This window comes from Enoplosus armatus, chromosome 1, assembly GCF_043641665.1.
Source record: "Enoplosus armatus isolate fEnoArm2 chromosome 1, fEnoArm2.hap1, whole genome shotgun sequence".
In the NCBI taxonomy this organism is placed as follows: Eukaryota; Metazoa; Chordata; class Actinopteri; order Centrarchiformes; family Enoplosidae; genus Enoplosus; species Enoplosus armatus.
This window is the reverse complement of record NC_092180.1, coordinates 20894250-20956610: the sequence shown is the minus strand read 5'-3', so window position 1 is coordinate 20956610 and position 62361 is coordinate 20894250. Positions and strand designations below refer to the sequence as shown.

General features: G+C 40.7%; 3 protein-coding genes, 1 long non-coding RNA gene and 1 other non-coding gene across 5 annotated transcripts; 2 read left to right on the top strand and 3 right to left on the bottom strand.

Annotated features, from left to right (window-relative positions):
• The first annotated feature begins 4232 nt into the window (after positions 1–4232).
• gnb5b (guanine nucleotide binding protein (G protein), beta 5b) lies at positions 4233–14293 on the top strand. The gene is made up of 12 exons (XM_070909109.1): positions 4233–4358; positions 5866–5977; positions 6589–6725; positions 6866–6907; positions 7945–8021; positions 8377–8509; positions 10984–11127; positions 11286–11377; positions 11887–11935; positions 12226–12322; positions 13011–13177; positions 13703–14293. Exons 1-12 carry the CDS (start codon positions 4233–4235, stop codon positions 13712–13714), a joined length of 1188 nt encoding a protein of 395 aa, XP_070765210.1. The 3' UTR covers positions 13715–14293.
• Positions 8847–8918, bottom strand: trnap-cgg (transfer RNA proline (anticodon CGG)). The gene has a single exon. It is a non-coding gene; the product is annotated as a tRNA-Pro (tRNA).
• Positions 14294–16659: 2366 nt separating the features above from the next.
• On the top strand, positions 16660–20937 carry bcl2l10 (BCL2 like 10). Its single transcript, XM_070909225.1, has 3 exons — positions 16660–16727; positions 17945–18409; positions 19917–20937. The coding sequence occupies exons 1-3, from the start codon at positions 16695–16697 to the stop codon at positions 20037–20039; spliced, it is 621 nt and encodes a 206-aa protein (XP_070765326.1). The 5' UTR covers positions 16660–16694; the 3' UTR covers positions 20040–20937.
• A 3701-nt stretch (positions 20938–24638) lies between these two features.
• On the bottom strand, positions 24639–28127 carry LOC139287450 (uncharacterized). The gene is made up of 4 exons (XR_011597421.1): positions 28038–28127; positions 27617–27711; positions 26935–27011; positions 24639–26071 (listed from the first exon to the last, which is right to left on the bottom strand). It is a non-coding gene; the product is annotated as an uncharacterized lncRNA (long non-coding RNA).
• Positions 28128–29100: 973 nt separating this feature from the next.
• On the bottom strand, positions 29101–60132 carry trpm7 (transient receptor potential cation channel, subfamily M, member 7). Its single transcript, XM_070904450.1, has 41 exons — positions 60082–60132; positions 58963–59042; positions 57627–57665; positions 56524–56731; positions 55951–56164; positions 54550–54674; positions 54176–54347; positions 53261–53435; positions 51945–52068; positions 51513–51585; positions 50114–50214; positions 49438–49572; positions 49279–49332; positions 49045–49185; positions 48743–48877; positions 48275–48552; positions 47940–48168; positions 46941–47096; positions 46360–46503; positions 43643–43771; positions 43289–43540; positions 41534–41744; positions 40740–40872; positions 40412–40590; positions 40052–40184; positions 38255–39570; positions 37590–37678; positions 36658–36754; positions 36419–36495; positions 36272–36309; positions 35939–35967; positions 35143–35196; positions 34369–34410; positions 34196–34240; positions 33903–33968; positions 32436–32719; positions 31871–31953; positions 31048–31253; positions 30733–30784; positions 30481–30587; positions 29101–30080 (listed from the first exon to the last, which is right to left on the bottom strand). Exons 1-41 carry the CDS (start codon positions 60130–60132, stop codon positions 29968–29970), a joined length of 6369 nt encoding a protein of 2122 aa, XP_070760551.1. The 3' UTR covers positions 29101–29967.
• Between the last annotated feature and the right edge of the window lie 2229 nt (positions 60133–62361).

Here is a 62361-nt window from a genome sequence, read left to right as displayed (position 1 = left end):
ACGAGTTTTAACTGAGAAGAGATTTAGAAGGTGTGAGGTTCAAACTCTGCCGAGGGTTTGAGCTGCTACAATCGATACTGTTTACAGCTGTGACCAGAGCTGAGCGTCACAGGAAACACCGGCACAAAGATATTTACAAACACACAAATATACACACAGCGTTACACTCTGCTTACTGCTGTATCACCTGAAGGTTCGCACTCCTAACGCTTCTCTCTACCTGTCTTCTCTGGTCACAGCTCGAGTCAGAGCTTTGAAAATGTTTTACTATTATCAATGTGGAATTATTTATTGCAGTATTGTCATTTTCGTATGTATCAAAGTTATGGATATCGTAAAGCCATGTATCACCGAGCAGAGTGGACAGAGAAGGTTTTCTCTGACGTTTTGGAGGGTTCGGCTCAAATCTGTCCAGCTTCACAACAACGTTTCCTTCTTTATTCCCAACGCCAACACTAACTTCAGCTTTGTGGGGCGATTCCTCACATCTCCTCTCCTTCATGTCCACCCTACGCCTTCCTGTTTAGTGGCCAAGAAAGCTCAACATGGGCTTTTATTGCCAAAAACAACAGAATATGAGGAGCTCTCAATTGCACCGTAGGGTTGAGGTTAGGGTTACTTGCATAGTAAGATATGTTCTTTTCTGTTTGGTGAACAGATTGTGATTGAGGGTGATATTGCACCACACCCATTATTCTACAGACTGTACAGCATGCACTGCTGCTGCTGTCACCTAACCTTCATGGGCTTGGCTTTACCAGCATTACCAGTTACCACAGATGAGCCCGCATGCTACTGTTTTTACTTTTTTTGTACAAAGAAACCTCGATGTAGTTGAGAGTTGTCGGATGAGTGTCAGGGAATCTGCCCATGTTGTTACAAAAAGTCTTGTCTGCATCAACATTGTCCTCGCTGCCTCATGTTTAGCACTTTTACTTCCTGTCGTGCCATTAGTATTAACAGTCAACCAAATTTGCCTCTCGCCCTCATGTGAACCTTATTTTTGCCTAATGACCTTACCCTTTCAAACAGATATTTTACTTTGATAGAATATTTTCTTTTTTTTTAAGGTGCTTACATATGTGGGAGATTGGGAATGATCACCAAATGTTTTGTTTAGTCTGAAAATGATTCTTCTGAAGCAACCGACCAACCAAGGAAACGTAGATCAAAATCTGTTGCAGTAGTGAGATCGGGGGAAATATCAGGGAACTGGTGAAAATACAGAACGTGCTGAGAAATTAAAACATTGAAAAAGTATCTCATTAAATGCCACATTAAGCAGACACATTGTAAGTGGAGTAAAGCGAAGTTCATATGTGAAGTTGTTTTGTGCTAATGATTTGATATCTGTCTGCTCTCATTGGGACCACATGTTATCAATCTGCCTTTTGTTATATTGTTTGGATTAGTAGCTAGTTTAAAGTATGGTTTGTGTAAAGAGTACATATCGGCAGGTTGTGGCGTGAAAGGACGGTAACTGAAGGAATTAATTAACCATATGAATGTTTAAAATTGTTAATGAAGTGTATTTTAGCTGCACATTGTGGACAAAGCCTTATCTGAATGATTTGCTATCTGAATGACTTAATCACATGATCAACATTGTGGCATTGTTTTGTTCTGTCAGTGTAGTAATATGTTTTTTTCCACTGTAAGATGAATATAAATTGTTAAATGTGATCATTTTTATTTTGATGAGGTGTCCTTTTGTCCTACAGTTGGTGTCACAGATGGTCAAAATGCACTTTTTAGACATTGCAGAGGAAGTCAGATAAATGGTAGATGGATGTGGACTGAAAAAAGAAATACTTCACATTTAAGAGCCTTTCTTCCTTTGATTCCCACCACCTTTTTAATGAACTGTGGCCCATCAAGCTTCCTGTACCATTCCCTGCGTCAGTGGGCGCTCACTTTCTTGCTGTTATATTAAATCCATCAATTTAATGCAAGCTACAGGTAAGAAGACACGCTCTTGTGAATTTCACCAGCCTTCTCAGACCCGGTCAGACTATCCTTGTGGACTGATGTATTGAGAGTGCAGAGCGGGAAGGCTGGCCTAGTTTCATAGGAGAAAAGAAAAGATGCACGTTCATTCATTGGTTGGTATTGTTGAGCAGAGCTGCGGCGTCTCGTTCCCCTGGGCTTCTCTTGGGCTCTCAAACAGGACAATATGTCATTCCTTCACTCTGCATTTTTACATTAAGGAGAGAGTTGGTTGTATGATACGACATAGACATTATAAATTGCCATTGTTCTTATCAGCACTAGCGTTGATTGTGCCATTTTAAAAAATGTTTAAAAAAACAAAAAGGTAATATCATCACCCCAGCTGTTGTGGTACTGGTGTGAACATGCTGAAGCCAGTACCAGATGTTTCCTCTCTGACCCATGTGTACATTTGACAAACTCGACTGTTTGTAGTTTCAGGTAGCTGTGCTTAGTGAATGTGTTCACCGTTAAGAAACCAAGAAACTTGGAATAAATTGTGAAATCTGTAAAAGTTAAATAAAAGAATTCCGCACTATTGGACTGTCTGTGGGAGGTTGTTTCTGTTTTTTTGGTTTGTGATTTGTGAAAATGTGATCCTTTCAGTCATGTGAAAAATAAAGAAGAAGAAGAAAGCATCTATTGGTTGCATAAAATATGCTACTCCCAAATGTCTGGCCACAAAATAAACTGAATCTGCAGTATTGATCTGTATTGAAGAAGCTGTATGTTGATTATTCTTTCCTTCAGAAGGTGAAACTGTCTAATTTCTTTCTAACTAAATGTAATATATTACATTCGATTACACACATCTGGTTACAACATAAACATGCAACATTGTACAAAAAGAAAAAATATGATTGTCTTATGACGCTGATAAAGTAACCTTTTGTAGTTTCAATTACAAGAAGGAGGCGATGTAATGTATAGTTACATTACATCATGCAGATTCCTGTAATCCTAGGGATTTTGAAATATTGAATCAGTAATGTGTATTGGATTAGAGTGTAAATGTATTTTTCCAGGCCCTGCAGGTAATGCTGTCGGGATATATGAAGCATGGAGGTAAAAGCAGAGCAGAGTCACAGCTTAAACACTTTACTAAGAAGCTTACTGTTCCCTCTCTGTATGTCCCTGACAATCCTCTTCACTGGAAAAACTCAACTTAGTTCTCCAGGGACAAACACCTGCTGCACAGAGCGGGCAAAATACATTTTCTTGTGAGGTAAGATTTGATCAATGATCTGGCTGCTGTCTGTGGAAATGATATTTTGCGGACTGATGTTGGTGTGTTTTTGTGTCTACATTTGGTTTCCAGTTATGGAATATGTTGTGCAAATGTAACTAGAGAGAGTACAGTTTATAACCTGAGATAAACTAGCCTGTGAAGCAGAAAAATAAATGACATTTAGAAATGCATAGATGGAGATTGACAGTGGTAAATTTTTCTTGTTTCTGCGGTATGTTCTGTACATTTTGTACATAAAAAACATCACAGCACAAGTGACAAGTTCACTCAAGATGAACTGAGTTTGGAGTATTGACAATTGGGGGTCATCTATGACATATTTGCATATGAACATAATGGTAGCCCATCAGTTCAAACAGCTAGTTTAACTCCATAATAACCCATTATTTTATTCTATTATATATACATTCTGTACACTGTATAATATTGATATTAATGGAAGGACTTCAGTCTCTTAACAGGGTTGCAGTTTTCTGCATGTCGATGAATGTGTGAGGATGTTTTTATAAAATTTAATCGAACAAAGTGAAGGAAAATACACCTATCACTATGTTCTCACACTATTGTGTCTTACAAAATATATACAGTATTCATATGGTTATATTGGAAAAATCACAATTAGAAAACAAGTGACTGCTTCTGATAAAGGTTCAGTCCATGTACGGTAGTGATAAAATGTACATTTGTGATGTGAAAGGTCATAATCAGTTTTTCAAAGTGTTTATCATGTACTGTGTTGTACTGGATGTGTGCAGTTCCCAGAATAGCTGTGCTGCACTCCTCTCCTCTGGAGCTCAGAGAAGGATCAGGCTGGAGTAGATTACCAACTACTTATCTCCTAGCCCACACACACACACACACACACACACACACACAGGCCAAGCAGTCACAACCCAGTACACAAATCAATAAAACAAAATATGTCCAACCTGCAGTCTAGCTGATTGAATTGATCTTGTGTTTTCCACAGGTGTGTTGGTGATCATCTGCAGCCATGTGTGACCAGACGTTCATGGCGGCCACTTTTGGCCCCTGCGACAGCTGCAGTAAAGCCAGTCCTCTCATGAACATCTACATTAAGAACGAGGCCATCAACTACTGCTCCTTCTGTATGGAAGTGGTACGTAATGTTCTCCTGTCAGTTTCTCATCACGCAGCAGCTGCAACATCATTTCATTGCAAACGCTGGCAACGTTTGCAGCATTTGAAAGCTTTTTTGTATCATTTGTTTTGAGTGGATGCAGAGTAGGTCTAACAAGATATTTATCTATCAAATTACTAATTGGTCCTACAGTTTGTACACCAACCAATCAATAACAGCAACTGACAGATGATTTTTTAAATGGAAAAAGAGATTGAATCCATACAGAAGTTTCAGGCTACTCTTTTATTTATCTATGGACATATGATGGTTACAGCTATTTGTGAGGCAGCTGCCCAGCTTCTACATAATGCAGGGTGCCTTTCACACTTTGTGCTACATCAGTTTTTGACCACTTACCAGCACCTTTTGACCTACAGCTGCATTAAGGACAGCTGTATCATGAGGACCATGATGGGGGGGGGGGGGGGGGGGGGGGGGGCATGCCACAGAGTCCCCTCCTGATCTGTAGCTCTCTGTAACAACTCACTTAACAACAGTGTCCGCTGTTTTTGTAGGTGATGAAGGAAAAACTCCAGTGTCTTTACTTTACGTAACATTAACATGAATTGAGTTTGAAATGTTTGGATATCCTATAACAGCCTTAGCCTTGAAGTTTGTCAATACACTTCAGGTCAGTATTTAAGGGCTTGAATAAAATTCAAATAATCAGACCGAAAAAACAATCCTGAAATAATTTTATTGGAATAGTGTGTCTAAGGTAAATATTGAAACCGCAAGAAAAATATGATAATAGTAAAGTAAAATAGTATTTGTGATTAAAACTCCTCATTATCTGGAGCGGACAAATTGATTTAATGATTATATTAGATGACGTTTTAATGATCTTTCAAGAGCCATTCGAATTGAAATGTCCTTAAATTTGCCAGTATGCTGCAATGTCTTTACTGAGCTAACATTAAATCTCATTATCAAATAATAACAATCACAACGCCTTTGTTTAACTAGAATGTTTTAAGGAGGCACAGTATCACAACTTCAGTGTGTGTTGAAAACCTGATTAGTAATGAATTAAGCTAAAGAGAGGTTTGGTAAAATGATGAGGTAAGAGCACTACAGATAAAGAAATGCAGCAGTGGGACTGCAAAGACACAGCAAGAGTGTAACTAGGCTTTATTCTGAAAATATTTATTATGATTATTTATTTAAAAAATGTCGATAAATCTGAACTTTCCTACAACAATTGAACTATTTGAATATGAGGACGACAAGGGCTGTGTTTGTGCTACAGTGTAAATGTCTTTGACTGTGGGGAGGAGGGGGCTGACAGACAGAGCACAGCACGAGCTTCAGTGTGACACGCGCGGCAGCATCACTGACGCGCTCGAGGACAACCTCAACAAACCTCCAACCGCAAACCAACCGTCCCGTTCCCCCACATTTTCCCGTTTCTCCCGTGTTTCCTGCCCCCTTCCTCTTTTCTGAGCGTTTTTTGTTTGCTGTGTGTTGTGGTCGCCTCTCAAAGATGGCTTGTCAGGGGCTCCTGAAGGGGGAAAGCCTGGCGTCACTGAAGAGGGAGAGCGAGAGTCTGAAGAAGAAGCTGGAGGAGGAGCGGGGCAAGCTGAGCGACATAGAGTGTGAGTGTCAACGACTACATTAACACGAAAAAACAAACAAACTATTAGAGTTACACCTCTCTGCCACGTTGTTTACTTAAAACACGACTAAAAGTTTGACAGGCTCGTTAACTGGTATTTTCAACATGTAACTGTAACATGTAGCCTGCCGTTTAGCCTGTAACGGTTATAAAAGTTAACCGTGAACTATAGTATTCATGAAGCAAGTTAAGCTAGCCTTCAGTCAATTGTTAGAGACTAACCTGCTCAATAAGGTAGTTAAAATCAGCCCCAAATGTACGAGCTCGAACCATGAAATGCTGCATGCATGTTTAAGCATCAGTAATAATAATCCAATAATATCTTCTATAATAATACAGACACTTTTACTTTTGATACTTTAAGTACATTGTGCTGATAATATTCCTGTACTTTTATTTAAGTAAGATTTTTAAGTATTTTTATATTGAGGTATTCTTACTTCCCTACTCAGATCCTTTATTTAGGATCAGAGTACTTCTTTCACCACTGCCAGCAGTCAAAAGTTCTCATAAACCTTACAAAACCAACTTTGTGTGTGTGTGTGTGTGTGTGTGTGTGTGTGTGTGTGTGTGTGTGTGTTGGTACCTCAGTGCAACAGGTGGCTGAGAAGGTCGAGGTGTTGGGTGCTCTGTCCATAAAGACCAGACGTGTGCTGAAGGGTCATGGGAACAAGGTGCTGTGTATGGACTGGTGTAAAGACAAACGTCGTCTGGTCAGCTCTTCTCAGGTATACACATGCACACACGTATGTGATACAGAAGGAGAGATATAGTGTAATATTATCTAATATTAATGCAAATGTGACACGGCAATGCATTTTTACGCTATGTAACCCTATAGTAATGCTGATTTTTTTTTCTGATCTAGGATGGAAAAGTGATCGTCTGGGATGCATTCACTCTTAATAAGGTGAGTAGACATCTGTGTGGTGCTTATTGTTGTGCATATGTAAGAGAATGTGTGAATTACTTTGAGTAATGAATATCAAAAACACTGGAATCTTTTGAAGAAGAAAAGACGTATGAGATCCATCCACTAGATCCATAATCCAACAATAAAGTAATTCAAAAGGTTTGACAAACTTAAGCTCTAATTTTACTCTAATTTTATCAAACAGAAGTTGAAGCTCAGTTGGATGTTTCTTTCTGCAATGCGACTGTTAATTGACTGAACTCCTAACATTTAGCATGTTATTTTATATCTTAAGTTTTTACTTTCAGTTTATGTCAGTTACCATAAATCAAAAGGTTGAGTTTAATGTCCAAGAGAACGCAATGCACAAACAGTCAGTCACGCAAATCTGTCGATGAATAGGACTGTTACTTCCAGAAGCTTGGTTGCCCAGTTTAACCTCACCCACTTCTCCGCTCCGTTATGTAAGGGCTAAGTGTTGTTTTTTTCCTTTGCATGCTCAGATGCTCATGTTCTCCTCGCCACATGTACTGGTGTGGAGTGGGTGGGCGGGTCATCCTCTGCTGCCATACTCCCTTTAGAGAGATCACATGGAAATATGCGTTTAAAGATTATCTATCCATCTGTCCTCTGTAATGACTGTGTGTGTGTCTGAGTGCACTTAAATGGCAGCCAGGATTCAGCCTAGTTTAACCATCATGCCTCTTGATGGAGCAGACATAACCACACTGAACATAATCCCTATTAATACTCACCACATTTAGGTTTACTGCAGCTGTGTGTGTGTGTGTGTGTGTGTGTGTGTGTGTGTGTGTGTGTGTGTGTGTGGCTGTTTGTGTATATGTGTCTATGTATACGTGTATGTATTTATATGTGTAAGAGAGTAACTGGTTCATGCTTATTAAAGAGACCAATAATTAATTACCACAAACAACATATTCAGGTTTTTTTCTCCCTTTTGCGTGCATTTGTGTGTTCGTGTATCTGTGTGTGTGTGTGTGTGTGTGTGTGTTTGTGCTATTGGTGTGTTACAGGAACATGGGGTGACCCTGCCGTGTACGTGGGTTATGGCCTGTGCTTATGCTCCCTCAGGCTGTGCTGTGGCATGTGGGTGGGTACAGAGAATTTCTGATTTTATTGCCTAGATTTAAAAGCTATATTTTAAATAAATACTGTAGAAATGATCGTAGAAGCTCATTTTGCAGACGATGGCTACTTCAATTGTATGTAAATGTGCATGTGTATGTTTGATGACTGCTACTGCTATTGCTCAGTGTCACTAAATTAGATCCTACTAGGAATATGTTTTATTCAACATACTGAATGACTAACTAGGATAATATCTATACCCTAAACCCTGCATGATAGTGTTATACTGTTTAATTTAGTGAGTGATTACTGAACAGGTCCCCCTACTGGTATGAGGCCCATCATTTAACCACTGATGTGTTTATCTCCTTCAAAAGCGGACTGGATAACAAGTGCTCAGTGTTTCCGCTGTCACTGGACCAAAACGAGAACTTGGCTGCAAAGAAGAAGTCTGTCGCCATGCACACCAACTATGTATCAGGATGCACCTTCACCAACTCTGACATGCAGGTGAACCCCAGTTTAATACCCTGTGTGAAGCTGGAAATAAGAGCTTTTTGTAGATGAAACTATAGTCTATTATCAGTGAAACATGCAGGTTTTGTTTGTATTTGGAAGATTTGTAGATAAAAGAATCAACACTGACTTGAATCTGAGAGTTATGGTATGATTGTATCAGGTTTTGGTGGACCTTGGAGAGGGCTTGGTTCAGCTGGGGGTTTGCCATGAGATGAAGCAGCTGCTGACTGTTATTAACAGTGTTACACATTTAAATCAATATTTTCCTAGTTCCCTTGAACTATTACTAGTACTATTAATGGGCTGCAGCTATTAACAGCATTATTGAGGGCTCGTCCGGGATTTGAACCCGGGACCTCTCGCACCCGAAGCGAGAATCATACCCCTAGACCAACGAGCCATGTATGTGATGCTTTCCCATTGTCTTGTCTTATCCGTCTAGTATATAATACTTAGCTTTAATATATTTAGCTTTAATAGTTTCCTCTTTCTGGCTCTCAGCAACACCAAGGAGCATCAATGACAGAGGAGAGGGAGGAAGAGGAGAGGGGAGATGGGTGGCAAGGCTGAGGAGGGGGCAGAAAAGAGACAGAAGTGGGGAGTGATGGTCCTCTATCCTGGGTGTATTAATAGACACTGAGTGGCTTTTATCAAGGAAAGAGTGGAGCACACTGACCTGAGGGCAGAACATTTAACACATAGACAAACACACATGCATGTGTTCTTCCTGTCTTTATCTCTCACACACACACACATACATGTCTCTCACACATCTCCTCTCTCATGCTGCATCACACACACAAAGACACATGCACGCACATGAGCGGCTCACAGCCTTTATACCATGAAAATGGACCTTGGAGCACGAAGCTGTGGACTACATCGGGGGCTCAGAGAGTGTGTATTATTCATTTTTTGAAAGACCGGTTCCACATTTTCAAGCAGCATTTAAGTCTGCTAACAGGAGAGTTAGGATGACATACAGTCTTATGTTGTTGTATCTCAGTGTGTGTGTGTGTGTGCCCAACTGAGACCACTGAGCTGGTGAGTTTTGATATATAAGATCTGCTGACTTCTGAGTTATGAGTTGTGAGGCTTTGTCATTAAAGACATTTACATGTGGGATCACTGGGTCATTTAATGAACCCCCTGCACGTATTTAATATATGGTAACATGCAGGTGGCGGTAAGCACAGTCAGACTGATGCAAAGGCTCTCTGTTAGATCAGTGAGGTTCCCATCTGTGTGTGTGTGTCAGTAATTGTGGCTTACTGATAATTGCATTCATGTTGAAACTGGAGCTACCTCTCAGTGCAGGCAGGATGTGGTGTGTTTTTGTGCCTGAGGTCATCCAGCAGGAGCTCTCTAATCCACCAGCCAGCAGGGATCTCTGATGTCTGCATGTGTCTCTAAGTGCCCATAATCTGTTTTCATCAGAGGAATCGCTGACATTTTAGCTTTTTGTGTGCTTGTTTGTATGTGGATACATGATGCACAGTGAGAGTTTTCTGTGTTAGTGGGGAGGTGCTGACCTTTAGCTTCTGTTATATGTATGTATGTATGTGTGTGTGTGTGTGTGTGTGTGTGTGTGTGTGTGAGTGAGTGTGTGTCTACCCTGTGAATGCATTTGTAAATATGTGCATAGAGAGTACTTCAGTCATGGTGCCATTAAATGTAGTAATATGATAGAATAGAGCTCTACCTGTCCACACAGTGCTGTTCTGCTTCTTTCAAGCCACTGGTGAGGCCAAAATGATCACATGTCCGGCACTGAGATTTAGTTTCAATAAACTTTGACTTTTCCCTTCATAATTTTTTCTTATTTTTCCATCAAGTCCATCATTTCCTGTTTATTTTAGGCTGTTCATTTCTCAGCTTTGGGGGAAAAAATGAGAAATGAAAGCAAAACCTCTAGCTGAAGTCACTGAAGTCAGTGGAGAGCAGATAACTACAAAAATAACCAACATTTAATATGGATTGTATAGGTGTTTGTGACAAAACTAAATGCTTTAAGTTCTCTTGAATCAACCTGCAGTTTCATTTTGTTTTGCATGAACCAATGATTGTAGAGTTTCCAACAGAATATACTCATCAAAGTCCCTCTGTGGCAATTCCTCCTGTCTAGTTCCTACAGCGTATTGTTCACTGGTGTAATAAGGCTGGTTAGTGTCCACAGTTTCCACAGTAAATCCTACTACAGTTATAGTAGTATAAGAGAGAACAGCTTACATGATGAGGTGACTTTTTGTTTGGTTGTGAAAATGTTACAAAATATAGTGAATGTACATGTCTGTTACTCCAATATACTTTGTAGTAAAATAAGCTTTATGTTTTCATGTTGTGGACTGCTTTGTCTTTGTGTTTTTTGTGTGTATGTTGGAAATGTGTGCTGTGCCCTGCTCTCGTATGCATGTATGTGTGCATTTGTCCATGTATATGTATGTATGTATGTATGTGTCTGTTAGATCCTGACCGCCAGCGGTGACGGCACATGTGCCTTGTGGGATGTGGAGAGCGGACAGCTGCTGCAGAGTTTCCATGGCCACACAGCTGATGTCTTGTCCCTGGACCTCGCCCCATCTGAGACTGGAAACACGTTTGTCTCTGGGGTGAGAGAGAGAGAGAGAGAGAGAGAGAGAAAGAGAGAGAGAGAGATAGCGTGTCTGTGTATTTGTCTGTTTCATGTGGTCGATTTTGAAGAGACTGGATCTTCAACAATATTTTCTTTTTCTAATGTGTGTGTGCGTGTTTGCATGTGTGTTATCAGGGCTGTGATAAGAAGGCCAACGTGTGGGACATGCGCTCTGGACAGAACATTCAGTCTTTTGAGAGCCACGAGTCTGACATCAACTGTGTAAAGTGAGTCCAGCTCTTTAATGAAAACTAAAGTCTCACAGTGTCTCTCTTATTACGTGTATTAAGTGGGAGAATTTACTCAACAGAGATGACTGTTGTCACACTGAGGGGAAGAACAGAAGTGATACTTCTACTTCTGCTACTACTATTACAAATGGAGACCTAAATGATGTCTGCACACATGCTCAACGTCATAGAGGACATCTGAGGCACTTTGCTACCCTTTAATGTTTTGGTCTTTAATGAATGAGAGACTGTAGTGCTCTTACTGTAGAACATGTTTTCAATTTGGTAAAACTTTTAACGTTTAAATGTAGCTTTCTATTTTTTTTGTTTACACTGAGGAGATTTATTCATCTACTGTATTAGAGTAAGATCAGTTTCAGCCGTGTGATGCAGTTCAAGCAGCGGAATTACTCACTTATTCAAATTGATTCATCAAGTTTTTTTCATATAGAAAGCTCATTGGTGCAGCAACATATCTAACGCTACCCTTGGCCATGTGTGTTCAGGTACTACCCCAGTGGAGATGCATTTGCTTCAGCTTCTGACGACGCCACAGTGAGTCATGTCATATGACCGGCTTATCAGTTTGTTGTTAAATGTACCTCCTCAGTGCATGTGTATGCAATCGATTGATTTACTGGATTGAGTCACTTTCTTGTCATGAGTTGATGTTGGGGTGAACTCAGCGACATCAGTAACAGAAACAACACCTGAAACAAACAGAAACAAATGCATACAAATATCATTCAGGGCTCCTAAACATGTCTTGATGCCATTCCTTTGGTTCCATCATCATAAAATGACCAGTTTGTGTCCGCTGTTGCATGTTTACCTGTGTTCCTCAGTGCCGTTTCTATGACCTGCGAGCTGATCGTGAGGTAGCCGTCTACCAGAAGGACAGCATCTTATTTGGTGCTTCCACTGTGGACTTCTCTCTGAGTGGTGAGGATTTTGTAAAACAATTCAAGTTTTATCGAATGTGCTCAATAAATGCCTCTTTGTTGTTGAGGTAAAAAAAAAACACACTTTCATTTTCTTCTCTTCCACATATAAAACATGAACTTGATGAAATCATACTGGGAAAGTTATACAGTATCTAACATGAATAAAGCTATTTTTAGTGATCCAAGGAAAAATGTTTTTCAAAATTGTCGTGGGAATTTCAGGAAAAACAGAAGACTGGCAACAAGGGAGTAGTTCTTGTGGTTTTATTCACGTCTGCAGACGGACGGTTCCGACAGCAACTCAATTGTCCCTGCCCGGCTGACCGTACTGCATCTCAGAGTGGTCTGCTTTTATACAGCATGTACAGCGAAGAATGTGAACACTTAAGACATACGTCACTCTCTTTGACAGTCATCACCTTGTAAGGATCAAGTCCCCAATAAATGATAATTATAGACAGCTGAAAATGCACCACTGAGAACACGTAGAGAAGTCTATGGTCCCTTGCAAGGGTCAAAGGGCACCACAGCAAATACCTGTGACCTAAAATAAACTCTTCAGGATGAGGAAGGGATATGTTGTATTTTCCCACTACAACAATCTCAACCAATCCTTTGTCCGTCTCTACTTCCCCTTATTCCAAATTCCCCACTTCCTCTTCCTCTCCGCCTCCTCACACCCCCAGGTCGCCTGCTTTTCGCTGGTTACAATGATTACACCATCAATGTGTGGGACGTTTTGAAGGGGAATCGCATCTCCGTCCTGTTTGGCCATGAGAACCGCGTCAGCAGAGTCAGAGTGTCACCTGACGGCACAGCGCTCTGCTCGGCCTCCTGGGACAACACCTTACGGGTGAGCAGGAGTTTCCTTACACAACGTGACTTTACCTAGCTGTTGTTCATTTTTTCTTAACTTTTTTTGATGAATAAAATCACATCGAAACAGCTGGGTTTATTTATTTAAGTTGATTTGGAGAATAACGTTGAGCTTTTTAATCATATTAATATATTAATACAGGATTATAACTAATCAGTCCAGTCCAGTGTATATGTTTGGATCATAATGATCTGATAATTTTTTTTAAGTTAGGCCGAGCGACCTAACCTGTGACTGGATACGGAGGTAGACTAAAAGATTTGAGAGATTTGAAGTGGCCAACCATGTTTTAATTTTAACATAATACATGTCTTTTCTAAAAGAACACATACACTATTATTGTTAAAAGCATTCAAGTATGCAACAGGCTTATATTCTGACTTACATTTGCTTTTTTAGACAAAAAAGGTGTTGTATGTTGAGGTTCTTGAGCTTGTAATTAAGACTTAAAAATGCTTAAACATGTTTTATGTTTTAACCCAACACACTTCCCTCATGCAGATTTGGGCCTAGAGTTTATATCACCGTTGTGATCCAGCGAGAGACAGCACCAGCATTACTGTATGGGACTGGCAAGACTGCGTCCCTGTATGAAGCCAACACCACTGCAGGAGTGTGTTTATATGAACCTTCAGTCTGACAAACACACAGAAGCACAACAGCCTAAAATGTCTCCTCTAAATGAGAATATATTATCGTATCATAACTGTAGGGTGCGTATTCAAGTTTGGATTCCTGATCTTTGTTATTGTTAGCTTGATGATTGATTGTATAATGATTTCATTGTTATTGCTAATATAGTGGGAGATAATTGTGAGTGTACAGAGCCGAAATGACCAGTAGAAATCAGCAGCATGTGTCTGCCCTGCCATGTAGACCTGCAGACGATATCAGTGATGTACATCAGTTCACCGTCACCTCTCCTGTGAGAACCACGCGTGCTGTGGGTGTACACGCTGTTGTTGTTGTTGTTGTTGTTGTTGTTGATGATGATACTGTGGCACTCTGCCATAGATATTGTCATGATTATCCAAAGGAAGACAACTTTAAATGTAGCCACACATTTTTCTTATCTCAATATACATAAACCTCATCAGCCTAGGTACATTTCTTGTGAGAAAAATAAAGAAGATTTTAAGTATTTTTTTGTACCTTTGTGTTCTCTTCTGCCTTCAATTCTCACTCAGCTCTGACAACCTCACCTGCAGCCTCGAATGCAGGTGGAGCTGGAACGAAAACACACTTACACAGATAAAGGTGAAAACAGACTGCAGCCTCCTGACACTGAGGTTGACCTAGATTCAATCCCAATGGCTGAAATTTGCATTTCTCCTATTCTGTGGAGGGGAGAAATGTAAATAGGCTGAGACCTGATCGTTCTGTCATTATGGTAATGTGATTAGCTTACAGCCGAACCCCAGAGTGTGTTGTTGTGAAAGTACACATGAGCACCAAAGTTACTATTTCAGTAAGAAAAGCAAAAACAAAACTGACAACTAAATAGGCTCAAGGGAAATTCTACAGTACTGAGTAGCATTTCTTTGGTTACACTTTGTGCCACCAGGGGGCGTTGCACTGCATCACAATTATAACAGGAATGTCTGGCTGTCCTTCCTTTGAAAAGTCCTGTATAGTGTTTTCCCTTAAATAATTTAAGAGGACATATCCTGGGAGAGAGGACATCTCTTCCGTGTATTAAGATTATACTAATCCACATAAAATCCCACCTGGAGGATCACACCAGTGATGACTTCAATGTAACACTCAACTCTCCAGCACTGTCCTTGTGTGTCTCTGTGTTTTCAAGTTTGTTTCAAGTGTGTGTCCTCAAGTCATTATTGATCAGATAGTCTCTCCATCTTACGTCTTTATTTTTTTTAAACAATGCTCAAAGGTCAGCGGGCCTTATCCACATCATCACTTTACATATCAGACAACATCACCTCCACAGACAAAAACACTGACCTGCCAACACTGAACAGGAGGCTGCGAGTCTCTACTATAAGAGCTGCAGCCTCCTTGTTCCTTTTACTGGGAAAATCACCTGGATGACATATCAACATCTATTTTTTATTTGAACACAAGTTAATAGAAGGTTTTCTGGAATTCAAAGAGGGAAACACCCAGAGGGAAAGGCCAAGGTAAAGAGCGAGAGGGCGGTGAAAGACAGGAGGAGAAAAGGGACTGCTGGAGGAGAAGACAGGAGGGTATTACCATGCAGAGAAAGTACCCAAGGAGATCACGAGACGCACCAACATTTGCTTTGACTGCCATTCATTTGACTACGTATACATTCTCTGCAGTTTTCACTTCCTTATGCTGATCACTGAACTGGACTGTGTGTAGTTTTGTGATGTGACACAGTGAGAGTTAGAGGAGTCAGACTGTTTGCTGATGAGTGAAACCAAATCCTAAAATCACGAGTCTGCTCTCAGTCTTTTCAGAGCATAATTGAAACCTGGCTGCCCCGACTGAGACCTATATTTAGTTTAAGATGACAGAAGATGATGAAGATGACATCTATGAATCTACCAGGACATGAATGTGTTAGGTGTGAGAGCATTTCATTGAGTTTTGCTGTGATGAAAGTCAACCAGTATCTTTGTTTCGGGCCAGTGGGTCTCATGCAAGCCACAAGTTTGTGTTGCAAAATCATATTTCTATAGAGAAATAAACCAATGTGAGAAGTAATCGCAGCCTTTTTGATGTAATGATATGGTCTGCTTCATCTGTAGTTCACAATACTGGTGAAATCTATCCTGTCCCTTGAGCAGGGCTGCAGCTAACGATTCTTTTCATCACTGATTCATTTATTAATTATTTTCTCGAGTAATAAATTCATTGCTTTGTCTATAAAATGCCAGAAATAGAAAAGTGACATTTTCAAAATTACCAGACCATCACTCCAAAATGCAGAAATACTCTATTTACTTTCATAGAAGTATAATTTTCTGTTGATTAATCAATTAATCATTTCAGCTGGACCCTGCTGCCACCCATAGAAATACACAAATTATTGTTACTTTGATTATTCCCTATAAACTACTGCAATTGCTGTTATTTAGGCTTTAACTTTAACTGATTTTTTAAGATTGTGGTTTTTGATAGAGTTGCATGAGTGCTGACACCTTACAGATATAGTTTTCAATACAACTACATATTGGGCCTATATTAACAACTGAATGCACAAATACTGTGCCAAGACAACATATTTAATTAGCCTCAATAAATTCATCTCTTATTTATTGCAACCGCTCTGGGTTTTTCCTACCTGATACTGTTACTTTTCCCTGACATAGATAACGACTTGTTTTTCGCTTGCCTGTGGAAGAGGTATTAGTTCTATCACCGCATTATGACGGGGCTTTTGCGGGGCTTTTTGCGGGGAGCAGATGTACGCATATAACTGACCCGGAGGCGGAGTCAGATGATAAATGGGCAGCCAGTTGAAGGGAAGCTGTGAGTGTAGCGAGGATCTCCTTCCGCCGTCCGTATGTGCAGAGAGCAGTCTGATATCGCTGGGAGGGTGAGCTTTGTTTCTTTTACGCTCGGAAAAAATGTATTTCACCTATTTGCATGTGTGTCCTTTTGGAAGTGTAAAACTCCCGCCACAGAGAGGTGTTTGTATAATGGTGTAAAACGGCATTGAATGCGTAGATGCGGCTCTCGCAGTTGTGCTAGCTCACCGCAGCCTGTTTGAATGTGTTCCTTTGTGTCCTCCATTGCTCTGGTGACAGATCAACGGTTTGTTAACGGAGCAAAGACAGCCGGCTAGTCGACTGCAAGTTCACCCGTTAAAACCTCTCAACAAACGGATAACTAACGTTGTGCAACTCTGTCTAGCTCGTAGTGTTATTTATATCGGTTTGTTAGGTCATTAAATTAACGTAGCTATATTTATCCTCCACCACCATCCGGCTTTCATTAACGGAGAGCGAACGTTATCACAAGCTGTGTCTTCGCCGTCCATAACGCCATTGCTAGCTTTGCTGTTAGCAGGCTAACCATCAACACTTAACGCTAACATACCTGGTCAAGTTGTTGTTGTTGTTGTTGTTGTTGTTGTTTTGGGGTTTGTTTGTTTGTTTTTTACACCTGGCTCAAATTAGATGGCCGATATACGAGCAAGTCTATACATTTTTAACCATTCATTTTTTCACAAAATGAAAACTGAAATAGGCAGGTGTTGATATAACTTGAATATAACGTTACTAGGAAACTTCTAAGGAAAGCTGACGCCAATTGTGAAGCAGGCAGAGCTGATGGGTAACGTCGTTAATTGCAGCTAATTGGACTAAAGTGGAAACAGTAACCGATTAATTGAATAGTCAATTGGCAGAAAATGTAAAGGTCGTCTTCAAGAAAAAAAAGCCAAACAAATGCTAAATTTTCTGTATTTTTGTTTTAACATTTTATATCAATCAAATCATTCTATATTTGAGTGAGCTGTTGTATTGACAAAACAAAGAAGTTGGGCTCTAAAAACTCATGATTTATATACTTTAATAGACCAAATACTTGAGTAAATAATTGGCAGCGGCTGACTTGCTGGGAGGTTAACAAATATTGTGAATGAAATTAATTGTTATTTGCAGCCCTAAACTGGTTACTCTTTGTTCCTGTCAAATCAACAAACCATATTTGTGGTTCTTCGTAGCAGTACAAATCTATCCTCACGTGTCATATCCTCTCTTCATTTATAAGTTAAGTGAATTGTCTTTTTTTTCCCATCCCCCCTGGTAGAAAATGTCGTGCGGGCTGTGGAAAGAGACCCTGGCTCTGTCAGAGGACTACCTGTCCCTGTGCTGCACAAGCCCACGGCCAGCCCCTCCACCTCCCAGCGAGTCAGCCGCTGCCATGAGGCGCCTGGCCCAGGACATGGAGACGCAGCACCAGGCTCGCTTCCAGTCCCTCGTTCAGACCTTCATTAGGCAATGCGGGCCGGACCCCTGCTCCAGCCTCAGGAAGGTGATAGAGGAGCTGGTGGGAGATGGACACTTGAACTGGGGGAGGGTTGTTTCCCTTTTCACCTTTACTGGGGTGCTGGCCAGACAGCTGCAGGAGCAGAAGGGCACGAAGCCGGGGCTGGACCCTGGGCAGGGGCAGGAACTCGGACAGGGGTTCGGAAACTGCAGGGGACTAGCAGAGACCTTAGCTGATTTCCTGGGAGAGGAGAAGAAAGACTGGCTGCTGGAGAATGACGGATGGGTAGGTGTCATGATTCACACAGGCAACAGCGCCGAGCTGACTGAGTCATCACAAACATTGTAGATAAGAGAAGTGTTTTGATTGTATCTAGCGCGATAAGCCAACTCCCAAAAAATCCCAGTAAGACTTAAAAGTGAAAGATGTTTAGGCCTCTGGCGTTGGAAACCACCTAGTTTGATAGGATCGTGTTTGCTTCCTGGCTGGCTTTATATTCAGATCTGGTGTCAACGTGGCTTAAAATATGGCCACGGTTTAGTTTAGATGCAGCCCTTTTTTGACTTTGCTGTTTGCCGATGAGACGAGCGCTCAGACGTCTCATGTGGCTGCTGTGATTATATGAATTGTAGAGTAGCAATAGGCCAGATTCTGAGGAATGTATGCTACAACAAGACAAACCTCAGCAGTGTAAATTCAGAGCCATGATCAAAAGACATTGGCCTTTAGATTATCAGTGTTTTGTAATGGTTGGACAAAAGCTGTGTTGTCAGGCAGTACTGGACTGTAGACTTATTTAGCCACTGGAAATCAAAAGGACAAAGCTAATTTTAAACCTGCTTGGTGTGGCTTATTTAACTGGAAATACTTAAAGGGATTGTTATGATGGACTCTGGGTAGACTTAAGGTCCCAGAAGCCTCACCAAACTGAACACAACTACAGTTGAATGTCTGCTTTTGTGAATGGGCTCGCCCTGGCCCACTCCCAAACACCCACGTAAATAGACACACACACACACACACACACACACACACACACACACACACACACACACACCCTTACCCCTCCTTTCTTCAGCTGGCAGCTGGTTTCAACAGACACGTAACCAGTTCTGCCAGATGGACTTTGTAGTGACAGTCAAAGCTTCAGTGTGTTGAATTTGGCATTAGCCATATTGAAAGCGAGGTTTGACTAGAAAAACAAGCAGCTGTAAAGCAGCGAAGCACCTGGAGCTGAGAGCAGGTGCACTCACTGGTCGACTGTGTGGCTTCAGTTTGAAAACATGATGATGGAGAAAAATACGACTGCTGGAGGGGCTGAACTGCACCTGACGTACCCAGTTTTTATGGTTTTGCTAGTGGAGCAGAAAAGGCTAGAAGTGGTTCCTCATAAATATAACCGAATTGAATAATTTCTGTATAATCTCTAGACAATCGGCACATTTTCTCTATAACTTCAGCTTGACACTTATTTTGTTTTAACTTTGAAGAACTGCTTTGCTGTCAGGAAAATAGCAGATATCAGCTGCACCCTCTGAGTGCTGATATTTTTCTGTGTTTGTGGAGAAACACGGGGCTGTCAGCGACTGTGACATACTTTCCAAAATATATTGTATAATTACCACCAGCCGTCAGCTCAGCCAATTAGTTGGAAATCGTTTTGGCAGCTAATACTTGCTCTTTTGTTTTTTGTATATAGTATATGGAGAAAGTAGCAGAGAAATATTCTCTAGTAAACAAAAAAGTTTCGTACTCTCAACTTAACATTTTGTGGGTTTTTTTCTCTTTATAGGAGGGGTTCTGTGCATTCTCCCGCAGTGCCAGAGTGGTGAGTCAGGACTCGTCCATGAAGACGGCGCTGTTTGCGGCTGCTGGCGTGGGCCTGGCTGGACTCACCTTCCTCCTGGTGCGCTAGCTAGCCTTCTATATCCTGAGCACATCCTCATCCATGTTCTCCTTCTTTTCATTTGGCGCAATTTAAGTAGACATTTTAAATTCTAACATCAATGCTGCAAAATGCTTAATCTGTAGTGAATTCAGGGTTGTGATCTCAAGTCATCAACTGAATGTTTGCACATACTCGAACCCCCCCCACACACACACACACACACACACACACACACACACATTAATACTGTCACTTGCTCCTTAAGATTGTAAAAATGATCTAAATGCCTTCAGAAATTTTGGAGTAAGTGGCCTCAGTTTGCATATCTTAGACAGGTTAATTACTAAAGCACAGGTTTCTGCACAGAGTCCTCTTGTTTTCAAAGCTTGTATTTTCAGCTGTGTAGCTAAAAGACGTCGTTTCCCCACAGCTTCTGGTTTTGATTTTAAAATTGTCCGCTGCCTTTTTTATTCACGTGTTTACCCGAGTTGTGTATGTGGTATGGAGCCATTCTAGTGTAAAATGTATAAATTAATATATTATATTTATATGAAATGAAACTGGAACCAGTGGCCCTTTTTTTTTTTCCCGAACTGATCCACAGCTAATTCAGTGGTTTCATTGTTCTCAAGTCTGTCCTACATGCATGTGAAATGTGTGATTTACACAGGTCAGCAGCTGAGTACAGAGCTGATGACCACACAACGGTGCTATGATATGTTGTGAAACGTTTCTCATATCTAACAAACCAGGGACCAATCTGACTTCAGACATATTGCTATTAGAACAAACCGTTGCTATGGCACCCCCCCCCCCCCCAACAGATCTCTTAAACATTATATTTTTACATTGTTTTGTTCTATTTATTTGTCACTGTTTTTATGTTTTTTGTTTTTTTTTTAAATAAAAACAAAGCAATCATGGAGCCTGAGAGTCTTGTGATTGAGTACAGTGAAGTCTGTTTTCAGCATGGTGTTTTCCTCTAAATGTCTCTCAGCAGGTCAGGCATGTGCAGGGGAATATGAATAGTAAATGATTCTCCCTCCTTTCATATGCAGACATATTGTCATGAATAAGATATGTTCTGCTGTCTGTCTCGGAGCTCGTCTGACAGTCACGGTGCTTGAGTTACACAACAGGGGCCACATGCGCCAAACATCCTGAGGGATAAGATGAACTTTTAAAAGCATATTTTGATGGCAGGTGAGTTAAAAAATCAAGTCTTCCCACCAATAAATTGAAATAATAAAATACAGATGGCAGTTCACACAACTCCACTACGGGGAAAAAACACATGACAGTGGTAATGAACTTGAAGTAAAATTATTCTTCAAACCAAGAATGAGTTCTTCAGATCCACATTTGTTTGACAGTTCATTCAGTGTACATAAACTGGTGTACATACATGGATTACATGTAGAATATGAGCTAATTAGAAGTGCAGAAGGATGAAGATTTGTTTGGTCAAAAAACACCAATATTTTACTTTGTTCATATTTAATATTTTTAACATTTTTTTTTTTAGAATTTAATCAGTTTTAAATGTATACTTTTATTATTTACACAAGTGGCGGTAGATAATAATCTTAACTCAAGATCCACTTACTAGTTTTTCTTGAAGCTTTCAACCACGTCTCAAGGTCCTCAGCAGATGAAGTGTATCTGTACTCTACTTGGTATATTGTGATTTGTACAGTTTATATGTTGAAGCACATCAGCAGTACTGAAAGATTTCATTTCATTTACAATCTTTGCTGTTTGTATAATACTCATAATTGTATCTATTTTTTTATTCTTCTAGGCTTCACACATTTATTGACATACAAGTTTACAGCAGTTTCTAAATAAACCTCTCAACATTTAGTCAAACATTTTTACAGGACTCTACTGGCTGTAAAACTTCTACTGTTACTAAGTAACAAAGCTTTTGATTGACAAAATAATATTTTGTTCAGAGTGGGTGTTTTATGTTTTTACTGCCACCCAATGAGAAGCGCTGGACTCCACAATACCAGAGTCACCCAACTGGAACACCAGCTGCTGCTGTGCCTCCGCAAAAAAATGCCTTATCAGTTTAATAGAAAAAGAAAAGGCTGCATGTTGTCAAATCGTATCCCCTTTCTTTACACCACCATCTGTTTACACAACACAATCAGCACACCATCCACAGAAACACACACTATCTCTCTCATGACACCTGAAGGCATCTGATGGTTGATTCTGTAGTCGTGTAGTCCATCAGGTTTATACAGAGGTATGAACACCTAACATTATCGTCAAACTGTCATTTATAAAGCACATTTGCAAACAGGTCATTAAAGATCCCGTCCAGACATGTATTAAAACATATGTACAAATAGGCTGCTGGGAACAATAATGTGGGTCTCCTTCTAGTTCTAGAGTTTAAAGGTAATTCTTCAATATGCTAATTGAAATATAAACTAATTAACATTTTAATATTTTTTATTATATTATATTATTATATATTATATATTTTATTTTAATTATTTTGTTGGTTTTAACATATAGTTTTTTGCCACATAATGCAGCAATATGTTTTATACTTTATACTTTAAGTACATTTTTCCGCAAATATTTTAGTAAAATATAAAATATATAAAATAACTTCTTTCATCACTGTTGCAGAGTATAAGATAACCTCTGAACACGGGTTGGTTACCTCTAACGCTGGCTTGTACAAATATGGTCACTTCCTGCCATGTGCAGGAAATCAAAAACACTCTCACCTAAATGTACAGGGAACATTAGAACCGCAAACAATATGACGTTTACTGTAAATATCTCTAAACAACAATGTTAGGATATCTTTAAATGCACCAGGGATACAGTTTGGGATACATAATTTTACCTATGAATTAATTAAACATTAATATTTTCAGTAGATAATAACAATGAGATAGTTAATGAGTTAAAGTAGCAGTTTACAGACTAGAATTAATCTCACAAACTCGTCGATTACAAATGAGACAAGTGTGTGTGTGTGTGTGTGTGTGTGTGTGCCATGATACTGCAGCGAGGCCATTTTGCCTGCATACACAAAGAGCCCATGTGTTTTGTCTTTTCATTTAGTTGGAGCACTGAAACTGCGCATTTCCCACAGTATAGGGGTTAGTTTCAATACACACACACACACTGTTCACACACTCTCCCACACTGAGCGTTTTCTCCATTACGCAGTTGACGTTGAGAAATAGGGAACCGCGACTGCCTCTGATGTGGGCGTCTGTGTTTCCTGTTGATAGTGTTTTACTCCACCAGTGAGACGCAAACAGCAGACAGATCTCTTGTTATTATCATGATCTGTTTATTTCATGGATTATAAAGCACAGAGATTACATGGACAGCGGTTTTCTGTAATTGCTTTTAAACTCAATCTAGAGGGTTTAAAGACCCAAAGTTTAGAAGCGCAATAAATCTGCTTTTCATTGTTTCCTTCCATAAGATGATTGATATCTGTGCCTTTAAAGGATGAGTCTGGTGATGTTTTTATTGTTGTCAATAAATCCCATGAAAAGACCAAACCAACAGTGAATTGACCCTTTTAACAAGTACTGTCTGTGTATCAATGCCTGATATACTTTATTTCTCTGTGCCATGGAGCTCCATTGATGTCCTCGATTATGACGAACAGGGGCTCTGTAGTTTATTCATATACACTCTTCTGCTGCCATAAACACTCTCCAGAGCACCAGACCAGTGGCTGAAAATAGTCCCCAACAAATACGCCATTTGCTCCTGTTTGGGAAACATTTGCAAAAAGCTACAGATGTTTTGGGAAATTGTTTTGCCTTTGAAAAAAAATTAAACTATATACCCCTAAGAGTTGTCACATTGTTGTGTTTGGTCTTTTCATGGGATTTGGGACAATAACAATATTATAGAATATAATAGCCTTTAGCAGCTGCTGATCAGAGATCAGTATGGCTGGCGGGGGGGTCAGTTTCCAGCTTATGTCACATCCTGGTCGATCTAGTCAGTTTCTGTGACCCCCCTCCGGACGGACATACAGCTGGTCCACAGGACAGTGGAGATGTGATAAAAGGTAGTCTGGCAGTCTATTCTCCACAGCTGATAGGTACACTTACTCAAGTGCTGTACTAAAGTACAATTTTGAGGTATTTGTACTGTACTGTAGTTGCCTTTTATATTACTTCTTCTACTCCACCACACATCAGAGGGGAATATTTGTCATATATATATATATATATATATATATGTATTACTCGAGATTCAAATTTAAAAAGCTTTAATGAGAATATAACATCAACCTAACCTATATTATACAAAATAGTTAAAACAGGAAGCTATGTATTCCCGTCCCATCATGATTTCTCAGATATGACTTGATTTTATCTGGCGGAAATGGAAGAGGGACAAGTTAGTGGCAACAGTTCAGGAAGTCTGGCTGATCTCTGCTGAGGTGGACGATGGTATCAGCCGGTCAGACACAGTCGGTACTGTTACCACTGATCACTGCACAGAGAGACATTTGACTGAAGATTTGCCTGCGTAGCCTCCTTTTCCTGAATAACTTAGCACTGTTAAATAAGCAGTGTGAAGATCATCTGAAAAGAGCACATCATTGGTTTTTCAGTGATATTTTATTTCAGGAAAAAGTTTTTTGTTGGAAATTGGAAACAGTATAAAAATACAGTGAGTTTTCCCAAAAAGTTACAATATATGTTCCAAGTCTAATTAAATATCTCATATGCAACGTTTGTCATTGATTTAAGGTCTATCTTAACAAAGATGGCGGCACATACGCAGTACTTCACTATAAAACACCATCCAGATGATATAACAGATATAAAATAGATCTGATATGTTAGAAAATTTGGATTGGGAGTATTTAAAAAACATTGAATTGGGTGGTCTTTCAAAATGTCCAACATTAAAAGACATGAGACATAATATTTTTTTCCAAATCAGAGACAAAATTGGTGGCACATATTATTCACTTTCTTGTCCAGAGTTAATGAGAAGATTAATGGCACTCTCATGTCTTTTCCCTAAATATAAAGCTGCAGACCGCAGCCAGGTAGCTTAGCTTAGCATAACGACAGGAAATGGGGGAAACAGCTAACCTGACTCTGTCCAAAGGTCACAAAACCTGCCTACCAGCTCATCTGAAGTTCACTAATTAACTTATAATATCTTGTTTGTTTGATCCATACAAAAACCAAATTCTAAAAACGACAAATCGCCAGCTTACAGGGGGTTTATGTGCCAGACGTTTTTTTGGCCAGGACCAGTAGCGGAGACTCTAGGAGATCACTGGTCCCGGCCAAGAAATAGTCCGGCACATAACCCCCTCATCAAACAGCAAATTGGCATTTTTTTTACACAAGGATTGTTCTACGGATGAAATTATAACGTGTTGATTAGTGAGCTTTAGATTTTGTTGATAGGACAGAGCCAGGATTTCCAGTCTTTATGCTAAGCTAAGCTAAGCGCAGCAGCTGCAGCTTCATTTTTAACAAACTTGCAAAAATGTCAAACTATTGAATTTGTGCCACAGACCTGAAACTTTCTGTAAACAGAGAAAAGCTAAACATGAAATATATATGTGGCTTGATAAAGAGTTACATTTTCTGATTTTAATTTCCTGAGTAAGTGCAGCTGTAGAGACGTTTCATTTATGAGGTGGGCATGATGAGAGCAGTTCCTCAGGCTCCAGTCAGCTGAAAAGCTTCTAGACTTGCATCGTGTACACACTACGCGTTTTTCAGTGTGAACATTCATGAACAGAAGTGCAGATCAGTGCCTGGCTCCTCAGAGTTGCTCTCATCATCGTCTTGTCTGTATTCTCAACAATAATGATTTTTTTTAAATGTCTGAATGTAATATTTCTATGCTTTGATTCACTGTTGTTTTCAGATAAGCTGGTGTGACAGAGTGTAGTCTGAGCCACAGTGTGAATACAGATATTATTTTATCCTCCTCTTCTAATGGTAACTGCATCTGTTCTTCTGATGCACCGCCTTTGAATTTTTCTCCAGTTTTCCTCCATCGACAATCTGTTTCACCATCTTCGTCACCTGGTCAGATGAAACACAAAATCCTTTTGTAATGCTATACAGGACTGTTGACTTACTTTTAGCCATGCTAGCAGCGTGGCTCTGGGGATGGCAGTGTCTGACCACTATGGTCCAAACTGAAATATCTCAAGTGATGGATGGATCACCATTAAATCTGGTACAGACATTCATGGTCCCCTCAAGATGAATCGTAATCACTTTGGTGATTCTCTGACTTTTCATCTAGCGCCATCATCAGGCCAAACCTTTAATTTGTCCAATACTTTGGTTTATGACCAAATGAGCCTCAGCTGTGCTTTGTGATGTGTGTTAATTAGTAAATGTTAGCATGCTACCACTCTAAACTAAGACGGAAAACATGGTAAACATCAGTATGTATGTTAAGCATTGTCATTTAGCATTTAGCTCAAAGCACCGCTGTGCTGCCTCACAGGGCTGCTGGCATGGCTGTAGACATTTTGGAAAATAAAATAGAACTGAATCAAATTCTGATGTACACTCAGTCCTGGTATTTCCACTGCATCTTTCCGCTTGAATGACAGGCCACTTTGGTTTGCAGAAAATTCAGTTGCAAAATAGTAACTTTGTGATACAGTAACATGAACTGTTTGTTATCTGTACGGTTTCTCTAAAGTATGTGGAGCCAAAACCCCAATAACTTGACACACTGCTGTGAAAAACGCATTCAGGTATAACATTTCTCATGGAAAGTATTGATTATTATTGACTGCTTTAAGTTTTTGTACAAAGTTTTCTAGATGTAAAAAAGCATATTGTCACTTGAGATGCATGCGTTATTATTTTGTGCCATACTGTAAATCAGATGTCACTTTTTAAAAATAGTAGATATCTATCTCACTAACCTCTTCAGGAACAGGAAACTGTCCAGTCTGTAGCTTGGAGTAGATCAGCTGACCGTTCACTGACACCTCGAAGCTGTCTGTGGGGGTGAAAAAACAAGACAGCATAAATGAAAATGCATCCCCATCAATTCAATATAAAGTAGATCATGAAGTGTATTTACGCACATTATCTGTGTTTTCATTACAACCAGTCAAACATGTTTCTGTGAGAGAATGGGTGCAGCACAGTGTGTCGCTGGCACTGCTAAAAGGCAAAGCCAGGACTCCTGTTAAACTCCTGTCACCACAAGACAACCTGAGAACAAAAACAGTTATATTTTCACAGTACTAATAATTATTTGTATTGTCTTAATCTAAGTGTTTGAAATGTTAATCCAGGTTCATTTACATATGGTGTTTTACAACCACAAGCTCAATGTTTCCGCTTGAGTTTTACTACTGCTAGTACAACACAATTATGTTTTATCTTTATATATTATATTATATATATACATATAATTATATATTTTATTAATTATTTTACTTTGAGAAACAGGACAAATGGCAACTGAATATCCTGCACTACGTCCCTGGATGTAGTATCTGTGTGAAATGTAGGTGGATACACAGAGACATAACATGGAAACTGACACTGTGTGACAGGATTACACAAGACCATTTCTGCCAGGAGGAAGTGGCTTACCTGGCCTCCCTTTGACTCCCTTCACCTGCACACCGGGAACCTGCCGGATGGCAGGGGCCAGTTCCTGGTAGCGGTATGCATAACTTCATCCTTTACTGTAACGCACACGCACGCACGCACGCACACACACACACACACGCACACACACACACACACACACACACACACACACACACAAACCTAGTTACTGGCATGTTGAACCCAGCTTCAACATCTGCTTATTTTGAACGGTGCAGAAATTCTTTATGGGTGTGACAGTTTCTATGCAGAGAAAACCATTTCTGCATGAATGTGATGCATAGAAATATGTATCTATGTCTATTTCTACTTGCTACCTTAATCTTTCATTTAGCCCTGTGAGTTCATTGCAGTCTGTCCTGACAACAAGATCAATCAGCAGAGTAGAAAGTTGTAAACTTACCAATATTCAATGGTGACTGTAGCCATGGCAGCCATTACAGCTGATTTGTGTCAGTCGATGCAGAGCTGTAACCTCTCAGTCCGAAGATGGGCTGAGTATAATGCAGAGTCATGATTAGTGGACTATTATGAAGGAAACCACACCCAGTGGGAGGGTAAGCGTCTGTACAGCTGATGCATCATAATTAAATTTGAACTGACAACCTGACCAACAGCAGTGTTTCAGTATAACTACAGTTGCAGTTCCTTTCTCTCATATGTACTTTGAAACCATCCCTCCTGTTCATACTGGCCCTGAAGAGGTCCCTTAAACTCATGCTGTTCCAAAGGAGGTGCAGGACAAAATGTGAAGTTTCAACCAAAGTTAAGTCAAATAAAGTGGATGTCCTGTGAAGTTAGTCTTTGAAGTTCATCTGCTGCAGCTCAGCAAGGAAACATTTCTCCTTTTAGAGCCAAGAGATAACCAGCACACTATCACACAGGTGCACCGTCTGTCAGTGTGATCACAGGCAGCTGAACAGGGGTTATCATGTGTGGATTCAAATACCTGCAGCTGCTGTCCAGCTGAGGAATCTGAGGCCTCTGTTGAAACACCAGACCTGCTGTGTCCTTCTGCAGGAGGACATTCAAAAATCTGCCAGGCTCTTAATCTGCCCGACTTCACCGCTCTGCTGCTGCTGCTGATAGGCTCAATGCAATGGCAACATTTTGAATTCAAATGTACTTGACCACTACAGCCAGCACTTGTGGAAATGTTTGCATGCATGAAAACATGGGTTGTTATACAGACACATCAATGTGGACACTGGCATTTTAAAAAGGTAGCAATATTTTTGATCAGAAAATAACAAGTATTTTAGTATTTTCTTGATTAGCCAAATACAAAACATGCCTAGTTTACAATCATAAGAAATAAATCATCTTTTCTATCTAAAATCTTTCAGACATGAGTGATTTTTGTTTCTTCACAGCCCACTTCTTAAAAGCTGCAGGGAGAAATATCTGTGCGATTGTAATCTGAAGACAGGCCATACACAGAAACAGTCATTCATGAGCGATGTTGCTAAAGCTTTTTGACATTTTATTTGTTTAAAATGATATCCAGTACAAAATGTATACAGTAATACCCTTACGTTTGTCAGTTCCCCTGAATAAAATATTTTTAATCTGCTCATGCCAGATAACAGTATCTATAAGATACACTAGATTGTAATTTGCTCATACAATAGTTGATGACAAAGATATAGCAATAGTACCTTTGTAACAATAAAAACTATCAGCAATATTTTGGTGGACACACTTTCAATACAATAAAATTACATACATTGTTCTGTAAAAGTTGCATTGCAATCTGCCCATATTTTACAAGATGTTCAAATTCATGTATATCTTTTCATTAGCTATGAGACAAAAAGGTGTGATGACAAGTCTTTATACATTTATAAAAATGATGTGGTGGCAAACTGCAGTGTTGCAGTGACTGACTCAGCAGGCTGTCCTCTCTCAAGCTGCTGTAACAGATGTACAATGCACTTAGATTTGTTCTTTTTTTGTCTTTATGTTAAAACAAGGCAACTTCTCAAACCTCATAATAAATAATACACCCTCTGCAATAATATTGTACCTGTTGATATATCCAGTTCATATATATATATATATATATTCATAAACTTGTACAAAATATGTTTAAAACCTTTTTTCCTCATTTATGTACTAAAAAACAACAAAGGTTAAGATGGTTGAAATCTTGTTCGACACAGCATTTTGGTGGGACCAACATTACACAGTCTGCATGCACTGGTTTCCATGGAAACACAGGTGTGATTCTTCCAGTTGATTGGGTGCGCCTCTCTGCTCCTTGGCTTCGACTAAAAATCAATCAGAACAGTGTTTCCTCGTGATCGTTCACTCTCTCTCTCGCCTTAAACCAATCACAGCATCAGCCTCATTGATTGGCGGGACTCTTTGACGCCGCCCCCTGGGTTAGGAGGGTCCTCTTGTGGGAACGTCACCTTATCTGGTGTGTAGTCATTCCGCTTTAGATCTGACGAACAAGACAAAAGGAAAAAAAGTCAACATGATTTAACAGATTAGAATTTTTTATTATCTTCGATTTGTGTTATTCTTTGCTTTTCTCTCATTTCCTGTAAACCTCAAGATCACTGGACAATTAAAGTCCCCCTCCAAACAAAAATGTGTTTTTGCTTATCGCAGAGTTTGACACTAGAAGGTTGTTTTCAGACTCATCTGCTGAAGATCTGTGCTAAACTTTAGACATCTGGTGTCCAGTACTTCAACTTGAAACTGACCATATTTGCACATTTATAATTTTTAATGAGGGAAAAGGAGGAGACGTCATTTTAAGCACATTTTTTGAACACATTTGTGATGTACTTCAGTAATAAGATACTGTAACTGAGCAGCAGCTGTGCTACATCCCTCACCGGGAAGTTTGAGTTTCCGACAGCAGGAGTTGCAGTGGTGTTTCGCTCGAAAGTTCCTAATGGCATCATCCCCCAAATTGGCTGGTCCAAATATCATATCATAAGATCTGCAACAGTCGCACAGTGGTCATTTAGTGCAAAATTACAAGACGAAAGTAAAAGGTAAAGTTGAAATTTTCTTCATTATATAGTAAGCCTGCTAATAACGATTATTTTCATTGATGACTTGTGTGAGAAATTGAGCTCACTTACCCCTTCTCACCACTCTTTATAACTGATGGATCAGTCAGAATCTCTCCAACACCTACACACACACACACACACACACACAAGCTTCATTATCATGACATCAACTATAAAACAACATCAATATCACTCTGCTAAATAGTTAATGGAGAAAGGCCATTAATTTAAAAACACATACACACGACACAAACAGGCCCTTTGTTCAGCTCTGATTCATGATTCATGTTTAATCCATGTAACAAAGTGCCATTTAAAACAAACAACCTCCTATAACTGAACCTGACTGTCTTTAAAGGGATTGAGTGTGACAACAGTTTTTACCCTGCAGGTCGAGCACCAGCAGCTCTCCGCGGGTGTACTCGTAGGTCCAGTGGCTGAAGGCCAGCATGGTTTCCTCCAGCAGGTTGGTGGGGACAATCTCATCTCCGTTGTTGTTGTTGAACTTCCTGAACTCCCCAGTGATGCACTCTTCTATAGCAAACCACTGTCCGGCAGAGTGACAGTAGAGCAGAAACACCTCCAGGAACCTGAACACACAGAGGACTCAGGTTTCAGGGTACTGGCCCACAAGAAAGGACACTTTCCCCCCAAATCCCCCCACAGTCTCCTTTGTTACTGTAAGATGTTTTTTAGTTAAGAGGCTTTAACAATGAAGAAACAAAGTGACTTAAAAATGCACTTGCAAGTGACTCTACCTATCATGCATTTAGAATAACGAAAAAGGAAATATTAATTATCAATTTGAAAACAATGATCAAACTACCTGATCAGATAACATATTTACAAATGTCTTGATCCTTTATAAGCAATACCATAACATTTTGGGAAATAAGCTTGTTTGCTTTCTTGTTAGATGAAAATATCGATAACACTTTCATGTCTGTCCACTATAAGGCTGCTGCCAGCTGTCAGTTAGCTTAGCACAAAAACAATGGCAACGCAGTGAGAGCTGCTAGGTGAAGGGCGGGTTTGTGGTGATGTATAAATCACCTGTTGGACAGCCTGCTTGAAATGACTAAGCAAAATGCTGATCTGGCCTTTGCCAAACCACAATGAAAATCAAAATAAAGCCATTTTAAAATATGTGTGTGAGAATGGGATTTCTGTGTCTGTGTTCTGCCAACCCTCCTGCAGGCCTGCTCACCTCGGTGAATAAGGAATGGTCTTCGGCCTGATTTGGTTGAAGGCAAATGTCAGCTTTTGAGCAGCTCGTTGTTGTTGAATTTCCTGGAATGACACAGTGGGACGCCATTTAATATAGATTTCATACCTCAGCACTCACATTAGTGTCGTACCTACTTTGATAATACAATGGACATACGTTGGTGTAGGAGTGAGGTTTGTTAACAAGAAATATCAGATAAAGGTTTATGTGTTATGGCAAGTACTGTTCTATATCTTCATGACAAAAAGAAAGGACTTCTGCGCTTTTTGAGGAGAGGTGACAACTTGTCATCCTAGCAAGTCAGGCGCTGATTATTTGACACATTACGTTTTGAACAGATGTGTGCTGCACTTTCAAAAAGCTAGAGTTCAAACCACATGCTGCAAACAATGTCTAACTAAATCTACTGAGCACTGGCAGGATGAGCTCATACGGTAAGTATAACAGGGGACAGGTTCTGAGAAGCCCAGCCCAACAGTGTGAGGAATATGTGTAAAATCTTAGAGCTGGCTGAGTGTACAGCGGGTGTGTCGGTGCTCCCTACCCTGAGACAAAGGTGCAGCACAGTGTCCTCCTTGTAGATGCTCTGCCAGGTTTGGACCACCTCAGGTAGGAAGGATTTGACTATATACAGATGTCCTGGTTTCAGGATGTCGTACTCTGACCAAGTGCAGAGCACCTTGAGGGCCCGCCTGAGTCCTCCACCCATCTCCTCCTTGCTGAGAAACTCTATTTTGGCACAGAGGCCCCGCTGGGCCCAGGAAGACATGCTGTTGTTGATAGTGTTGGGGGAGCTCTCCTCCAGACGGTACACAGTCACCGGCTCCCCTGAAGGGACACACACACACACACACACACACACACACACACACACACACACACACACACACACACACAGAGATAAACACAGCGTTGCTTTGATGTTTCTTGAATCAAATGTAAAATTGCTGGCTTCATTTCACAGCAACATTAACACTCATTAACCTTCAAATATATAGTAGCTTTAATAACCTAGTAATAACTCTAGTAACTTTTTTATCATGGGTCTATTTGGCATGCTAGGTATTTGACTTTCTTTTGGTTATTTTTGGGGCATTTTTGCATTTTTTTACAGCAGAGAATGACAGACAGGAAATGTGAGTGCAGAGAGAATGAAGGAGGAATGCAGTTACGAGATAGCCCCTGTCAGGGACGCAGGGAACAAGCCGATTTTTATTACCTGCCCAGTGTACAATTGGCACAGAGACATAGTTTTCACTGGGTGCGTCAGCGAGGGACATGAAATTCAGCCTTACAGACTGATTAAGAGCAGAGTTTGGCTTTGTTCCTGTTTCACACTTTCGGATTTACTTTCGAACCGTCTTCAGGAGCAGGTACACTAGAGGTGTCAGGAAACAATAAATACCAGGGTTGACAGCTGATTACGACAAACCCCTGTTGAAGGAAGGTCTGCCGATGGCAAAAGCCTCTTACAGGAATTGTCCCAGTATTTACTTTGATCAGTTAGTTGTCATTTCTGTGTTTTTGTATATTGTCTGTGCTGCCCTACAAAGCCAAAATGCAATAACTACATGTTTTGTCAGAATTAAGACCAGACTTTTTGCATCTGTTTTACCAAACTACAGTGACTGCACTCCAGCTAGTTAAGGCTAGCTGGCAAGAGCCTTAGCCAAAGCTAATTTATCCTCTTGTTTTCTGTGACAACAACATGACTGCCACTCAAAACTGTAACATCCAAAATCATTCAAATCTGCAGTTCCTCTTCAAAACAATTATAATACAAACAAAGCAGAAGAGACAGCACCTATATACTTTGCTCATCAATAGCTTGGGTGTGAGTGTGAAGCAAACAGCTGCAGGCGTGAGAGGGCAAAAACAATGTAGGAACCACACTTCTTATCTGGCCCCATACTTCCCCATTCTCTAACTGCCTGCTGTTGTTTCTCAGAACCATCTTTGGCGTTTTCACCGTACCCGACATGTCAGACAACTCACAGAGAACCAGACTTACCTCTAGGGGGCACAGGGGTGAAGGGGATACTCTGGGACAGCCTCATCAAGTTGTTGCGCTCCACAGCTACAAAGGGGGGTAAGTACAGGTTAACACAACTGCAGGAGAAGAATGAAGGGAGGTTAAACTACTTTGTGGGATTATTCTTTGCTCTTTTGCCTCAGTGAAAACGATAAATTTCGCCTACAGACAGCACTCTAAATATTTCAATATTATAAAATATATTGAAAAAAACCCTACAACCATTGATTCTGGAAACTAAAATAACACAACTTGTTCTCCATGAGTCTCACCTGAGTACTGATAGCTTTCCATGGGCTTGAAAGGGGAGCCAATAGCTACAAAGAGAAAAAAAGAGAAATGTTAATCTTTATGCAAAATTTTCCAAAAGGAATTAGTTGATGTTATTTAATGAACATGCCAGTGCTGGACAATCATTTGGGCACATTAATTCAACAAAAAATACCCTGAGCTGTTCCAGCATCCACCAGTAGATGTCTCTGTACTACTACACAACAACAGAAGCACAGAAACAGCTCAAGCTCAATGCAACAGCTTTACTTCCTGTAAAGTAATTTCTGTTGCTAGGTAAACATAGCACAAAATTCTGCTTATGGATTTGTATTTGTGAGCTGGATAAAGTTTGTTACTCCCTCTGGAATTCAAAGTCTGAAGATATATACAGTATATGAATTTGATCTTCATCTACATTCTTGGTTATTTAATAAAACCAACATCTATCCGACACTCATGTAAAATAGATCATTGTTATCTCTGCAAATATCATTTTAATGGAGCCCATCTCTTATTATCATCTGTTTACTTTCGGTCAAGAAAATATTGTGAGTGAGGCCAAAACTAGTGACTATTTTCATTATCGATTCATCTGCCTATTATTTTCTTGATTACTTTATGAATTGCCAAAGAAACAGTGAAAAGTTACCCTCACAATTTCTCAGAGCTTAAGATGACATATTCAAATGTCTTGTTTTGTCCAGCCAACAATCCAAAACCAAAGATACTCAATTTACAGTGATAAAACAGAAATCCTCACGTGGGAGAAGTTGGAACTAGCGGATGTTTGTCATTTTTGCTTGGAAAAAAATGACTGAAACAATTAATCAATTATTAAAATGATTAATTGTCTCTTGATTGACTAACTGATTGATGGACTAGTCGTTTGATGATAAATGGCTCTGAGTCAGTTGTGCTGTTTGGTCAGTCAGTGTGAGTTACTCACAGTCCTTTCTGGCTCCGAGGTGGGTGTGCCGAGGTGTGTAGAGAGAAACTGCGGCTTTAACCACAGAAGAACAAAAAGCAGAGTGAAGCTTTCATCCAGAAACATGAGTAAACATACATGAAGTATTAAGTAATGTACAGCAGAGTTCACATTCTTGCAATACAGCTTCTATTTCAACTGAAAGACCATCATCTAAAGTCTGCAAGTATAGGCTTTTAAATATTTTTGATAAAGTTGTGATAATCCCTCAATACTCCAGATATTTCATCAAGCTTTCCTTCTGGAATAAACCTCTTAAAAGTCTATAATATTGTGAAAGTGCCATGACACGTTCTCCTTTCTGATTTTCTGTGAGTGTCTTCTGTTAACACAGTGATGTTGCTAAAGCAAAGTGAATCACTCTCAAATCAACACAATTTTCAAGCAAAACATTAAAAAACCTACTGGACAAATTGTATTTATGAGAGATCCCCCCCCTCCCCCATGTTCTTGGTGATGCCTGTCACAGTACAGGTTTTATCACACACAAGCACGCACTGGATGCAAAGAAAGGGAAAAGGTCAAATGTCACAACAGCGTCCGTGTAAATGCTGCTGGACCAGTTGATCCAGACAGAACGAGCCGGACCCGACTGAATCATGCAGATGGAGGACCCATTCAATTCAATTCAATTCAATTTTACTTATATAGCACTTTACACTTTACATATAGAGCAGGTCTAGACCGTACTCTTTATAAAACCTAAAGTTTCATACTAAGAAAATAAAAAGACATACAGTGAAATTACACATCTTACCATTTAGAGTGTCTTCCCCAGGGGCTCGTCTGACAGAGAGACAACAGAAAGACATTAGTTTAACAAAACAGATTATATGCATACCAGTCTGTTTCATGAATCTACACTTTTGTGGAGCTTGAGTAATACATTTACACATAGTGGTGTGAATCAGTGTGTGCTGGCTTTAAATAAGAGAAAAACAAACATGAAAATCAACTTAACTCAGACAAACTGGTCTGACTTTCACTTGTGTCTCTACGATTCCTTATGAAGTTAAGAGGAAGTGGGTTTGTGGTCTGTGTATCCGTGTGTGAGTGTTTACATGTTGTTCGCCAGCGGTAAGACACTTACAGGCTGCTGGCTTGGGCCGATTTGACCTGAACTCTTTCCTGGTGGAGAAACGAGAAGTCGTTAAACCATGACAGTGATCCGCATTAATAAAGTTAACAAGTAACTATACAGAATTGTGTTTTTGCTACACACAGACACACTTCTTACCAGTACTGCAGCCCTGGGGTCCTCGTGGATGAGGATGTCTTCAGCTGACACTCTGCTCCTGTCCTTCTTTGTCAGAGCTACAGAAACACAATGAACAATTACCAACCGTAATGTGTTATCAGGGAAATGTAAGAATAACACAAAGCACCTGCTGGTTTTAGGGCTGCAGTGAATTGAAATGATCACAGATATATTTTTTTATTTTCTTAGTATTATTTGTGATATTTTTGTGAGCTTACTGGAGTCAGGATGGAGAAAAGCCGGTTTTCTGTCAAACTCTGTGAAGCCAGCGTAGGAGTTGACTGCTCTGATGTGACCGTGACCTTCAGGCTGAGCCTGTGGCCACAAAAACAGACAGGTTAACATTATTATTGTGAATCATTGATTGATGGTGAATTTCACCACCAAGTTTAATCTTATCAGGCTAAATCATAAAGTATGGCTGAAACAGACAAGATTGTAAAGTTGCCACACTAATATAAACACACAAAACTTCACCTCCTCTGAAATAAAGAGCGTCTCCGCTAAGGTTACAAGAAATGATCACATTTTTAAATACGGCTTATTAAACGTCAGCGAAAACGAGCAGTGGCGCCACATCACATAATAACGCCACGTATTTAATGAGTGAGGTGATTTTAACCTCCATCTAACACCTACATTAATTACGAGATTAGATGCATGTGACTGATTCAGCTCAACAGGTGATGGAGTGATCAACATCGTTGGTTCAGAGTTATCAATCAGAGCAGCATGTCACAACGTGGGGAAAAAGAAACCTTGCAAGGTGGGAGACTGACAGCCCAATCAGTCACAGTTGCTGATGCATGAGAAACAAACTCACTGTGTCATAGCAGGTCAGACACCAGGCTGAAGTTGGTTTGATTTTCACCAGTTGGACACACGTTTTAGCAAATAGAGTTGGCATCAAGATGAATTTCATGGAGGAAACCCTACTTGTCAGATGTTGAAAACAAGCGTTTGTGTTGCTGTCATATTTGCCTTTATGTGAAAATTTGTAGCTTACTGATGTTCAGTCACTTTGAATAAACACACTTAAAAAAATATTTTGGATGTCAAAAAAAGGAAAAAGGTCCACACTACCAGCTCTTCTGAGAAAAAAAATACTATATACCATCCATGCACCAAACAAACATATATATACACACACCTGAGATCTGGTCTGTGTGGCCGGGCTTTGCTGTCTGCTTGAGGTCTCTTTGGGTGTTGAGTGCTGGAGGTCCAAACTGTCTTTATGTCCTGAAACCAAGACAATATTGTCAGTCCACATTAGGGAAATTTAAACTGCCCTGTCGGTCTGTCACATTATTAAAATAAATCAAACAAAATTCTTTGCTCTTTTCCCTAGTAATTTGTGTTTGCCTCATGTAACAATATCCCACCAAAACAATCATAAAGAATTATTTGCTAGAACTCTCTGACAGAGATTTGTTTACTACTCCCGATGGGAAATCGCAGTGTAGCATACAGAACAAGACAAGCAAATGCATTGCCCGATCTGGTGACATGGCCATCACCACAATGGAGAATTACACAGTTCAAACATTTGATTCTTATGAGAAACTCCTCCCCTCACCTCCACCTGCCAAACAAATCCTTAAAATCACTCACAGTTAGTGCTGAAAACCTCAACCAATCAACCAATCACTCATGCTCCAGTCACATCGTACGTGAAAACCTCAGAACCACCGAGAAATAGAGAATAAACAAGTCAGACAAGAGGTCCAGGAAGAGCAGAGAAAGGAAAGGATCCTGATCTGGAGATGGACAGGCCCGAGCACCCGGCAGACGCAGCCCTCGGACTGAAACTCAAACCTCTCGTCGTGTTTGGCTCTCTTGCCGTGTTCCTCTTCTCAAGTGGGACTTCTGACCCACTTTGACCCTCATAGTGGGACGCTGGAGGTGCAGGTGGCTCTGACATATTCCATTCCCTGCTCCTTCGTCTGTGGGGTCTCCTGGGCACTACAGCAGGGGCATGAGCACAACCTGGCAGGCTGCCATTTCCATGGGCTTCACCCAATGATGATTCAGCCTCAGGAGCCAGTGGGACTTCAGTGTCTGTACTCTGTCTACTCAGAGAGCCTGAGCTGCCCTCGTCGTCGCAGAACGCCTCGTTCACGTATCCCCTCCTCACCTCCCTCTCTCCCTCCCCCCTTCCTAACCTCTCTGTGTTCTCAGGCTTTGCAGTGCAAGCAGGCAAGCAGGCAGACCGAGCAGAGCCCGAAGTCTTAGAGACAATGACGACAGTAGGATACACACACACACAGTCTTCACTCTCCTCTTTTATGTTCTCGTCAACACCAGATTCATCCTCAGTCTCATACTTACCCACAAACGCCCCAAACTCTACTGTGGTGCTGTCTGGCGGGAGGGGCTGCTGGTAAAGGCCAGCGAGGGCGAGTTCTGGGTGGCTGGAGCCACTGGGCTGGGAAGGGGTGCTGCTGATGTGGAACAGAGCCCCGGGGGAGGGCACATTGGGCAGGCTGGATGGGGAGTCAGAAAGGCCCGGCTCTAGTGGACGGGTCAGCTTACTCTGGGTGAGAGAGTGGCCTCGGAGACGCAGCTCCGGAGGGGAAATGGCCACAGCACTTTGGACAAAGGCACTGGAGCCGGCACTGCCTGAGGAGCCAGCCTCTGCAGCAAGGTGCCCGAGCCCAAACAACCCCCTCCTCTCTGGACTCAATGCTGGGTTCAGGCTGGGGTCCAGCCCCAGTCCTGCTCCAGGGCTGGGCCCCACTCTCCGGATACTTTCCATCCCAGCCCCTCCTCCTACACCAATCCCAAAAAGAGAATCTGCAATGTTGGCTCCTGCCTGGGGAAAGGAGGAACCGAAGTAGGCCCCCACGCTGCGTTTGCCTATCACAGACGATTTGGAGTGGGGGCCAGTGTCTGTTGCTACAGGGGCGATGCTTGGGACCACGTTCTTAGAGAGGCTGAGCTCTCGGGTGATCTGATTGTGGACCTTGCTGGCCTCCGACGCCCTCTGAGCAGTGAGGGTCTTTAGAGTGTCCACAGTCAGAGCTGAGAGGTCCTGCAGGTGGCCGATTTGCGAGTCCAGTGTGTGCAAAGAGCGTTTTATAAAGTTGACCTTGTTTCCAACCTCCCTCAGCTGCATACACATGGTCTCAACCCTGGAAATGACAGACAGTAGCTTCAGTTACCCACAGGTCAGCTTGTGTTATCTACTGTTGTTAACATGTTAATGTCTTAATTTCTGTGCCTTTGAAGATATCCTGTGGAGATTTCGACTTCTAGTAGCACTATGGAGCAGTTTTTTTATGAGTGGGCCCCCATTTTGTTTGTCTCATGCACGTGCAACTATGATGTTTCATACTAATCCTCTGATCAACAGGTGGCAGTAATGCGCCAGGAAACGCAGCGAGGACAAAGACTGCTAGTTGGCAAAAACTGATGTCAAACATGGATGTAAAATACTTTTAAAATTGACTTTGCAAATGTTTTGTGAAGAAGGAAATGCATTCGACACGTTTGTTAGACCTCAGGGATACAGACAATGCATTTTGGTGAGCAAAACTGACAGTAAACATAGCTTTTGTTTATTTACAAGAAAACTCCACAGGGCACCTTTAAGTAGGATGATACCAGTCCCACCTTTCTGAGGTAAGACGTATGCGCTCCTCACTGCCCGAGTGAAACTGATCATCCTTTTCATGAAAGTATGTCTCCACACACTGCTCCTCAAAATCATGAAGCTTCTTTTGGTCTTCCTCTGTGAGAAACAGTTCTGGAAGAAAGAAAGAAAGCGGAGACTTGTTACTGTTGGTGATTTCATTAATGTCCAGTTAAGCAGCAACACCTTGTTAAATAGTTCTGTTTTGTAAACGTAAAACATTTAAATCCCTGATCTCTGATGTTTGTTCTTGAAAAATATACATGAATGGCATCATGCATCATCCCCTTTTTAATAATTTACATGTAGGAGACATGAAAACAACAGTAGTGTGGTCGTACTTGGTCCGTAGGTATTCTCCTTCTTCCTCTTTCGACACATACAGAAGAGGGAGTAGATATGGCAGAGGAGGATGAAGGGGGGTGGGAGGACAGGCTTCTCATGGTAGGCCATAATGAAGTGGTAGCGCTGGTACTTCCACACCAGATTAGAAATGGACTTCACTTGCAGATACACATTGCTGGAAAAGAGAGACGCAGAAATGACATTGAGGATGACTGATGCGGAGAACGCCAGCAATATTTTACGTTTTAACACGTAATCCAGAGCTGAGCCATGGTGAGGCTCATGAGTTTTATTCTGGACAACACAGCTGGATTGTGCACTTACTTGAAGAAGGCGATGAGGAGATTGACCATTAGTATATACTGTACAAAGAGGTAGACTGCTTGTAGGAGAGGAGTCAGCCACACTCCTGCCGCACACAGGGGCTTTACTGATGGTTCAGTGTTATTGGCACACACTGTGAAGAGGAGGAGCCTTTTAGCATATGCACGCACACACACACAACTTCCAAATATACTAAATATATATGTGCTTAACACATCCAGGTCTTGTTCTTATGCTGTTGTGTGTGGGTCCTAATCTGACTCTACCACGTATGGCTACATACTAAGACATAAGAGAAGGACAATACTTCCTTGAAATTGCATTAAAATATTAATTGTTTTAATATAAAATCCTGTTTAGATTTCTATCTTATGTATTCACTGTGATGTTTAAACTGTGGAAACAAAGATCTGAACTGCACTGTTGTTAGCATCGTCCCTATACATTAACTGATACATAGCTGTAATGATGTAAACCTCATTGTTCTTTTCTTTTTTCTTTTCATATCACTATTCATCACTTCCTCCCTTTCTACGACAAGGTCATAATAACAGTGATAAACCATGTGATAAATTTCAACAGTGTGTGAAACCTTGGGATGAGATAATACAGAGCACAGCCAGGTGTTTTGTTCCACCTAAGCTTCAAATGCGCCCAACTCATAGTTGAGTGACAGAAGCTGTGAGGGGGGAGGGGGATGATTAGGCCATCGTGGGCTTGATTTCCAGTGCTTGTTTTGAGTGACAATCAGCTATCATGCTGTGGTGAGAAGCTTTGAATAAAACTGTTCTTACCCTCGTAATCTCCCCTACCATCCTCATCGTCCTTACCATCGATTTCATAAGCATACACTTCCCCATACATCATCCAGTACGGCTGGAAGACCACATCTTTGGCCAGCGTCCAGCTGGGCTCCTCTTCAGGGTACAGAATGGCTTTCCTGGGTACGCCATAGCTCAGCAGGACTATAGCCATTATTACCACAATATAGAACATGTTGGCCACCTGAAAGAAACGTCACACATAATGAATGAAACGTTATGAAATATATGAAACATACTTAAAATAATATTCGACTTTAATGAATAAAGTACATTCCAGAGAGTTTCTTTAGTACACACACGTCCACTCTGGGGATCCAATTTTATTACTTTTGCCTAGAAAAAAAAACACTTTAAAAGTAACATCTTGTTAAATAAGGGCAATATAGAAACAAGGCAATGTTATATTCTTTGATTTTGCCCGGTGTTGCCTGTTTCAAAGCAACTATTGAATGTAGCTGCTGGGTAAAAAATCTTGGGTAAATATTGTCTGTATTTAAATCCCCAGGGCAGACACATACATGCTGAAGGGTTTAAGACTACTTAACAGCTATGAAGATGAACATGATGGAAACTTAATTATGTTCTAATAAAATCTAGTTTCACTCAAAAGGAGGAGTTCAATATTGTGGGAAATACGCTTATTTGCTTTGTTGCTGAGATTTGGATAAGAAGATTGATACCACTCTAATATCTGTACACTAAATATAAAGCTACAGCTAGCAGCCCGTTGTCTTAGATTAATAGAAAGACTGAAAAGCAGAGGTGCTGCTTCAGAGGTTCTGGTGAGCAAATCTTTTCAGAGTTGTACAAAAGCTAGCTGTTTCTCCTGCTTCCAGTCTTAGCTAAGCTAATCGCCTGCTGGTTCTAGCTTCACATTTAGCCCAATTTGGCAAGAAAGCAAATAAGTATACTTAACGACATTAAATCAGCCAATTTTTCCACATGATCTTAACATCATTTCATCCAATATTCTGTTGAAGGTAGGCTATCACTCAAAGGGTATATAAATACTTTGTTAAAACTACGACATGGAACACAGTAAATGAGAATAGTACAACTGGTGAAAAGTCTGTTCTAAAACGGATGGGGCTGCTCAGGATAATGTGGTAGGTTACAATACCTGGTAACATCATGTAGATGATTAATGCTGTTTAAATGTGAATGTTCAAATTGATAAAAAAAAAACATGATTTTAATATGAGCAATGTGTGAACGCACAAACACACAGCAACAACTCTCTCACAGTATGTTCAGACCATAAAAAGTTACAAAACAAATGAAACCAGTCATTTTAAGTTGTCTGTAATACTGTCACTGTGTAATGTACCATACAATAGTAACTATTAAACATTTTAATATTATTTCTTACTGTTATGCGAAAGTAGTGTATTTGTGAATAATATAATTTATTATTATTTAAATATTATTCCTGTTTCATTGTATCGCCTCATGCCTCTGTGTCTTGTTTCAGACATCTTATAGGCGCACAAGCCTGGTGGCACAGTTTGGCTTTCCCTCTGCATGTCTCTCGCTGAACGTTCCTAGAAAGCAGTCACAGTACTGACTGTACAATTGGTAAAAACAGACTCCTCACACAAGATTACTCACATACAGACTACAAGCACAATGCATGTAAATCTGGCCTTCAGTGTCACCAAGAAAGTTCCACTCCTACAAGTCAATTGTGTTCATTCAAATGTGTATTCCAGCTATAAAAGAACTCACCATTTTAGCAATCATCATGACGTACGGTCCAGCTTGCTGGTTGACAGCCAGGATATCCAGGAGTCGCACATACCAGAAGATGATATTGAGACAATACACCGTCCTCCCAGGGACGAAGGCCCCACCTCCACCCAACCTCAGGCCAAAGCCGATAAAGAAGGTCACAATGGCCAGAAAGTCGGACACATTGAAATAGTCACTGAACCACACCTTTATCTTCTGGCTTATTTTGCCTGCTTCAGACATAAACATCTGGGGGGGAAAAGAGACGGAGGAGAGAAGAAGAAGAAACGTGAAATAATGAGGAGAATAATTCATTTGCAGTCTTTGTGAATTTAAAAAGGACTACAATACCTCGCGAATTTTCTCAATGGCAGAGCTGAATATGTAGAGGATGACCACCCACTCTTGAGGAGACGGCCATTCAGGCATTTTCACCAGGACCACATACGAGTAGAACATCAAAAAGCCCAGGTAGAACAGCTGACAATGGGAGACACACAACAATAAGACCAAAAACATTATATAAAACACTTCTTCAAATGTAAGTAAAAGGATTGATTCTACCAAGAATGGTAATGCTGTCAACTACGTACAGTAGGTTATAAACAAACTTGGGTAATGTAGATATACTGAATATAAGATATGTTGAACGTAGATGATAACTGTGTTGACAGAGAGCCTCTAAATTCAGACAGTGTCAGAGAGGGGCTTCCTCTCTCTGAAATATTTTGAGACGAGGTCAGTTGAGGCCCTCTGAAGGGGCTGAACCTCATCATGGCACTTTGAGTCGGGAGCAAACAGTCAGCCATTTTGACTGAGGCCTCTGAGCCCAGCTGATGGTTAGCTGTGAGGATAAGGACTGCGTGAGAGAAGAGATATTTCATCTCCTCCATCTGAAGCGAAATCACAGTTCCCAACGAGGTCTGCTCTAGGAAGGGAGGGGTAAAGGGGTTATACAAGAAATGGAGATGGGAATTTCTAAAGCTGAAATAATCATTATTTTTTATAGTAACACAAAATCAGGCTACAACTTCTACTATAAAAGGTGATATCAGTGCTGTGTGTCTGTCAGCCTGTATAGGAGTTCTCATTGTCATTGTGAGCATGTTAGCATTTAGCACTGCTATGCCTAAGTACAGCCTCACAGAGCAGCTAGCATGGCTGTAGACTCTTAGCCTAACATAAAATGCTATTTATATAACATAATAACTAAGGTGAGAGATTACACAGTAAGCAGTGTTAATTAACTATTTTACTTTGTGGTGTAAACTGATGAATGTTCAACAACATTTTTGATCTGAACAAGGCTCCGGTCACTTAATTTAAGTACTTTGCACACCTTAGACAGCTAAGTTGTGTTTTTATCTTTTCTGGTACAGAAACAACTACAAGCCACATGATTTTCTCCCAATGGTACATGAACTCCCCATTAAAGTTTGAACAGGTCAACCATACTGCAGACTGTGGGAAAGTTTGAAAATGTCCATATAGGCAGGTAAGTTACACGTGCACAATCACACACATGTCCAGTTTTTTGGTACATGGTCTACGGTTTCAAAAATTGCTGAACCTTGACATGCGAGGTGTGAACTGTAGGAAAATCAGCCATTAACACTCCCATCTGATGGGTAAGTCATTGCTGACTGCTGCACTGATGTGTTGAAATCGGGATGGAAGCAGGTACAGCAGATGTAGATAAGCTTGGGCACAGGCTATATTATGTAGACCCGCGGTTTCACTGATGGTATCAGCTCCTCTCAGTCTTGAACAGCCTGAAAAACAGCCCCGTCCCTGCAAATAAAACCCTCAATGACGACTCTCAGGCTCCTGAGAACCGGCCTCAGGCTTGTGTATATAAATAAACGTGAGAGCAAGTGAGAAAAGATGAATGATAATCCCGTGCATGAGTGTGAATGTGACCATACACGTGTATATTTAAGAAAATGTGTTTAAAATCAGCTTTAACTGCTACCACTGTCTCTTTCATAACAAGTCTGTGGTCCTTAAATTAGTGTTTTAAAGTTAAGTTATTAAACTTAAGGGAACAGGATGGTGTTCCAACTAGCCATGAATCACATTGCAATGCCAAGGTGCTTGAAAGGAGATTGCAACAGAGCTACGGTCCAGAATAAATACTCGAGGGGACTGTTATTTTGTGTTTTATGATCATGTTGCCTGAGCTTTCCTGTGGGCGGTGCTGTGGGAATATCTGTCCACCCATTCAAAGCTGAAATACACAGAGTGAAAGAGCTGTGTGTCTCGCTACTTTCTGTGTGGGTGTCTGATAAGACAGCGTTGCACCTTGTCCCCGCTCCTATTTGTGGTACTCATGGACAGACTATCGATCACAGCCAGAGTCTGCTGGGTATCAGACCATGCTGGTGGCCATGGCCACATCTCTAACAGCCCCATTTGACCATACATCAATCTTTATATTGTTCTACTATTCTAAATGAGACAAGCAGGGGTGGAAAAGGATGCTGAAAACTCCTGCGCACTGATCTGCTGTTATTTCTGCGTTAGTATGAAACAGCCACAAATCTATCAGCAAGTTTTATTTCTCTTGTTCACTTGCTTTGCCTTTTCATTGCAACTCCCGTTCTCTCGTTCCCTCCTGCTCTCAGCTCGTTCGCACTTTCTCCCTCCTCCTAGTCAGGAACCCTTCAACATCATTTTGTTTTAAACCTTAATAAAACAACAAGAAATGTCCACACCCAGTGCTTTCTTGGTTTGTGAATGAAGTTGTACATGAAGCAGCTGCTGGTTCTGTGTTTGACCAATCAGCGACAGTCAGCACTGCTAGCTCCGCCCCAATAGTTACTGAACTTTCAAAAAGGTACTACTTCCTTTTTTTGACACCTGGAACTATCCTACAGGGACTTAATTTAGTCCCTTGAAAGGAAACAACACATTTGTATCTCAGTTTGCAGTTGTTAAGCTACTGCTCCTGGGTAGCAACATCCTCTCTTTGTATTTACCGTTACCCAGAATCCTACCCAGATAAACCACCATAAAATAGATGCTTAGCTGGATGGCTTGATGTCCGTATGTGTGTCTAATCTCCATACCGTGTTGGACCAGAACTTGACAATGGGAGCGTGGTAGAAGGCATAAATTTTCCTGGTTAAGGGCAGCTTCCTGGAGCGAATGTGTGTCTCCATGTCGCTCTTCACCTCCACATGGTCGTGGGATCTGGCCTCCTTGAACACATCCTGCAGATAGGTTAAAGAGGCTCAAATCAGACAACAGCAGGCCATAATGTGGAGAGAAAATGAGGGAAAGCCAAGTAAAGAGGAGAATGTGAGTGAAAGAAAATAAGCAAATAAATGACCAACGGCATGAGTAATAACAAACACATAAAAGAAGGAATTTTAGGCCAAAAGTCCAAACATTTTTATGTGAATATCTGTCCTGCTACTCATTTTCTTACACAGCAAACATACAACATTTTCACAGCTCATTAACCCTTTAGGACCACCTAGACTATGGGCGATTCTTGATATTTAAGACACTTGTGATGAATTTGGACATGGTGTTTTCAATAATTGATTTTTGTAAGACTGCCCGTATATTTAAGGAAGAGGAAAAGGAAGAAAAGGAAAAATGTGAATGGAAAAATACAAAAACAGAAGGACTGAGTGAATCTAACCATCTGGATGTCTTCAGCTATGTTCTGGAAGTTGTGTTCGCTGTCCTCCATGGTCATCTGGTGGTCGTCTTGACTCTGAGGGATGTGAGCCATCTCAGCCTTGGATTTGTACTCCAACAGTAGGATGGCAGGAGGCACCAAGATACTCAGAATCACCTAGAGACAAATACACATGTGGGTGGATGCTGCTATATTTATCAACAAAGGCCTTTGAATTACACACACTAATGAATCCCAAGTGTTTTATTGCCTACACACGTCTAACCTGATATGACAACTATGGTGATAACTGCACATATACAGTACACTGCACTGTCCCAGTTTTGTGGCTTTTCACTAATTTCCACTAGCCCTGTTGGAAAGGTTCCCACAAAGATGCAAAAACTGGATATCATTTGATATTATGGGTCACCCAAAACGAAGAAATGTCAGCATTTTCATTTCATGCCAAATCCAATTAAAAAAAACAACCTTTTTTTAAAATGCAACTGTGATTTAGGGAAGAATAATGCTTTTTACAGTAGCATATTTACTCAGTTTATTTTGATATATAATGAAGGTTAATTTGTTTATAAGTATTGTTTTTACAGTGCAGATAGTTCTTCAGGTGTTGAATGGGCTTTAACCTAAAATTCAGGAAATGCTTGCACCAGGAAGTCACCTGAGACAAACAAGAGCATTCCCAAGATAAACTGTTTATTCCTTGTATCACTATGAATCATCCAACTAAGTGGCATTTTAACGCCTCAACAAGTATTTGAAATGAGATTGGATTAGAAATGACAGCAGACCTTTGTTCAAGCCCCTGGAACACTGCACCTTGCCAAAAAACTTCACCAAACACAAGTATTAAACCATTACAGGATGTATTAAGCTGTACATGGACCAATAATTCAGATTTTTAAACCTCAGCAAGCAACTGAGAACAATTTTACCAACAACTTGTATTACCCCGGCTTCCCGTTTTTACCAAAAATAAAATCTAAATGGAACATGAACCTTGTACCAGGAGTTCTTGCGCATGTTCAGCCGCCCCATCCACATGTCTGACAGCAGCATCTGGGTGCAGGTATGAGCCACAAAGGGCCGTAGGTGGGAGGAGACCGCCAACTTCAAACAGGTGGAATTGCTCCAGTTCTTCAGCTCATAGGTCAACAGCTTCATGGCCATGGTCTCATCCTGCCTGAACGACTGCTCAAGCAGGTCCACTGCCAACGTCCCAAACTCACTAAAACACATCAGCACAGGTGATTTAGTTCATACCTTTACTTTTATCAAGAAATGTGAGAATTGTACAGCTATCTGACATGTATGGAAGCCACAGAAAAACGTACTTTGAGTACTCCTTGAGCTCCTCTGAGGTGTCGTCCACCACGTCGCTCTTCTTGGCCTCGTAGCCCATAGATCGGCAAAGCTTACAGGCCACCAGTGCCTTTGCCATGTTCTCCTCGCCGTGCTGCCAGAAGAAGAGCGACATTTTTTGCCTTTTCATCAGCACGGCCCACACCAGCAGCTCATTGAAAGGGTAGGGAAACCGCCTTGTCTCTGGGTCGTCTATGTCCACGATCTCTTCTTTGCTTCTCTTTTTGTTCTGCTCGATGGCCGACTCGAGCTAGGAGGAGAGGGACAGAGCAATGAGGGGGGTGGAGGGAGACATACTTTTATTTTTTTCCATTTAACAGTGGCTGCTTAGATGTCAGAGACAGATTTTTATCTGTAGAGGTTTTCATTTTTAGGCATGTGGGAAGCTCCAGTCTAAAGGAAGCCTTGTTCCTTTTTAATGAATCGCAGTGGGATTTTACCTTAGGTTTGTACGGCTGTGCAGTTTTAATGAAGTGGTTGTGCCTCGTCTTCTCCTTCTTGTCAGCCTGCATGCTAAAAGACTCATGACTCTTCCTCAAATGAGAACCAGGACCTGCCGTGTGGCGCCCCGACCTCTGCACAGAACATGAAAACATTTTTCAGATGACTTTTATTACAGTTAACAATACATTCAATAACAGTTTAAGAACAATGCGTGAAATGTAGCTGGTTGCTAGGTTTTAACTCCAGGTTTGGACGCTGCTATGAAGACACTCCAGGACTTGCAACAGTTCGAACTCACCCTATTGTTGCCATGGAGATTGTTGTAAATTATTCGAAAGCGTTTCCTGGTGTAGTTGCACCTGTAAGTCCCGCCCATCAGGTACTCAATAACCAGGCCCACATCAATCAAAGTGATCTTATAGTTTGGAGGCAGATGACTCTGCAAGAAGGCACAAGAAACAAAATGGTGAATGAGACTGAACAGACTGAGGTTAACATCAACTAATAATGATATGAAGCAGGCTGACTCTACCTGTTTAACATCTCTAACCAGGTGGAGGAGAGTTGGGTTGTTTGTAGGTTGTTTCTAAAACAGAAGATGGTACAAAAGGTTAGACATTCAATAACATCACACACTACTACAAACAGCCCATCTTTTATTCAGTGGCTGGTGCATGTTTCATTATGTTACCGTGTTGTAGAGTTCCTCCAGCCGACTGATTGTCAGGAAACGGTGCATGCTCACACCGTTTTCTATGAGCAACTTGACAAAATCCACCCTGTCCATCACAAGTGCATCCAGCATCGCTTGCTCCAGAGAGCTCACCTGTACCCACACAAACAAAGATAAACTGCTGTTAAGATGCATATTTTTATAGCAAATCATTATTTATAAAAGAAACACGATGAGAGAGAAGACCACAAATATGGCCAAATTACAAAAAAATCAACACACAAGGAACATAAATAAATATCATCTATCCTCTCATTCACGCAAAAAGCCAGGATTCCCCAAGTTATAAAATAAACATGAGCACTGAGGGCAGCTTATGAAGACAACTGTGAGAGGGTTCATGTTACAGTCAAGACATGCAGTTCCTGGCAGTCTGCCTGAGTCCAGTCCCCTGGCTCTTCAGACTGCATATTGTGGGTCAGCAGAGATTCTGGGGTCATTTTGGGCAAGTCCAAAGGTTTGGAGCTAATGCGGAGCTAAGCAAACATCCCTGAAAGCTGTGACACACACACACAGAGAGAGAGAGAGAGAGAGAGAGAGAGAGAGAGAGAGAGAGAGAGAGAGAGAGAGAGAGAGAGAGAGAGAGAGAGAGAGAGAGAGAGAGAGAGAGAGAGAGAGAGAGACATAGACATACCAGGAGCTGCTGTCCATAGACAAACACATGATTCTTGGCAATGTCTACTCTGTCCCAGGCCAGAGTCAGGACCAGCTGATCGAAGGCAGACGCGTTTGTGCCTGAAATACACAGGTACAGCCATGAGTAAATACACACACACGTACACACACAAACATAAACAAATATGAATTCCCAGGAAAGTAAAGCCTTATTAAGTGTGTATTTCCCGTTAGCCAGCTAGCAGGATTAGAGGGGGTTAGTAGAGTAAGGCCAGGGCAGTAATACAGTCAATTACACACTAATACAGCAACACAGCAGTAGACTGAACAAGGATTTACTTTGTAGTCTAATCTGCTCTCTTCCACACTAATCTGCTTTATTGTCCTCTAGGAGCCATCTGAATCAAACAATCATAATCACTGTACACAGAATTGATTGTGTGGATGTCAAATAAGAATCTCAATGGGAATTTGATTTAACTAAAATCACAAAATTGACTTACAAACAACCTGAGTTTTCAGGTAGTCTGTCTGCTTAGAAATCTATACATGAAAAAGAGGATGTATTCTACAGTGTATTAAGCTTTTAACAGTAGTGATTCCCATTTAATATCCAGCCTGCCAAATTAATTGAATCATAGTGGAAGAGAGAGAGATCTTTAAGCAGCACTCAATATTGAGGCTTGAGAGCTTTTGTAGCCCAGGGTCCTTTTGAGGATGAGTTAACGTTTCACCAAGATGACCGCGCCTCAGGCCGGTAAATATTTGCCTGAGTGGGCATTTTCAGCCACAGTCAGTTTGTCTTTCGAGTGTCCGAACTTGTTTCTCCACACTATCGATCAGCTGCAGTCACTCAAAAATTCCTTGCTTTTGTCTAAATAAACTGGAATGAGGGTGAACAACCTGCACAGACCCACCTACATTCAGTACAACACCACTCTTTCAGGGGAAAAATGTGTTCTGTACTTGAAATGAAGAATGCCTGTGCTCACACAACAGCTGGTCAGAGTTTACAAAAAAAATCATAAAGTGGGCATTTTTCTTCAAACTGCATTCATAGAAAATACAGCCCTCTACTAAATTGCTCAGGTGAATGTCCTGTTTTTTCCTCTTTCCCCAACAGATTGCAGAGATGAAGAGGAATAAGACTGCAGCTCAGTGACCGACAGTGTTGGAATAAGGAGGCCCTGTGAATGCGAGCAACATGATCTCCTCAGGAACACAAAGAGAAGGGCACACTCTGTTCTCAAAGCATATCTATATCAAAACGAAAACATTACGAAGTCTTGAAATCTTAATCTCCCAATGCCAACAACCTCAGCATATGAATAGACTGAATCAACTATATGTGACTTTTACTCTCAGTTCCTTTATTAAAAGAAATGTTGGGGGGGTTCAGAGAGAAGTCATCTACTAACCTTGGAGTAAAGCCCTCAGAATGGCTACGTCAATGTCCTGGTGCTCCTCGGAGCTGATGTGAAACACAGTGATCTGTTTTCCAAGAAACAAGATAGCACTCATTACCGTGTTCCCACAGACATTATACAGATGTTTCAAGAGCTTGTGATGGGTGATATGTATCAATTTATAAAAACCAACAGTGGGACCATCGGCTGATGTCAGTAAAAGACCACAGTGATTCACAGTTGAAAGCTGCTCTATTTTCTCCTGAAGCTTTTGTATTTGGTTTTCAGGAAGTTTATTAAATTACTCTGACCTATTCAAGTATATTTCACTTCTGCACTCACTGTCATTGAAATGGAAATGAATAAATAAAAAAACTGAAGATCAATGATTAGAAGTGTATGAAAGCGATTAAAATATGTGATAAAAAATGTGCATGAATGTACCAATTCCTTGCTCTTCATGCACTCCATCAGAGTCTGAAAGAGGTGGATGGCATCGCCCTGGCTGAAGTTGAAGGTTTTCTTGATGGTTGCAATGATGTCAGTCTCCACTCCATCAGGAAGACCACTGTAGAAGAATTACAGGATAACACTCCCATGTATGCAGTGCATATACGGTCTTATATTACTCATATTTATTCAATTTAATACAATGTCCTTTTGGAAAGAAGCATGTAAAGGTTAGATTTCTTCTTCTCCTGAAGTATACATAATGTGCTTCAGTAGCATGTTTATATACTGCAGCTGTACAATCACTCATTGTATTTAAATGCTTGTAATTTATGTGCCATTTTCGTTGATTGCTTATATATTCCATCTCCCTTTTCCTGTTAACTAAGCTTCAAAGGAAAAATAAACCTTGATGTTACTGTAACCCCACTGCTCTGGATCTGTGTATGTTTCCTGTGCCGTAACAATTCCAGGCCTTTTTTGTGAACATGCTCACAGCTGGATTGGAAAATCCTAGTTTGACAGAACTGATGGAGCTCATATTCATCATTAATACACAAATCCAGGCTAACTTAAGTTTTTGTGAAAAAAAGATACATTTTGAACAGGAGCAGCACAGAAACAGGTAGTTAAACTGGATCACAAAATCATCAAACTAGAAATCTGACAAAATACAGCAGTAATACAGGCTGAGGTGGCATTTACAATAGGATGAAGGCATATTCATGGACACATTTGCACTGAAGACACGGATTGTGATCCTGTGTGATTGCCTCACAACATTTTGCAGCAGTATATGCAAATTTCATTGGCTGATTAAGCCTGTCAGCAGATTACTTTTAACTGCACTCTGTCACAAGTTCAACTATTTCCAACTCTTTTATAACAGACTGGGCTGCGGTTGGGTTGTTAGAAATCCCTCTGGGACAGAAATAGATGAGAGCCACCAACGATGCTGCCATCAAAGGAATTGCAAAATTAAAAAAAACACACAAATAATTCATCATCAACAGCATCATACTGCCATTTTTTACTAAACTAAAAACTTTAAGACCTGTTTTTAACCATACATCTAAATATTAAATGAAACACTTGCTGAAACTTTGATTTAGGTACCTCATGTTTAATTGCTAACATTACTGTTTCTCCATCTATTCCCTCCTTTCCTATCGTCTGTCCATTATTTCATTTGTGATTATACAAAAAAAAAAAAATCAACACTAAAACAACATTTGGAAAGATTGAGCTTTGGCACACCAACCATAGCCATCACCCCCCCTCCCCATCCTCTGCATTTGTGTGTGTCCTACCCTCCCTCCTCGGTCTGCTTGTGGACGTAGGCCAGTATGTCAGCAGCACGGCCGGTCCCCTCACAGACCACCACCGGCACAGGAGGGCTCTCCTGAAGGTACTCCAGCACCGTGAGGATCACATTGGGACCCCCCTCAAAGATCAGGGCCACAACAGGAACACCCTGACCAATTCCTACATGAAAGAAGACAGAGAATATGCTTTAAGTTGAAGTTTATGTTACATTATTCCTTCATGTTATTCACATAATACAGCTCCACCCAACCAAGTGACAGTTTGTGAGAGGTTGAGACGACAATGGCCAGCTCGCTGTTATCACCTAGTTTCCACCAAGCAAAGACACACTTGACTTCACAATGATAACACTTTGGCAGGGCCCAACAATAAGGATTGCTTGATGGCCCAGGGCCAGCAAAAAGTTACGTCGGGCCAGTAAATACAATCAGCAAAAAAGGCTGAATTGGGGTAGTTCATTTGCTGTGTGTAAGCGTATTTTATGTCAAGGGCACATTAGATTTGGTGTGAATATTATCAATTAATTTTCTTGTCAGAAGGGGGCACTCCGGCAGCTTAGATTTGTGCCACTAACACACATTTTAAATCACATACAACACAGTGTGGAGATAAAGTATTTCTGATGTCCCACTTAAAAGCCCCTAACAACAATATGGCAATAAAAGAATATTCATGTTTTCTTACATGATGCTACGAATTTCAGTAATTTGATTGGCCAGGTGTGGTATTTTGACTAGGAGTCAGTAAGCCGATGTTTCTGGCTTTTTACGACACCAATAATGTCACTGCTTTATCTGAGAGGAAGGAATTTAAAGTGATCTCGTATAATCTCTTGTTTCTCGAGGAATCCAAGCAATGGAAACTGTTGTATTGAAGTTTGAGGTTCTGGTTTTACTTACGAGCGTGTATTCTTTGGAGGTTGATGTGCTTCTCCAGGTCCCGCCGCAGGTTGACCTCAGCACCGTACTTGCCCACTGTCCCATCATCCACCAGGAGGAAATGGGAATGCAGATTGTTGAGAACGTTTAGTTTGCTGAGAGGGTTCAGCAGCGTCTGATATGGAGCGATAATCTGCAGGAAGAGGAGAGTGAGGGGGAAAAAAAAAGAAAGAAAAATGACTTCTGTACCTTAACAAGACAAAATCAATACTGTCATAAAAAACTCAACATTAAATAGATAGAGAGGTTGTCAGGTATCTCAGGACATCAAAAGGACCGAGATCTTTCCAGAACATCTTGAAGTGCAATAACAAATTTGTAAGATTGAGTCTTACGTCTCTGCCGATGAGATCGTTCCTGTTTTCAATGACTCCCCAGGGTGCTATCCCGATAGTGCAAATTTTCTTGGATGATCTTGAACAGTGCTCTTTGAGAGCGTCTCCCACATGCTTTGCCACGCCTTTGGGAAGGATGCATTAAACAATCAATAAACTTTCATTATTTCTTGGACCAGAGTGTAAAGTTTTTATTGCTATTTAACCTTTGCCATTTAAAATTCTGACTGGCAATTAAATAATAAAACACCCCCCATAACATACATACATACATACATACATACATATATATATTTCGGTATAAAACTATGACCTGTGCTAGATACTGAAGATCCCATTAACCATATATGTGAAGACAACTGAGCTTCTGTGACCACAATGCCACATATGGGGACAAGTCCACAACAAGTACATTAGTCCTGGGGTTGTTTGTGAACCACAATCCTCAGCTAATGGATCTCAAGGATTCAGCAATAATTTGTGAGCCAGGAGACCATCCCAACTGGCCAGGGTGCCAGAGAGGCATTAAAAGTAAACACTGGTCTGGGTAATTGACCCTGTGAGCAATGATTTAAACACTATGATCAGACCACACCATCTTAACGCCGCGCTGTGGCTGCAGACACACCTTGGCCACGACACACAGCCAAATGACACGCTTAGAGCCCAGTATTACAACTTCTGCTACATCAGCGCATCACACTGATGGTGGCTGTGTGTTTGTGTAGGTTAGTGTTCAATGTTAAGAGTGAGTGGGTGATCATTTAGGGAATCTGTAAGGGAGCAGGGCTGGGAAGTAAGAGTTATTCAGCTGCCATATCTGTTCAATAACAATAATACACTCAAAAGGAAGTCAAGTTTGCTGTGATATTCCATTTTTTCCCCATGAGCTAAACATTTATTCCTCTCGTTTGCCAGTTCGAGCTAGTTTCATCCAACTGCGGAGCCACAGTGTCAGCATTTTCAGACCTGCAGTTTCAAGCAACCTACAGGCAAGGAAAGTAACTCCATAGAAATTACAATTGAAAGAATAATGGTGGTTGGCATGACACCATTATGATAATATAAGGCAGCTACTAATGGCAGAAACTGACAAGTCTACTTCTTCTGTGGCCATTATTTTCCTTTCCAATAGGTTGACATGTACACAACTGGTTTCACTGAACAGCTCAGCGACTGATGAATCTGCAGCTTGCTAAATGTGAGTCTGTGAATTTGTGAGAGAGCTACAAGCCAGCTCCACTAAGTTTTACATCTAAAACGTTACAGAAGAGGTAAACAGTCACGCTTCTCGCTCTTCCCCCACGCTCTCTACATCACACAATTTTCCACAAACAACACATCCAGCAGGGGGAACCTTGCATATACACAGGCTGACTAAAATAATCTCTCTCTACATACCTGTGTTGACCCCTCCGGTGAGAATCCAGGCCCCGGTGGTCACTGCAGCTTTGATCAGGCCCTTGCCCACCACCTGTTTGATGCGTGGGTGCAGCTCAAAGTTCTGAACTCCTCCATGGACAGAGATGAGGATCTTAGGAAGCTCCATATGCCACTCCTTCAGCATCAGCCGCAGAATGCTCTCTGGCCGCGAGTCGTGGGACAAACGCACATACTGCCCACAAGAAAAGCATGTTCACATGAACACATAAAGCAGAGAAAAGCAACAGAACCTCATATTTGAGAAGCTGAAACCAAGGAATGTTTGGAGTTTTTGCTTGAAAATGTACTTAAATGATTAATAGATTATCAAAACAGCTGTCCATTTTGCAGTTTAGTTTCCTTTCTTTAAGTTTGAAGTGCTTGGCATACAGAACAACCCAATGCTATTTGTGACAATTCGCACAAATCTACAATGAAGACAACACCTTAAAATATTGTGCAAGACAATTTTTTCCACAATCCATATCACAGTTATGAAGTCTTTTTACGTGAAAAACATGCCCTCTAGAAGAGAAGAATTTGCCCTCCTACCTTGGCTCTGTACGAGTGAGACCCTCCCTGGAAGTTGATGACACCATAGGCGTCAGTGGGGCTCGCCTCTGTGTGTTTTTCCACCGACCACTCCTCAACCGCGGGCATGGACAGGTTGGGGTTTTCACCCAGCTTCACGTCCGAGTACTTCGTGGCCAAGCTGGCTGTGAAGCCAACATGCTGCCGCACCAGCCGCCCACAGCAGCACCTTGAAATGAACAGAATCACTTTAAATTCATAGTACAGTAATATACTTATTAAATTCTATTTATCTTAGCAGTAATGCTGCAAATGAGCGGAACACAGCAGATAAAAGAATATAAACAATATTACATTTAAATTATGCTTAATTTATGACACAAACAGAATCCTTTTTTTATAGGTATAATAAAAGTTGGAACTAGCTTACTACCTACAGTTGTAAGCTAACCTGTTACAGGCCAAGGAGCATTTCACTAGCTAACTTAAGTATGTGGTTTAACAGGTTACATATAAAAAAAAAAGCCCAGTTCTCGATAGCACAACCACTGTCTAGGAGTCGGTCCTGACTGCTACTATATCTGAGTTTAAGACAACTTTAGCAAGCTCTGTCCTGCTCGTTATTGGATTTGGGGATGTGTACACTCCAGCAACCCCAGCCAAACAAATTATCCTAAAAGCCTTTTCTCTTGTAAAGGGAAAAGTAAGTATGTAAGAAAAGCAGGCAAATAGGGTTGTGTTAGGAAAAAACAAACAGCATTGTTTTATCTTAAACTTTAATCCTAACACCATGATGACAAGGTTTGACAGACTTTCAAGACTGTGGGTGAGCATAACTTCTAATGTATCTCATCAATGTATTATTATTACAATTGATGACCAACATGAGCTTTTTTGTATCCCCTCCTTCCTTAATTACCTTAGGCGAGAGTGTGCATCCTGACACACAAAGCCTGGAAGTTAATTGTTTCCTGAGGAGGGTTGCTGTTCAGTGAAATTACACTGTAAAAGAATTTGCCTGCAGGCTTTTTCTGGTGTAAAGTAACCGGTTAGCATGGATTCTCTCAGGCTAATCCTGTCAGGTAACAAAGAAACAGTGAAACAAAGACCAAACAAATACTTACCGAACTAGCTGTTGGCAAATCTGGCATCCTGGAAGGCATCTGGAAGGAATTTCACAGCAACACAATTAATCACTGATTAAAATGAAAATAAATATGGACCACCTAAGTACATTTGCAAAGATACAAAGACACTTATAAAGATCTGATCTCTCCTAGTGAGAAAGACGTTCTCGTAGACATTTGAGGACATAAAGGAAGGTTATCTGTCAACTGGGCAGGCAGCCCGGTCAGATTGGCCTTTAACCAAGAGAGTGTTATGAAACCTGCCAAGGGGACTCTCACTTTGTTCGCAGTCACATGCAGGCCTTTGGCCCTATGTTAAATGGTGGCCCATGCTCACTAACACCTTCGAATCATCTTCGAGCAGCAGCACGTACAGTAGTTAGTGGAGAAAAACCAGTGGCAAATAATTGATGTAAAAGAAAACACAGGGAAAAGAGTAACCCAGTGTCATTGTGAGTGTACAAGAAGAAAGGAAGGAATGCAACTTCTTGAAAGTGTAACTAAAAACAGAAATGGCTTACACACAAAGGAGCTGCTTAAATAGTAAATACTTGTAACTGTGGGAAATTACTTAAAGAAAAAAGAAACATTTTGTTTGTAAAATTCTTGGTTATTTAATATTGTCTATTTCTTTATAACTGGATGACTTTTATACCAACTGCTGTACCTTTAATTGAGCTATCGTGTGTGCTTCTCATGCAAACATGGCACACTGTGAATGAGCAGCCTGCGCGCCGAGCCAATAAGAAGCCTTCTATACAATTTTAACACTGCTTTGTAAGATTCCAGTAAGTCTGCAGAAAAAGAAGACCCGAACAACCGTAACAGTTCTTCACAAACACACAGAATTTTTTTACCATTAAAATGACAGTATGCAAGGAAATAAATTATGATTAAAAATGGGATTCAGATTTCACTGAATCTAATAGGTCATCCAAATGATTAAAATCCAAACTTCCTATAATGACAGATTGATAAGAAATTATAATAAAATCCCATCGCTAAGACTGGAGATATGACACACAGGTTCATCACTGGTCTTGCCTCTCACTTAACACTGTAATTATAGTGACAGACATAAACATTAAAATTATGTAGAAACAGACCCATTTACTCTTTGGAGAGTAGTGGTTAGGGTTTGGGCCCACTTTAACACACACACACACACACACACACACACACACACACACACACACACACACACACACACACACACACACACACACACACACACACACACACACACACACACACACACACACTCAAAACATACAATTACACCGTTTCCATGGCTATCAACACAAGGCACACTGCAGTATATCCAAGCACATACCTGTGGGGGTCCTTTGACACTGGAAGTATGTACACACATTCCCTCTTGGTGAAAGTGCTTTCTATCCAGGGTTTCTGGGACTGTGAACGAAGAGAAACAGTTACATATTGTGAGTAGTGGACAGCAGCTGATGTTCCCCATGCTTGTATTTACAGCTTTATTATGTTTGCATTTAATGCATTCAAGCTGTTAAGCAAAATGTCCCCTGAGGATGTTAAAAACAATGAAGGCTCTCTGTAAAGTAATTGAGTGTTGGAACAAACAGTGCTGACATTATATCCATTGTAGTTTCACAAAGACAAGGAAAGCAAGTAAAAAGAACGTGAGGATTAATCAAAAGTGGTGAGTTTTACTTCAGTTAGAACAATTTTCTCAGAAAATAATAAACTCCAAACATCCTAAAAGGGAGCTTGTAACCCCTTAATCCAGGATTTACTCTATGAAAATCAAAAGGGATTATAAGGTTTAATAAATAAAAATTTACTACATAGAATTAGGACAACTACAGTTCAGAAGGCATATCAGCTACAGGTGTCTGCCAATGTTTGAAGCTGCAATGAAATAATCTCATCCTATATCACTATTCTTTTAAAACAAGGATTTATGTCACAGGAATTTTCAATTAATGCCTCACGCCTTATTGTTCCCCCAGTGCAGCTCAGAGGAACCCATGAGCGATAAGCACCATTAATCCGTCCCAGCACAAAGAGGGAAACCTGCAAACACTGTCACCTGCTATACACCAAAGCTTTCCAACTATTCCTCAAACTCAAACAATAGCATAACAACAACCAGAGGTGGGAATGTTGTGAACCAGGCAGTTACCAGCAGGTCATTTTCTGCTGGAGCTATCTGAAAATGATCCTTAGTGGTCAATGTCTCCAATGACAGTAGTTAAATATAGACAGCAGAGAAACAGAAGTGACTTAGCATAAAGGTAACAGTGTGTACATTTCAATCATTTCATCCATCCTAAAGGCACCTATCTCTGGTGCAAAGAGTCCAATCCATAGCGCATCAGGTTCTGCTGCCTACAACAAATGGTGGTTTTACGGAAGCATCTAAACAAACAGGTCATGCCACAGTTTGACCAGTGACACGGAGCCACCGAGTGTGTACCTGGATGTCCTCCTCTTCATCTCTGTGTTTAAGGGCTTTGTACAGAAACATACCAAGGCTCCTTCATGCATCTCCTGGACAAACCACAGTCACCACAGCCTCCCCTGAGCACTGGATCATCAGCAACAAATCACTACGCTTCTCTCCGTCTCCGTCCCTCTGAAGAAATTTCCATATAGGTCTCAAAGTCTACAGCGATGCTGTTACATTAGAGATCCGGCCTGAGTTAAAAGCTGAGTGATCATTGAGAGGTTGCAGCCTCCAAACTCCATCCACTGTTAATCTGTAAGAAGCCACTCAGGGGGCAGATGAATGTGTCTGAGACCAACTAGATATTATACTTAGACTGGGGAGAAAGAGACGAGGGAGGCGGGGGTGTGGGAGAGGATTAGTGGATGGGCAGAGGCTTCAATGATATACACCTAGTTGTCTACTGAAGACACACCACCAACTGTGATTCATGCCGTACACGCAAAACCTCTCCCAACAGCTCAGGCCCAGCACTTACACTTTAGAGGCCTCCTTTATTTTAACTCATTTCCAAGAGAACAGTATTAAAAAACTCAATCCAGATCAAACTGAGGGTGGCAAACTGATGTTAATCCTGTGTACTGATGTAACATGGCACCCACAACATGGCTTCATATATTTACATAAGGCAGTGGTTGATGTTCACAGGTCTCAGGTGTCCACACATGACATAAAGTAATCCTGATGCATTCAACTTTTTTTCTTCTAACAATATAGTGGCAGCACTGCTGTACAACATTTATGAGACACAAATGTCTCAGAAAGTTTGCTTTAGTCATGTAACTTCAACTCAATTTTGCATTTTAAACGCTGTCACAGCTATATTGCTGACAATTGGCATCAAGTTTTTTGTCTCTCATTTAATTTCCTGCTGCAGATTTTGTATCTATAACCATTTTGCTAAATTCATACCCTGCAAGCAGTTGACATGTCTGAAAGTTGAAATGTATTGTAACCTGGCTGATGATCTGATAAATGTGATGTTTATTGTAGGTGTGAATTATTATCTTGGCAGAGGGGATTATTATCCCTTTCAATATGGATTTATGTTTTGGCTAGACCTTGGCCTGAACCCTCAGTTAACCACAGTGTAGAGACAAACCTTCAATTTAGTTACATTAACAAAACCACTTATTTAGAGTTCTTCCTGGAAGGTTGATAATAATCCCTAAATCCACAAAAAAGCCGTGTGTGCATGCACAGTTACAAAAGTACAGAGTTTCTAAAAATGTTAATTTTGCACTCTCTCAAAAGGCAAAGTGCATTTTGGAAAATATGCTTATGAAAATATTCTTATTGAGAGTTAGATAAGAAGATCACTCTTACATTTGTGCTTTTAACATGAAGCTTGCGCCAGAAGACGTTAGCTTAGCTTAGCATAAAGACTGGAAACGGGGGAAACAGCTAGCATGGCTCTGTCCAAAGGTAACAAAATCTGCCCTATCACAACTTGTAAAGTTCTAAACAAAGTCAAGCCAGCTGTCTCTGCCGGTTTCCAGTCTTTACACTAAGCTAACCTTCTCCTGGAACCAGCTTCATATTTAACGAGCAGACATGAGAGTGGTATTAATATTCTATTATGCTTTAAGTTTCTGTATTTGAAACTGGCAGTAGTGTTCAAAAGGGACATGTATCTGACAATGCACATCTTGTACATAATAATTTCCTATTAGTACTAAATGGTACCTACTTTACATTAACTTATTGTACAGTATACTATCATTACAGTCAACAATAAAATATGAAGATGTAGTGTCCAGTTTATAGTCTGGCATAGAGCAAGCGCCATACTATTGTCAATGTTTGCTTCTTACCTAATCAAACTTCGCTGCAGCTCATTGACTCTTCAGTGACACCCTTGTAGATAGAATTTGTGACCTAATCAGTGTCTGAAATCTAATTCACAGATTAGTGATTCAATGCCTGCTGAACTAGTGACAGTGTGAGACACACCCTGTGACTTAAGGGAGGTCTCAGTGCTGCGCTGTGGGAGAATGCTTCCAACAAAAGCGCTGGTGTCACCTCGATCCAACACGATCTAACAAAGTGTTAATGAGGCAGATAAAGCCGGACTGTGCTCTGCTAACCTGTAACCATGGTACCTGAGAATGTCAGGCAACAAAAGACTTGAGCACTTTAGAGCCCCTGCCAAAAACACACTCTCCCACTTCCTCACCCCCTCCCTCTTCCTCTCAGGCTTCTTTCTCTGAGCTCCACATTTTATGATTACTCTGTTCCTGTAGGAATAGG

Coding starts and splice junctions, on each gene's coding strand:
- gnb5b (XM_070909109.1), top strand. CDS start 4,233: ATGTGTGACCAGACGTTCATGGCGGCCACTTTTGGCCCCTGCGACAGC. Junction 6,726..6,865: donor GTCTGGTCAGCTCTTCTCAG/GTATACACATGC, acceptor TTTCTGATCTAG/GATGGAAAAGTGATCGTCTG. Junction 11,128..11,285: donor GAAACACGTTTGTCTCTGGG/GTGAGAGAGAGA, acceptor GTGTGTTATCAG/GGCTGTGATAAGAAGGCCAA.
- bcl2l10 (XM_070909225.1), top strand. CDS start 16,695: ATGTGCAGAGAGCAGTCTGATATCGCTGGGAGG. Junction 16,728..17,944: donor AGTCTGATATCGCTGGGAGG/GTGAGCTTTGTT, acceptor CCCCCCTGGTAG/AAAATGTCGTGCGGGCTGTG. Junction 18,410..19,916: donor TGCTGGAGAATGACGGATGG/GTAGGTGTCATG, acceptor TTCTCTTTATAG/GAGGGGTTCTGTGCATTCTC.
- trpm7 (XM_070904450.1), bottom strand. CDS start 60,132: ATGTTTCTGTACAAAGCCCTTAAACACAGAGATGAAGAGGAGGACATC. Junction 51,586..51,944: donor GCATGAAGAGCAAGGAATTG/GTACATTCATGC, acceptor CTTGGAAAACAG/ATCACTGTGTTTCACATCAG. Junction 43,541..43,642: donor CCATTGAGAAAATTCGCGAG/GTATTGTAGTCC, acceptor TTTCCCCCCCAG/ATGTTTATGTCTGAAGCAGG.